Source organism: Balaenoptera musculus, chromosome 4 (assembly GCF_009873245.2).
Source record: "Balaenoptera musculus isolate JJ_BM4_2016_0621 chromosome 4, mBalMus1.pri.v3, whole genome shotgun sequence".
Taxonomy (NCBI): Eukaryota; Metazoa; Chordata; class Mammalia; order Artiodactyla; family Balaenopteridae; genus Balaenoptera; species Balaenoptera musculus.
In genome coordinates, this window is record NC_045788.1 from 70625393 (window position 1) to 70686340 (window position 60948).

The window sequence follows — 60948 nt, forward strand, 5'->3', positions numbered from 1 at the left end:
AGTGGGAGGGCGCCTGCCCAAGATGACTCAGGAGGGGCCAGGTTTGAGAGTTGAGTGTCAGCCACTGATTCCACCCATTGAGACTCATACCCATTTTTTGTTCATGATTATTCTTCTGACTTCTCAGGGAAGAGAGACAGATCAGAGGCCTATCTTACAGGCACCTATCTTATAGATGTGATACACTGAGCATCCTGTCCCCAAAGCAGGCTGGATGGCCAGCTCTGACCGCAGCTCAGGGTGAATTTCTATCCTTTTTTTTGTCATTTTTCATGCAGGCACTCTGAGGGGCACACAGAGTCCGGGTGGAGAGACTAGAGAAACACAAATAAATGACCGTGAAGTCGGTATCACAGGATTGGAGGTTTTGATGTCCTGAGGGTTGAGGAGGGACGGCATTTGGAGCAGGTGGGCATTGGAGGGGTGCACAGCGTGGGTCAGGGGCCTCAGAGCGGGCTTCCTGGAGGCTGCGTGGCCATCACAGCCAGGGTAGGATGGAGCTTGAACGTGTCCAAATTTGGACCTCACACTCCTAACCACTCCTCTACCCTGTCCTCAAAAGGTACAGAGGTGAGACCCCACCCCATGTCCTGTCTGGGCTCTGTAAACAGGATGTCTGGCTGGAAAAGAGGCAGCTGAGGCTGAACAGAGAGGGGGACGGGGGACTTGAATTTAAAGTTGATGAGTTTGGGCTCTATCCAGGATCCCACGGGAAGCCATTTGAGTTGTGATGCAGGAAACAGACACTGATGGAAGTTTCGGGAAGACTGAGTCTTTCTAGAGTCCAGCAAATTGCTGATGTGCAAAGTCTTCCTAAAGTCCAGCTTTAGGGCCTGTGGTGAGAGAATCACCAACGTTCTGTATAAGGTTATAGCAATTTTGAAGGGCTACATTTTAACATTCTGCCTTCATTTCCATTCATCCCCCCAAATCTGGGGGGGAATAAACAATTTGTAGTTAAGTAAAAATGGGTGGGTATTTGTTTTCCTCTTGTGGTCTTTTACATTCCCAGCTACACCACCCTATTATCTGCTTTACAGAAAACAAAGAAACTGAAATTAAACATTAACCAGGATCATTGAAAAGGTCACTGAAATGAACAGCCCTGGTGTTAGGGGAGGAGAGGCCCCTGAGTCTGGCCGGTTGTTCAAACAGGAAAGGGACCTGGGCAGGCCCCATCCCCAAGGGCTTGGGAGGCCAGCTGATTCCAACAGCACTTTCCCTTCCAGCCAATAGAAGACTGACTGACCTCCTGCGTAAGGGCTAGGTGCCTGGGTAGAAGGAGGGCTCACACAGGGTCCCAGCCCTGAGAAACTCACGTCTCATGTGAGAAGGACTCTTAGGGAGGCAGACCCAGGGCCATGGAAGGCAGAATGGGGAGTGATGTGTTTCACCCTAGAGGTGGTAGTATCTGCTGTAGGTCTTAAAAAATCAATAGACATTCACCAGGAGAAAAGACAGGGTGGTCCAGGCAGAAGGAACAGGTGAACACAGGTGGAGGGCCATAGGGTGCACGGTGGGAGCAGGGGGTGTGGAGGATGGCCAGGGCTGGAAGGTAGCATGGGACCAGATTGGAAAGGTTAGCTCTAAAGTCAGGCTTGACTGGGAACGTTCTGGGGACCTTGTCTAAAGCCCCCAGGCCACTGTGGGGAAGGTGGGCTGGCAGGGTGCCCTGGTGGAAGGCTGCTGGGCTCATCCTAGCCAGAGATGATAAGGACTTGCCCAGGGCTGCAGCAGATGGGAGGAGGTTTTTTTTGGGGGGGGGGGTGCTGGGCTCGAGAGGATTCCAGAGGCATAGTCTTCTGGCTCGGTGACTAGTTGGGTGAGGGGTAGGTGAGGTTGGTGACTGAACGCTCTGACTTGGTGCCATCCTCGGGTAAAGGAATGGTCTCAGTCAGGGGTCCAGCTGGGCAGCAGGAAGCACACTGGTATCTCAAACAGAGGGAATTTAATGCAGGGGATTGGTTGTATAGTGATGTAAAAGCTGAGAAGCTGCATAGGATGTTGAGGCAGCATAGAGGTTAGCAATGGGAAAAAACCACTGGCACCATCTAGAGAAGAAGGGATGAAAAGAGGAGGCAGTATAACTAGAACCGGAAGGCCAGGAGCAACCCAGCCCAGCAGAAACCAGAGCAGCCCTGTGCAGTGGGAGTTGGGGCACAGAGGAGACCCAGGCGCTGCTGGAGACGCTTCCTAGAGCAGAGAGAGGGGAAGAAATACCCTGGTGTCTCTCCACCCACCTGCTATTGGCCAAGCCTACTTGAAAGCCCAGATACAGGAAATGCCTAGTGCAGGACCACTAGAGGCATCCAGGGTGAGCAAAGATGACGAGTGCAGATTTTAACATGGGAAGAGTAAGGGGCCTCCATGGAAGGGTATCTGGCATGCACTGGAAACACAGACTTGGAGTGCTGGAGAGGCAGGTGTGGAAGCATCAGCATGGCTCTGCTGGAGGTTTTCCAGCGGAGGCAAAAGCTGGCTCATGCCTGAGTCACACTGTCCCGGCGCTGAGCCTCGTGGGTGGGGCAGGGCAAGGTGGTATCAGGTGGCTCAGTGATATGCCAGGCCCTGCATCAGGAGAAAGGATGCCAAGGTGGAAATGGGCTGGCCTGGAGAGGCTGTTAGACCCACATCATCATGCCCATTCTGATAGCGACTAGCTGTGTGACTTTGGGCGAGTGAACAATGGTCTCTGAGCCTTGGTTTCCCATCTGTCGAGTGGAGAGCATGCCTCCCCCACTGGGAGAATAGAATCCATACAGAAGCACTTAGTGAACAGTGAGGCTCTATCTATGCCAGGAAGGCCAGGATGCCCAGAAGATGCCAGCAATAGCTGGGGCTCAGTGATGCCAGTGGCTGGGCAAAGGCATTTGGGTTGAGTCTGATGTGCTCCTGGGGACCCCTGAGATCACACACACCTGCGAGATCACTGGCAAGTGCAGGACCCAAGCTGGCTCCACAGAACACAGGACAGGAAGGGATCCTTTGAGGTCCCCTGCGGTTAGGGCCCTTGACGTGGGTCCCTGAAATGGTCCCTGTAAGTACTTTTTCCTGAGAGAGGGTCTGATTCTTGGAGGAACTGACAACCCCAGGGGCTCATGAACTGCAGGTTAAGCCCCTCCACGCTGCAGCCCCACCTCCCACCTGCCCGGCCCCTCCCCAGCGGCCCCAGCATCACGGAACTTCTTGCAGTTGCCACCGACTCTCCATGCTTCTTCAAGTCCTCAGCCCTGGGTGGACGCTGCCTCTCCACCTGGAATCTGTCTCCTTCCCTCTCCTCTCACACATCTTATTTTCTCCAGTCTTTAAGACTCAGTTCAAGCATCACTCCCTCCAGAAAGCCTCCCCTGACCTCCCCAGCCCCCGTCCCATCCCAGATGGACATGGCATTCGTATTCTCCAAAGACAGCCACTCCCATGTACTTATGCCATCCTGCAGGATCTCCTGGCAGTATGATGGACAGACACCCCTCCCACAGAGCGGTGAGTCTGTGTCCCCTCCCTTGGATCTGGGCGGGGGGGCCTCGTGACTGCCCTGACCAGTGGGGCACAGTGATGCCCTGTGCCTTCAGGGTCCAGGTCACAGAAAGGACAGCCCTCGGCCTGGTTCTCATTCATATTCTCTCTCTCCCCCTCAACACCTGTCCTTGGACCCCAGCCGCCACGCTCTGAGGACGTGGGGCCACAGGGAGAGCCAGTGCCCACAGCCGGCACCCACAGCGAGTGTGGGCCTTCAGGTCATCCCCAGCAGGCCCCACTTGATGGTGTAGATGCAAACTGTCCCCACCACGCTCTGTCTGCGTGCTGGCCCGCAGACACCCACAGAGATAATAAATGATTACTGCTGCTTTAAGCCACTACATTTTAGGGTAATTTGCTGTGCAGCAACTGACAAAAATACTTGTCTGGAGTCCTGTGACCCCTGTGCTTCTCTCTGTCAGGCACTTTCCGCCAGAGTTGGAACTGTTGGCTGACAGCCCTGCCTTCCCTCCAGAGGCTGAGTACCCGGGGTGGGGACCAGGCACACTGCTTGCTACTCATGGAGCACCCCGCAAATGTGCATCCAACGAAGCCCAGGAAGTAAGAGAGAGATGTTTGGGGGCATCAGAAATGAATTCCCAAGTGAGAGAAATATTTGAGCTACAGCTCTAAAGATGTAAAATATGTTTTTAAAATAAATGAAGTATTGGGGAGAATGTGTCCATTTAAAGCTTTAAGGTTTTATGAATTGGTCACCTTAGACCACGGTCTCTTATTACGGCACTTGCTGTGGAGTAAACAGATGAAAAGACATAAAGGGACCCAACAGCAATGACCCCCTTCAGCTTTTCAGCTCAGTGGCCTCATGCAACTACCAAGTGATACTCATTTCTGCTTCTCACACTGTGACTTCAGCTTGTCCTCCAACAAAAGGCAGCCTCCTTCTCAGGGAGCATCAGGTCCTCCCTCCCCACTCCCTGCTGGGGCTCTGCAGGGCCCCAGGCAGCCGCCCGGCCCAGGCCCCCCACCCCAGGCTGAATCCCTGTAGCCGCCTCCCCAGGGCCCCAAACACAGAATTGCTGCTCTGTTGCCCAGACCAGACATCTAGCCACTGCCTCTGGGTGGGCACTTCCTTCCCTGGAGGGCCCTCCAGGCAGAGATATCATGATACAGACCTCACCAGGAGTGCTTTCCAGTTTTCAGAGCATTTCCCTCTGCCTCGTGTCCTCGATCTCCACAGGGTCATTGAGGCAGACCCGGCAGGGGTGACAAGGCCCATGGGATACAAGGAAGTGGCCTCACCAGTACTCTGACCTGGGCTTCTGGCTGCACACCACTGGCCCCTCACCCTGCTTGGGCCACTGTCAGTCAGGCTGCTGCTAATCACCGTGGTGGGTCCTGCTGTCTGTCCCTGGGGTGGACTGAATCATCCACAGACGTCTGACCATCTCAGTAACCATGTCAGTTAGCCCCTAGCACCCAGGACATTTCTGGACCTCCTTGACCCGCAGTGTCAGTTAAGAAAACAAAGCTCAGATAAATTAAATAGGATTAGACTGGTACTTCTGTTGCCAAAAGACACACACACAGCACAAACAAACCAAGAAGACAAACAAAAAACCTTTAGCATATATTCCCCAAGCCAATTACAAAGAACCATTTTTGGATTACTCGCTGTTTGGGATTATTTGTGTTCCCTTGCCCTGTACCCAAAAAAAAAAAAACAAAAACAAAAACGAATCCAGTTAGCTGCGCTGTGTCTATTTCACAGATGTCCGCTTATATAAATATTTAGGGGGTACAAGCATGTGTCCCGTGCACGCACACACACACCTCTCTCTGGATAAAGAGGTCTCAGGGTTAGGACGCATTCTGGAATCTCTCCTTCCACACCTCCCACGTCTGGTCACTGTCTTTGAGGCTGACATTCCTCAAGTTGAGGAATGGGCAGGCAAAGGCTGCAGGCTGTGCGCCAGCCAGGTCAGCTTACGGCGAGCTGTCATCCCGTTTCTGACGCCCCAGCTAGGCCATAAATAACCGCAATGAAACTGCGGCAGGCCTCTGGGGCCCCCGCAAGGCGCTCCCCTCCATCAATCTCCCGTAATGACTGCTTGGCATTCAGGCTTCCGCCCGTGACCCGACCCCGGCCCCAAGCATTCTTTGGGGTGCAGCGTCCTTCCCAGGCATAGAATAGGTCAGCCGGGAGCACACAGCTTTGAGAGGTCCCCGCATCCTGCCAATATACTTTATGGATGCTAGAGACAGGCAGGAAAACTCTCATCACTCAGAAAGCCCCTCCTTCCAAGATGGGCTCGGGAGAGCAGAGCTACAGCCATCACCCACGTGGTCGATCTGGTCATGGTAGATTCTGAAGTGCAAGTGAGCCCACACAGCTACAGCTTCCCTCACCATGGAACAGTAACTCTACGGGAAAAGCTGGCCTTTGTGCTCTGTGCAATGTGGGTGGGCAACAGCCAGAGGATACTGCTGCTCAACTGTTTACACTTCTTTTGTCCTGTCCTCAAGTGGCAATTATCTTTTATTCTTGCCTTTTGTTCTTAAGCCTGATTTGCCTCAACTATCTCACCACCCTAAAAACATCAACCTAGGGCATGTATCCAGAAGAGACAAAAACTTGAATTTAAAAAGATACATGTACCCCTATGTTCACAGCAGCACTATTTACAGTAGCCAAGACATGGAAGCAACCTAAGTGTCCATCGACAGATGAACGGATAAAGAAGACGTGGTGCATATATACAATGGAATTTTACTCAGCCATAAAAAAGAATGAACTAATGCCATTTGCAGCAACATGGATGGACCTAGAGATTATCATACTAAGTAAGTCAGAGAAAGACAAATACATGTGATATCACTTATATGTGGAATCTTAAAAAGTGATACAAATGAACTTATTTACAAAACAGAAACAGACTCACAGACAGAAAACAAACTTATGGTTACCAAAAGGGAAAGAGGGTGGGGGAGGGATCAATGAGGAGTTTGAGATTAACAGATACACACTACTATATATAAAATAGATAAACAACAATGTCCTACTGTATAGCATAGAGAACTATATTCAATATCTTGTAATAATCTATAATGGAAAAGAATCTGAAAAAGAATATATATATACCTATATATGTATGTATGTATAACTGAATCACTTTGCTGTACACCGAAAACATTGTAAATAACTATATTCCAATTAAAAAAAATCCACCTAAAATTACCTACCTGCCCCACCGCCTCTCTCTTTCTCGCTGGCACTACCCTCAACCTTTCTCCTTAGATCTTAGGATGGAATTTACAGAAGTAAAATGCTCCTAGGATTCCACCCTACCATCTCATTAAACAGTCTGTGTGTCTCATCAGCAACCTTATAATAGAATTTTAATCATATATCTCTAGATAAGAAATGACAAATGACAACTAAAAAGTGCGTTCTCTCCGTATGCACACGCCACCACATCAGGCTTCAGTGACCACTGCGGGAGGCTGTCTTACAAGTCAATCCCCCTCATTAATACATGGGAAACTGAGGCCCTGTGGTCACAGGGCCCAGTGGAGGACTCAGGTCTCCTAGGGTCTTGTGCACTCGAGGGCAGGGGTAACCAGAACCAGCTCCTTCCCCCAGTGGATAGAGAGTAAACACAGCAAAACCACACCTTAGCCCAGCGCCGGGCTCACAGGAGGACCCAACTGTAGTGAACAACGGCAAGGCTCCCAGATCCCCTGGGCCACCTTCACTGGTCCCGCGCACCCTTCCCCGGCCTCTGCGTGCTTTCACCCCTGACCAAGGCACCTGTGGCTCTTTGCAGAGCTGTCCTCCCACCACTGGGGCCGGCTGGGGCAAACTGGGAAATAATTTACACTCCAGAGCTTTCTTGCGGGCCGGGGCTGGGGCTGGTTCTCTGTCTGAGGTCGCATACTGCTAGACTTCCCACCACGTCCCTGTCACCTTCTCCCACTCTCTTACCAGCCTCTCCCAGGATCAGTTCCTGATGAGAAATCACCCGCATCTGGACCCTCACCTCAAGGTCTGCTTCTGGGGAGCCTGACCAAAGACACCCGGCAACATCTGGGGACGAATGAAGGCATCGCGCCTCCAGAGAAGCGGCTGAAGGAGGCGGCAGTAGGAGTGGCACTGAAGTGTCCGGTGGGCTGACGCCGGGATTAACGAAAAGTCTCCAGGAGCCTCCGCTGAAAACAGCTCCCATAGGCTCTGGCCCCGACAGGAGCACATCCGCCAGCACAGAAGCTCCTTCAACATTCCCAGGGACACTGCGAGCCCAGAGCCCTCATGAAGGACCATTCTGGATTGACTCGTCTTCTGGATAACTGAGCACACGCCCTGTTAACTGAGTAAACGTTTAACATTTACACCCCTTAGAGTTCGCAGCCGCTGCTGTAAACAGGCCGCTCGCAGCAGTCGCCTCCATCACGGCCGTTTCTCAGCGGCAGCTTCCGGGTTCGGCGGGCTTTCCCTCCTCCGCCATCCTCGTGCCCACTTCCGGAAGCGGGGGAGGATGGGAGGTGGGGGTGGGAGTGGGAGCTGCTGGGGAAATGCTCCGCCTCCTAGAGTCGTTCTGGATGTTTCTCAGGCAGTCCTTCTGGAGCCAGCCGCGTTACGCAGAGCAGCTTTCGCAGTCGTCCGTATGTTGGTTTTTCCTCCTTCCCCGTCGCATGCGCCTGCCTCCTGGGATCACCTCCCAATTAGACTGCATCCAAGCCCTTGCCCCAAGCTCTGCTTTCAGGGGACCGCAAATCAAGCCAGTGTTGTATGTAACGTGGACTTTTCCAGGCAGCTCTGGTCAGCATTATCCATCAGGGCTTATTATTTACCTCCAGCTCTGCGCTGTAATACGTGTTGCCCTGGGAGCTACCCAAGTGCCCGCCACTAAATGGCCCAGCTCCTCCTCTTCGGGAATTCGTGTTTGATTCTGCCATTTTTGTGTCTCTTTGTTTGTGCTAGCAAGTCTCCAGCAGGACCGCCACCCTCCTCCCAATTTACGATTTTTGCCTTTAATCTACTACAGTCTGGAAACCATATGACCAAACGTGATGGACTTGTGTCTAACATAAAAGTGAACAGACCCTGAGTGCAGGAATGTTTCTTTGAGCAAATGCACGCACTTTCATCCAAGGCACTGGAAACTTATTTTGGCTGCTCGTGAGACATTTTTCTTTTTCCTGGTTAGAGCTCTAATTTGGAGAGTGTAGAGGTTGGATAGTGAAATTTTGTATGAACGAGTTCTTCTATTTCAGTTTAAATAGACGACGGGTTTGTGGGCAAAGGCAGTGGATCTAATAATACTTATTGCAAACGCCCTAAGGCAGCGGCCCCCAACCTTTTTGGCACTAGGGACCAGTTTCGTGGAAGACAATTTTTACGGGGGGGAGGGAGAGCGGGGGGCGTTAGGGATTGGGGGGGTGGGAGGTGGTTCAGGCGGTAATGTGAGCGATGGGGAGCCATGGGGAGCGGCAGGTGAAGCTTCACTCCCGCCTCACGCTCGCTTCCTGCTGTGTGACCTGGTTCCTAACAGGCTGCGGACTGTCCCCGGCCTGGGGGTTGGGGACCCCTGCCCTAAGGCTTCGGCCTGCTGTTTATTAGGATATGCTAACTCCACAAATGCAAGTTTTAAGACTCTGAGAGTGTTCACAAGTTTGCCAGCTTCACAGATGCCAGAGGTATGATGTCTGACACACAGATTTTGGAGCAAAAATAGAATCCAACCAGGGATTGAATTAAAATGTCCTTGTTCAGCCTCCTAGGGTTCAGTCTAACCCCTTTCCTCTCCCAAGAAGTCGTATGTCCCCTCCTGTGGGCAGGAGGAGGTGTGTGCCCACACTGGCTTCAGGTAATTCCATGGGATTCCTCCCATGGGAAGAGTTCTGTTCTGGGCTCGCCTCTCTCCCCGGCAACTTTCTCAGCCTCAAAGGCACCAGGGACAACCTGTGGGTACCAAGGCTGATGGCACAGCTGGGGAAAAGCCACCAAAGAGCTATACTTAAGGGACAGGCTGAGAACACACTGCAGCAGGTGTGTCGATGGTAAGCCACTGCAGCCCTGGGAGGGGCAGAGGGGAGAAACAAGGGGTCAGTGAGCTGAGTGTTTTCTGTGCTGCTGAGAACAGGGCTGGCAGAAGCATGTGGGTGTTGTTAGGGGAAAGGTTGATCAGGAGAGAGGGAGGCCTTGGCTGCAGAACCTCCCGGGACATGCAGTGAATGGTGAATGGGAGTTTCCTTCTTGGACGGGCTCAGCCCCACAGTGTGGCACTGTGCTCCCTGCTGGAGAGGGACTAAATCTAGGCAGAGGGAAGCATATCCCACGGTGCCTCCGTCCCCGATCAAGCCATGGTTATGAAGACCGCAAAGACTGGTGTTCTGGGCAAGGTGGCAGTGACAGGAGGGCTAAAGTTTGAGGGTCACGGTTGCTCAGAGGACATCAGGGTTGATGAAGTGCCATCACAAGGGTGGTCACTATGTGTGGTTTGAGGGCTGGAGTTCGCACAGGGGAGGCTGGCAAGGATGTGGCTGCAGGCAGGCGGGAGGCCAGGTGGTTGTCGGGTGGTCAGCAGGGCTGGCGCTTGATGTGCCTGAGGATGGTGCAGCCTCAGCGAGACCCGCTGTCCCTCTGAGATGCTGACAGCTGCACCCACCTGGGAATCCTCTGGGGCCATCTGGGAAAGAACCTCATGGATTAGAGCTTCGATGGGGATACAGAAGTCCCTTGAGGCAAGCTCACCACCACAATGACTGCAGGGAGAGACTCCTCAAATTTGGCAAGAGAAGAAAACACGCCACCTCTAAAGAGGTGATTGAATTGGCTCCCACGCTGAAATCTGTGAATTTCCCAAATCCATGATTCCCCAAGGCAGAGGTGAAATCTGATTATGAGAAACGATCAACTTCTTGGTTAAGGGCGATTTGGCTGAACCACGGAGCTGGCAGGAGTTCAGACCCAGACCCCTGCTCCTGGGGGAGGGGCATTGCATAACTGGACCAGGCGTGTCCCGGCAGCCACTCGGCTCCTGGGTTCCTAGGACCTGAGGTCACCCCAACCCCGACCCCCTCACCTTTACCCTATTTATTGATGAGACTCCTATGCAACCCCTCTCCCCCACTGGTGGTACCTTCATCCCCTACCAAAGACACTAGTGAACCCCCTCCCACCACAAATACTGACCCCCACGCAGGCATCCCCATCTCCTGGGCCCCCAGCCCCTGGCTGCTTTCCTGTAGCCCCTCCGCAGACCCCTCCCTGTCAACACTGATGGTGCCTTCCTGCCCTGGCCTGGCCCTGCGCCTGCCCTCTGCTGCCCCAGAGGATGGATCTTAACCATCCTCCTCGTACCCTCCCTCCCCTCCCCCTCCGGCTGCCATAGGGGACAAAATTATCTATATTTTGTAGAGAGAACTCTATATTAGTAGGGGATGCAGGCTGGGTCCCTGTTGCTTGTATAAATTATACAGACCATGAAAAACAAAGCTGAGTTTCCTCCTGTGTGCTGGACTGGCCCAAAGAAGACAGAACATGGGAGCCACCCAGGAAGGTTGCTCTCCAAATTCATGACTTCCAGCTCAAGGAGTTTCCAGAAAAAAAATTCAGTCCCATTGTGCTGAATGTTCAGTTCAACATGGGACACTAGATTGTCCCGAATCCTGAGGGGTGGTATCCAATCCTGGTCTCTGCTAGCAGAAGGGCTTCAGTGGGACAGTCTCTGAAAGGCTTTCCTGGGAAGGGCAAAGATCTCTCTCAACCATGGACACAAAAGTCAGCAGGAGCCTGGTCCCTTGAGCAGGAAGAAAATGTCAGTATTATTCCAGAACAGTTTCTCTAATTAGCAAGGTCATCAAACAGTCTCTTCTCCTCATTCCTTTGTCGTTCTCAGGACTGAGTTTCCGCTTCTGCAGCTGACAAGGTGAGGCCCCATGAAGCTCTAGCAGCCTGAGCACACCAGCCTTCCAGACCATCAGCACACCTGCTTCAAAGGCCTTGTAGGCAAATGCCACCTTTTTCAGCCTTGCAGGGTCATTAGTGCTCCCCACTCAACAAAAGGAATGTCTTTGACCATGAAGGATCTCTCTATGAAGGCTGACCCCAGAGTCTCTGGAATTTCTATGAAATCCAGCTTGACGAGGAAAGCCTGGCAAGGCTGTTGTTGGGATAATCCATCCTACAGGAGTGGAACCAAAGCACACAGGCAGGCCAGCCACATGGTTCTGAGGAAGAAATAAAACAACCCCTGGTGTCAGCCATGGAGGGAACCTATCAGATGACGGCATCAGGAAAACAGCTTCTCTATCTACCAGGGGGGCCTCTGGCCCAGAGCCCAGCCCTGCGGGAAGGCGGTCAGGTCTACACTCCACACCTGTGGTCCATCCACAGCAGGAGGAGGGCACATCTTTCATGAGGGCTCCCAACCATGGCTTCTATGAAGACCACACCCTGTGAGAAGCAGCTGCTTATGAGAAGTTGTGACTGGGGATGGTTACACTGGAGCTGGGATGACTGAAGGGCTGGGATGATTGAGGAGATGGGAAAGCTGCTTCCATTTCTGAAGGTCGCTGTGGGGACAGGAGTGTCCACTTGGCCAGGCCAGCAGGGAGGCCCATTTGGACGGTTGGAGCTGCCCAGGGAAGGTGGGCTGTGTCAGGAGAGAGTGAGCTGACCATCACTGGTCACAACCAGTAGGCAGTTCCTGAGAGGCCAGCCTGGAAGGCCCCGATGGCACTCTGCATGTAGAGAGCCCAAGGGCCCAGAGCTCTGAGAGCTTAGACTCTGGCTGGGCCCTCCTGCAGGTGCCCAGCATCCCCCAGGCCAGGTGAGCCTACCTTGGAGGGCCGGGGCAGGAGGTGAGACCTTCCACACACCCACCTGAAGAGGACATCAGTGCTCAAAACTTTCAGCCCCTGGTTACCAGATGAAGATTCAGAGGCCCAGGGAGGGCAAGTAACTTGCTCACAGTCGCAGAGCAAGGTTGAGACAGAGCGGATGCCACAAATGAGCCTTCCTAATCTTTTCTGTCTCTCCAAAGGCAACTTGAATCTCTACTCCCTTTTACAAAGCTTGTCTGCAATGGGGAAATGAGATGTACCATCACACAGTGTGGGAAAGGGGGCCACAGTCTCTGCCTGTGGGGAAAAGGTGCCAGGAAATAACTTCAAAACCTCCACTGACAGAGACTGTGATGGTTCATTTTACGTGTCAACTTGACTGGACTAAGGGATTCCCAGATAGCTGGTAAAACACTGTTTCTGGGTGTGTCTATGAGGATGTTTCCAGAAGAGATTAGCATTTGAATCCATAGACTGGGTAAAGATGGCCCTCACCAATGCAGGTGGGCACCATCCAATCCACTGAGGGCCTGAGCGGAACATAAAGGTGGAGGCAGGGCCAATTTACCCTTTTGCTTGAGTTGGGACATCTGTCTTCTCCTGCCTTTGGACATCAGAGCTCCTGGTTCTCCGGCCTTTGGACTCTGAAGCTTACAGACAGCAAATCGTGGGATCTCTCAGCCTCCATAACTGCGTGAGCCAATTCCTATAATAAATCTCCCTTCTCTCTCTCTCTCTCTCTCTCTCTGTATATATATATCCTCCTGGTTCTGTTTCTCTGGAGACCTTGACATCTAGCTTTTGCTCCTTCTGTTACTTTGGAACAGTGGAGCTCATCACCAACAGACCCAACATTGCTTTTTTTTTTTTTTAAGATTACTGGCAACCTTTTGGTTTTTTTTTTTTTTTTAATTTTATTTATTTATTTATTTATGGCTGTGTTGGGTCTTCGTTTCTGTGCGAGGGCTTTCTCTAGTTGTGGCAAGCGGGGGCCACTCTTCATTGCGGTGCGCGGGCCTCTCACTATCGCGGCCTCTCTTGTTGCGGAGCACAGGTCCAGACGCGCAGGCTCAGTAGTTGTGGCTCACGGGCCTAGTTGCTCCGCGGCATGTGGGATCTTCCCAGACCAGGGCTCGAACCCGCGTCCCCTGCATTGGCAGGCAGATTCTTAACCACTGCGCCAACCAGGGAAGCCCCCCAAACACCGCGTTTAAGCAAATAATCTTTAACACCCCCTTCCGTCTCCCGAAATAAATTTCACAGATATCATCAGATCTCAAAGAGAATTTAAAAATCAAATGTTCTGACTGTCATAAACTAGAAACAAAAGGCAGTTTATAATAAAATAATATTCATTTTTTTGTGTAAATGCTTGGATAAGACTTCACCAGAGACTTGATGAAGTAGTTAGAGGCTTTCACCTACTAAATACTGAGTAAAGGATGAATTTAAGAGAAGTTGCTTTTCCTCTATACGCGACTTCTTGAAATAAGGGTTAAGAATTGCCAAGGGGGATTTTTTTCCAAAATCCTGAACAACTCTGAATAAAATTCCAAAAAAAATAAAGCACAGTCTTCCCAGAATGTATATATACTAAGGGGCAGTCCTGGAAAAAGTGTGCAGACAACAAGGCAGAGACCACAACTTTGAGTGTATATGAACAGAGATCGTCACCGGCAGGATTTCACCCACAGCAGTGTCTGGAGGTTTGGAAGCCATGGGAGACGCAAGAGAACACACAGTCGTGCAGGATTCTCCCCCCACCGCACCACCCCCGCCATGCAGAACATCACTGGGACAAATCTGAACGCCCGGCATGTCTAAACCTCCCGGGAGGTGCGCCCGGGACCTCAGCCTCCGCTCCAACTGCTCCCTGGGCGCGGGCATGTTCCAGAATCGCAGGAAACAGAAGCTCGGCAGGAGCTGCCAGCCGGGAAGCATCCATGTGGTCTGTTGTCCCTTCTGGAGCTCCCTGGTTGTGACTTCCCGGAAAGCCATTCTCCCAGTTGGTCACGCGGGGGCGCCCTGAGACCCAGAATCGGAACCTTTGCAGGTTTGTGAGATGTTGAACTGTCTGCGGATGCAAGAGATGGAGGCAGGCCGAAAACAGTGTGAGAAAGAATTCCTTACTGCACTAGTATTGTGCGAAATTGTCTATCTGTGGCAGCACCATCCACTTTTCCAGTATCCACTGTTAGCACTGAATGATTTTGTAAATGGCATTTCCAATCCTCCCAATAATATAATCTTGATATATAAACAGCAATGTCAACATCCTCCCAGAAACACCAATGAATACGGGTGAAACAAGTGCAATGGCCAAGAGATTGGCCAGTTCTTGCCTCCCCTCGCGCACACACACACACACACACACACACACACACACACTTCTCTAGAAATAATAATGATAAGAGATAACATTTTTGAGAACTTACCACGTCTCATTGTTTTCGGTTCTTTCCATGAATGAATGTTTTATCTTCACCAGTAGCACTGTGAGGTGGGTACTATTACCCCCATGATAAACAGCATGGATGAGGAAACAGGCGCAGAGGGTTTCAGTAACTCGCCCAAGGTTACCTTGCTAGCAAGTGGTGGGGAAATCACTGAAGCACTGTGGACCATTCCAGGCATCAGGGCAAGGACTCCCATCTGCTCTGAGGTGCTTTGGAGGAACTAAGCCACCCTTGTACTGCAAGAAAACAAGCCAGCGTGCACTCAGCTTATTGTTTCTCCAAAATCTGAGAACACTGAGGATGATAAAATAAAACCAACAAGCCAAAAAAAAAAAACCTGTGAGATATTTTGGGACACAGTGTTGTGGCTTATTTTGTTCATGAATTCATCCCAAGCATTACACCAGGTGGGTCTGATAAGGTGAGCATTTGCTCCACAACCCTGGGGCAGCTACAGATAGTGGGAAGACCTAGAACAGGACAAAATCGAGCCCTGAGTTTTCAAGCCTGGCTGAGCATTAGAATCACTGGGGGTGTTGTGTGTGTGTGTGTGTGTGTTTAAACTGATATCTGGGTCTCCCTAGGCCAGTTGAATCATCGTCTCTGGAAGTGGGACCCTGTTGTCTTTCTTTTCTTCCTAATAAATTTATTTATTTATTTATTTATTTATTTATTTATTTATTTATTTATTTATTTTTGGCTGTGTTGGGTCTTCGTTGCCGTGCGCGGGCTTTCTCTAGTTGCGGCAAGCAGGGGCTACTCTTCATTGCGTTGCGTGGGCTTCTCATTGTGGTGGCTTCTCTTGTTGCAGACCACGGGCTCTAGTTGCGTGCGGGCCTCAGTAGTTGTTGTGCACAGGCTCAGTTTGGCTTGCGGGCTCTAGAGCTCAGGCTCAGTGGTTGTGGCGCACAGGCTCTAGAGCGCAGGCCCAGTAGTTGTGGCACACGGGCTTAGTTGCTCCGAGGCATGTGGAATCTTACCAGACCAGGGCTCGAACCCATGTCCCTTGCATTGGCAGGCGGATTCTTAACCACTGTGCCACCAAGGAAGCCCCCTGTTGTCTTTTTTAACTTCCCCCAGGTGATTCTAAGATTCAGTCAGCATTGAGAACCAACCTCCTTTGGCCCAGAGAGGAGCCATGATTTGCCAAAAGCCAAATGTTAAGGAAGGGGGAGCCAAGTGTCCTGAATTCTTTCCAGAACCCATCAAAAGCTCTACTGCTGCCCCAGACTGGGACCACCTCACAAGGAAACAGGCAGCAGGACCGAGGGCCCTGCGTGCACAGCACACTCAGAGCTGCCTCTTTGTCTGTGCACCTCGGTCTGGGGGGACGCTCAGCGCTCCCTGCTTCCTGTCAGCTCCAACCTCAAGACCCTAGCAGCCCTCAGTAGTCAGGGCCTGCACCACTGCAGGCTCAGGCCTGGCCTCCCTGGCCCTGAAGAGAACCCCCGAACCCCCATCTCCACCCCCATTGTTTCCCCACTTTCATCAGATGGTTGGGTCACCAAATAATATACCCAGTTAAATAAACTGCAAATCGCTTTTTCAGTATAAATATGTCCCTTGCAGCATGTATGTGCTTATGTGTAAATCTGGCAACCCTACCCGAAGAGCACAGTGACTGATCTCATCCAACCAACTTGAAAGGGCCAGCAAGCAGCTTGCCCTGTCAGCCGGTGCTCTTTCCCCAGCACCATTCAGCACAGAGAAAAATTATTATATCTTAACCTAACGAAGAGTTATATTGGGAGGGAATATAATTAAGAGAAATGTCTGCTGGATTATCTTGTTCCTTTATCCCTGGCGGTAGACCCAAGGACTATTTGGACCAGGAGCTGTAGTTCAGACGGGCATCCATTTGATGGAGATTTGGGAAGCGCCTCCTGTGTGCTGGTGTGGTGATCCTTTCCCCAGACAGTGGACATCACAACCAGCTGGAAGCTAGCAGCCACTGCAGCCCAGCCTTGGGCCTGGGCAGTGAGAGCACAAACCTTGGGGGCTGGCATCACGGGACCCTCAGTCGCTCAGGGCCTCCTCCTTTCTGGGGAAGCAACGTTCCCCAGCCTTGGAGGACCTGGTCAGGATTATTCTTAAACCAGATGCTTTTGGGAACTGAACCCAGTGAATCTGAGAGAGAGTCTGTTCCTTTGGCACAGCTGCCAAACTACCTTCCATCACCTTAGAATTTAACTGGTTTGACACTCAGGAAGCATGTCTTTTTAAAAGGGCGTCACTGGACATGAGGGTGAAGTTGTACTTCCTTGTCTAAAGCTGGCATCTTGCTCCTCCCTTTCCCCAGAAATGCCCCTGCCCTTGGTTGATGGCTTCACTGTCCTCCCTGCCTCCCAGGAGAGAAAACTGAGAGTCACCCCAGGTTTCTCCCTCCCGCCATCTTCCAGCCCCACCCACTGGACCCCTGACTCCCTCACCAAACCCCTTCTTTGCCTCAGGCCTGCTCGTGTCCTTGGAGGAGTGGCTGCTCCAGCCAGCGGTACCTGGAGGCTCCCCTGTGCCCACACTGGGCATAATCCAGCTTTCTAATTTCCATGGGATTAATAGGTATGAAGTGATATCTATATTGTTGGAATTTGCATTTCTGAAATTATTTCAGTCTTTTAATCCATCTGTGTATGTGCTGTTCGGATGCTGAAAACTTTTCATTCTATTTCCTTGGCATCCTTGAGCTCTCAGCTCAAGCCAAGCAAGAATCCTTACTGTTTTCCCTGCCTCTTGCTCTCCTCAAACTTCACAGGCAGGAGCATGGCCCTCCTCTGCATAAAGTCCTTCAGTAACAGCTGGGCATCCTTAATGAACACGTGAACTCCTCCCTGGGCCTGTTGAGGCTCCAGCTAGCTTTCCAGCCTTACTTATCTCCCCATCTCCTCTCCCACCTGTAGCCTGTCCAGAGGCCATGGCCTGTCCTCACCCACTTGCCGTCTCCATCCCTTGGCTCACACTCTTTGCACCAGTCTAAAGGCCCAGGGATCAAATGCAGCTTACGAGGTCTGTGCTCACCCAGACCTCCACCTCCCTGAACTCCCCCGCGCCTTCTTGGGCCCACCCCGTCTTGCTTGTGTTTTCATCCCACGCATCCTTTCTGATCTCTCCACCAGACTATGAGCTCTGGAGGGCCTGCTGCTACTCTGATATATTTCTCCCTCCCATACCCCAGCACTTCAGCCAAGCCAGTCCACACTGCAGGCTGGGAAACCAGGAAGGGGGATGGGTCATGGTTCAATCCAAGGAGACAAAGAGCTTCCCTGGGCTGGGAACAAGAAAGGAGAAATGGACAGAGGGGCACTCAGAAGCACTCAGTGACTGGTTGGCCAAGAGGAATAAGGGGAGGAGAGATTGAAGACCACTCCCAGCTCCTGGGCTTGGCGATTTGCTGGGATCCAGGAGGAGCTGGGGTCGGAGTCTGGTTTAGACGTGTTTGTGGCTGTCATGATAAAACACGGGGTTGCAGGCAGAGCAAGCAGATATCTCATCATGGAGCCAGAAACCTGAGTCCGAGATTTGGCTTAGGTTTTTGGAGATTTGAGGTCATCAGCGTAGAGGTGGCATCTGATCCCAAGGGCCTGCATAGGGATTACCCAGGGAGCCTGAATGACAGCCAGCCCCGAGGAGACCAGCGTGCAAGAGGTGACTGGGTAAAACTGGGAGAGCAGCTGGGCTTGGGTAAGAGGGTGGTGTCCCCAGAACCAAGAGAGGACCATTTCAGTGAGTGAGCAGCCCACAGACGCCGACACTTAGAACTGAAGGGCATCGGTCCCAGCCCACCCAGCTCCCTGTCCTCCCCCCTCTCCTCAGGGAGCAGCCGTCCCGTCGGCTGAACAGGCGAAGCGTTTCCCCTCCAGGGAGCCCCTGCCATCTGACTTCTCCTGGAAGCGCTGGAGTGGGGCACGAACGGCGTGAGTCCCCTGAATGCGGAGTCACACCCCCGCCCCTCATCTTTCTGGTCACCTCTGCTTTTATCCTCTCCCCTATTTGTCTTTATCAATTAAAACCACAGTTCCAGGCAGAAAGAAATAGAAACAGACATTGGCTCTTGAACTGGATGTCAAGAGAGGGTGGCCTCCACTCTGTGGAAATGGAACACTGGTAAGAGGGTATCTCAGGGTGGGGATGAGATTAGGGTGGGTATTAAATAATAGAGAAACACCAGGGGAACGGCATTAGTTTATTCTCCGGACCACGATGCAGCTTTAACGGGTGCTTTGCAGAGTTTGAGGAAGGCCCTGTTAGGTCTCAGACTCAGAGACTGGGGGGGAATGAAGGAGGAGGGGGAGGCGGAGACTCGGGGGTCCAGCCTCCTCCCCCTTCCTCCACCCGGAGATGCAACTCCATCCCTGCATCTGAAAGAACCAAAGCTTCAGCTCCCCTCACCGGCTCTTGCCTGGTTGGGCCCAGAGGCTGTCTGCCCAGCTCCAGCCCATCTGCTCTGCACCTAGGGCTCCCCCTGCCAGAGCCTCGATCGACACAGTGACCCTCACAGAGCCACAGCTGGACTTCAAGTCCCACTCCTGACTGGCATTGAACGTCAGTCCCGGGGAGGCCAAGCCCTGCCTGGGAGACAGCTGGACGTTCAGCCAGCGACACCGGGCCTCATCACAAGCCAGCACCACGGTGCCCTCGGGGGTGCTGTAGGTGCACCGGCTCCAGGTCGCCTTCTCCTTCATGGCCGGATCCAGCCGCCCCCTGGCTCCCTGTCCTCCGGCCCCAGGGCCTGGAAGCCCAGGTGGTCCTGGGTGACCGGGCACACCAGCTGCTCCTCCCTCAAGGCAGGCACCACCTGACCCTTCAGGTAGGCGGGGCCAGCGCAGTAGGTCTGGCTGTTGAAGAGCCGGTCGCTATACCCGTGCAGCCACCTGAAGAGATAGGCCAGGTGGCAGTCGCACTGCCAGGGGTTGCCGTGCAGAGCCAGGTTGAACAGGTTGTAATTGGTGTCAAAGATGCCCTGGGGCAGCGTGGTCAGGAGGTTCCTGGAGAGGCTGAGCAGCTCAAGCGTGGACAGGTTCTGGAAGAGGGCTGGGTGCAGGGCCGTCAGGTTGTTGCTGCCCAGATAGAGCTTGACCAGCCCCTCGAGGCCCCTGAAGATGCCAGCCGGCAGATGGGTGAGGGCGTTGTGCGAGAGCGTGAGGGACCCGAGGCTGGATAGGTTGGCGAAGGCTCCCTCGGGGATGGTCTCCAGCTGGTTGTGGGACAGGGACAGGCTGACCAGGCCCGGGGAATGGGCGAAGAGGCTGGCGGGCAGCGTCCGCAGCGCATTGCCCTGCAAGCTCAGGAAGGTCAGTTTGCCCAGGGAGGAGAAGATGGACCGGGGCAGGTGGCCGATGGTGTTGCGCTGCAGCCATAGCTTCTCCAGGCGGGAGAGCCCCGCGAATGCTTGCGAGGGCAGCTCGGAGATGGAGTTGCCGTCCAGGAAGAGTTCCTGCAGGCCGCCCAGGTGGCTGAACAGCCCTCGGGGCAGGCCGGCCAGTGCGTTGTTGCTCAGCCTCAGGGTCTGCAGGCTGCAGAGGGGGGCGAACAGTTCCTCGGGCAGCTGGGCCAGGAGGTTCTGAGCGAGGTTGAGGGTCTTCAGACGTCTCAGAGGCTGGAAGAGCCTCACGGGCAGGGTCTGGAGCCGATTGCCCTGCAGCTGGAGGGACTCCAGGGCATCCATGTGCTGGAAGAGGCCCTCGGGCAGAGCCTCCAGCATGTTGAAGTTGAGGGTGAACTTGCCCAGCGAGGTCAGGTTGGAGAAGATGTCAGTGCTGAGGTTGGAGAAGGCACCGCCAGTGATCTCCAGGTCCTGGAGCCCCGGCAGCCCCCCGAAGGCATCCGGCCCGAAGTGGCACACCTGGGTGTTGAGGAAGACCACCTTGGTCAGGTTGGGGCTGCCACTGAAGGTCCTGGCTCCCACCATGGTGAACGAGGTCTCCACGAAGATGATGTCTGTGGCGTGTGGCGGGATGTCCAGCGGGATGGCGGCCAGCTCCTCATCGGAGCAAAACACCTCCCGGGTGAAGCAGTCACACCCCTTGGGGCAGGGCTGGGTAGGCGTGGCCAGGAGCAGAAGGCAGGCCCAGCGTAGCCAGGCTCTGGGTAGCATCTCCTGGATCTGAGCGGGAAGAGAAAGCAGAAGTGGCACCTTCGTCAAGGGCAGGCAGCCCGGTGACCAGCACACCGGTCAGAGAGCCAGGAGATGGGAAGCTAGTTTATGTTTTTAATTGTTGTTTTCATACCACCTCACAGCAGCCTTGCAAGGTCAATAGGACCAGAGTTCTAACCTTCTGACAGCAAGGGTGTCTCGTGGCCAATCCACAGTCCCACCCTGCAGGTTAGTGGCAGGACCAAGACCCTGGTCTCGTGGACTTGACGTGTTCTTTCCAGATTGGAGAAAGAGGTGGGACAGAGACCAAAAGGCATGGAACAGGGGTATAAAAGGAGACCATGGGTACTGTGGAATTTTTAAGATAGTACGTAAAATATGGGCAGATTATTCCTGAGTTGGAAATTTTTTAACCGTAACTCTTCCCGAGTTTTCAAATCTCAGCACATTGCAGAGCCTAATTATGAGGAGATCTTACCCTCAGCTCTTTGCACCGCTGAGGCTGAGAGCAGCCACAGGGACAAGACGGGCTCTTATCTTGAAATGAGTCCGCCTTCTCTTCAGTGCTGCTACCAAAAATGCTCCCCTCCTGCCGGCCACCCCTATCACCAGCCTGGAGGCCATGGAACTTTCCAACACTGTGTGGACAGGCAGGTCCCAGATGAGGGGATTCCACAGACCTGTAGGTTTTTGTTTTAAATAAGGGAAGGGGACCAAATTTTTAGTTCACTAAATATTAATTTTTTTTAAACGCCAGCATCTACCACAGGTCACGAATTGGTGACACAGCTTAGAAGCACATTTTACTTACCACTCAGTCTTTTTTTAATTTTTTTTTAAAGATTGATTGATTGATTGATTGATTGATTGATTGCTATGTTGGGTCTTCTTTTCTGTGCTAGGGCTTTCTCTAGTTGCGGCAAGCGGGGGCCACTCTTCATCGCGGTGCGCGGGCCTCTCATTATCGTGGCCTCTCTTGTTGCGGAGCACAGGCTCCAGACGCGCAGGCTCAGTAATTGTGGCTCACGGGCCTAGTTGCTCCGCGGCATGTGGGATCTTCCCAGACCAGGGCTCGAACCCGTGTCCCCTGCATTGGCAGGCAGATTCTCAACCACTGCGCCACCAGGGAAGCCCCACTCAGTCTTTTTTACGTCTGAACCACTAGCCAGCATGTAGAAACTGAGAAATAGCACATTAAATGTTTCCAGATTTCAGGATGATTTAGGGGCATTGGGTTCACATTCCCACATGACGAGATCAACGGGGCCTTAATTGTCCCATTAGGGGGTCTGTACCCCCCACGTCTCTACTGCTCCCACCCACATCATCATTTACATGGCTTCTAGTGGTTCAAGTTCCGTGAGTTGGAATACCAGCTCCATCACGTTCTAGCTATGTGACCTTGGGCATGTGCTTCAATTTTCGTATCTGTAAAATGAGGATAATATTAGTGCTAACCATGTTGGGGTAATTGGAGGATTAAATGAGTAAATATAGGTAAAGGTTTTAGAACAGTGTCTGACATAGTGTGAGCAATTAATAAGCTATGTTAACCATTGTTAAAGGTCGCAAACCACCATCATTACAGAAAAGATTATTTGAACATCAAAAAAGTAGGAAGAACAAAATGCCCTTTAGCTAGAATATATTTAGCTTCAAAGAAAGAAAGCAGACAGAAAGAAGGAAAGGCAGAAAGAAAGAGAAAATCCTCATGCAATATAATCGTAATTTTTCTCAATTTACCTGTCCTCAGCAAGAACTCAGCTGGCTCCCTGTTGGGGAATCTTGGCCCCAAGCACCCTTTGCTGCCTGCCTCTCTGCTGCTCTCTGCTGGCTGCTTCTTCCATCGCAAGATTCAGCTTCAGCCAAAAGGCTCCACATGCAAGCACAGTGCTTGCAAAAAGCCCCCTGTACCCTCTTCCCATTCAGACACTCAATAACTCTCAGTTTTTCCAGGAACTTTTCTGCCTAATCAATAGAGAAGGAACAATTTCTCCCTGAAAAAGCGCTGCCTCTCCCTTGAGGCTCCTGTGATGGCCACATAGGTAAGCCACAGGAGGTGGATTATACACCATGGTTGGGAAGGTCTATAACAGTGATGGCGCTTGCTGCCACTCAGGACACACTAGGGAAAGGGACAAGCCTCCTGGTCCTGCCACCCCATAGACCAGCATTACAGAGTTCAGCTTTAGCGTGAGACTTTATTCTCTTGATATTGCATGCACAGAATACAGATAAGAAGAAGAGGGCCTGGCTGAAGAATGATGACGTAGCCATGGTCCCACCCATACCTGCTACCTGGGCTGTCCCTAGGCTCCTACACGAAACCCCTGGGCATCCTGACAGAAGCCTTCTCTGACTCCTGATATGTTTCTCTATCTTAGCACCTGGCATCGTCCTCCAGATGACGGGTTCTCACAGCTGTCCTTTCTGTGAGAAGAGGGGTGTGGTCCTCTCTACGCTCGTGTTGATTCATGATAGGGTCTGTTGAACTGAACTGTCCATGGCTGAGATGAGCAGCTTGAGAGGCAGAGCTGCCCTTCCCTGGAATGATTCCAGCCCGGAGTGAATGACCATAGCCAGGTGTGAGCATGGCCTTGAGCCCTCCCTCCTCCTTCCCCCACCGAGAGTAAGAGAGGAGCAATTCCTATTTGTAAAGTGCCATAATATTATCAACATGCCAGTCCCCTTCCTGCTAACCCCTTTGGTCCTTGGTTCTCAAAGGCAGTTTCCAGAAGAAATCCCACTAGAAGGGACATGAGGACCCTAGGGACCATCTGGCCAGCCTCACTGAGAGGGCGAGGCCAGGCCCCCAGGTGTCTGCAGTGGGGCCTGGGTTAGAACCCAGATCTCCTGGTTTCCTTGATCACTCCTGCTGGGAGAGCTGGGACCAAAGCAAGAGGCGCAGGTGAAAGGAAAAGCCTCATGGGGACACTGTGCCTCACCCGCCCCTGCCGTACCTCTAACTTCTAACCCACTGTCACTTGGAAATAATATGCGTTAGAAGCAATCTATAGATTCAATGCAATCCCTGTCATATTACCAATGGCATTTTTTACAGAACTAGAACAAAAAATCTTAAAATTTGCATGGAGACACAAAAGACTCCGAATAGCCAAAGCAATCTTAGGGAAAAAAACAGAGCTGGAGGAATCAGACTCCCTGACTGCAGACTATACTACAAAGCTACAGTAATCAAGACAATATGGCACTGGCACAAAAACAGAAATATAGATCAATGGAACAGGATAGAAAGCCCAGACATAAACCCACACACCTATGGTCAACTAATCTATGACAAAGGAGGCAAGGATATACAATGGAGAAAAGACAGTCTCTTCAATAAGTGGTGCTGGGAAAACTGGGCAGCTACATGTAAAAGAATGAAATTAGAACACTCCCTAACACCATACACAAAAATAAACTCAAAATGGATTAAAGACCTAAATGTAAGACCAGACACTATAAAACTCTTGGAGGAAAACATAGGAAGAACACTCTTTAACATAAATCACAGCAAGATCTTCTTTGACCCACCTCCTAGAGAAATGGAAATAAAAACAAAAATAAACAAATGGGACCTAATGAAACTTCAAAGCTTTTGCACAGCAAAGGAAACTATAAACAAGACAAAAAGACAACCCTCAGAATGGGAGAAAATATTTGCAAATGAATCAACGGACAAAGGATTAATCTCCAAAATATATAAACAGCTCACGCAGCTCGATATTAAAAAAGCAAACAACCTAATCAAAAAATCGGCAGAAGACCTAAATAGACGTTTATCCAAAGAAGACATACAGATAGCCAAGAGGCACATGAAAAGCTGCTCAAAATCACCAATTATTAGAGAAATGCTAATCAAAACTACCATGAGGTATCACCTCACACCAGTTAGAATGGGCATCATCAGAAAATCTACAAACAACAAATGCTGGAGAGGGTGTGGAGAAAAGGGAAACTTCTCGCACTGTTGGTGGGAATGTAAACTGATACAGCCACTATGTAGAACAGTATGGTGGTTCCTTAAAAAACTAAAAATGGTACTACCATATGACCCAGCATATACACAGAGAAAAACATAATTCAAAAAGACACATGCACCCCAATGTTCATTGCAGCACTATTTACAATAGCCAGGTCATGGAAGCAACCTAAATGCCCATCGACAGACGAATGGATAAAGAAGATATGGTACATATATACAATGGAATATTACTCAGCCATAAAAAGGAATGAAATTGGGTCATTTGTAGAGATGTGGATGGACCTAGAGACTGTCATACAGAGTGAAGTAAGTGAAGTAAGTCAGAAGGAGAAAGACAAATATTGTATATTAACTCATATATGTGGAATCTAGAAAAATGGTACAGATGAACTGGTTTGCAAGGCAGAAATAGAGACACAGATGTAGAGAACAAACGTATGGACACCAAGGGGGGAAAGCAGGGGCAGGGGGTGGTGGTGGGATAAATTGGGAGATTGGGACTTACATATATACACTAATATGTGTAAAACAGATAACTAATAAAAAAAATTATAGTTATACATAAAAAAAGAAATAATATACTTTAGAATTTTCCAACAAAGGTATGTAACTGGAGAATTCAGGACTTGAGTCAAAACTATGGCATCAGCGGCACAGAAAATCAAGTGTAGAGAAATCAGCTTAGGCTCAGGCAGTGGCCGGTGGGAGAGGTAGGAGAAGCTTCTCTGATGTGGGGGGCTGAGCTAGGGGGCGAGACCCACCTACCAGCTCCCAAAGCTCTCACACCTGCATCTTGATCCTCAGAGCACATCGAGAAATTTCCAGGACAGGGAAACTGGGGGTCCCAGAGCTACAGCAATGGGTCCAAGGGCACACGACTAAGATGTGTGGGGCTAGGATCCGTCCTGATGGCCTGAGCTGTCAGCAAGGTGCTTGCAGCGACACCACAAGGCTTCTGGAACAGGAAGACCCATCCTCACGTTTTCAGGACCCAAGGTGAACATACACAGGGACCTTGCCTACCGCCTGTCCCCTTCTCTTCCCACCGGACTCTCTCCGGTACTGTGAGTAGAGATCCCACCCACGGCTGTGTCCCAGCACCTCACAAGCCTAAGGGAATGCACTTCTGTGACGGGGTCAGCCTAGAGAAGATGGACCTCGGGAGGCATGCCACACAAGCCCTGGGTCCTGGGTACCTGAATCAGGATTTGAAATGGGGACACAGCCTCCAGATGGGCATGTCCCTTTGATCATGCAAACTTCTCACCCCTTGGGGGTGTCATGGTGAGAGGGGAGCCAGAACAGAGCCTCTAAAGTTCAGGGCAAGACCCTCTTGCCCCAGTCTACTGGGGCAAAGGAAGTGGTAGATGGTACTCACAGTGAGGGTGTGGAGCACTGATAATTTCCAAATGTTCCGCTCCCAGCCCAAGACTTACTCTCACATCACTCTAGAATGGCTAAGAGTTTGTGCTGTGGTGTCAGACAGTCTGGGTTCAAATTTTGTCTCCATCCCTTACTAGCTGTGTGGCTTTGGCTGAATTACTTAACCTCTCCGTGCTTCGATTTCCTCATCTTCAAAACAGCAAGTTTCAATACTACCTTCCTCAAGGGGTGGTTCCGAGGGTTGAATGCGAAAATGCGTTGAAAGCTCCAAACCCAGAGCCGTGTACACAGAGAGCACTCAGCTACATCAGCCCAGGCCAGCCCCAGCTCTGTTGTAAAGTAATCACAGGAGTCAGCTAAGGAAAAACTGGTGAGCTCCTTCAAACACCTCATTTATGGGCCAGCCGGATGTCTCGCTACAGCACTTTCTGGCTCTTCTGGCCAAGGGAAACGGGTCATTGTTTTGTCCTTGGTTTAGTGGAGCTCAGATTCTGATGTGGCCAGGATGCCCTGGACTTGGGCCTCTTCCCTGAGCCACCCTCCAGAGCAGGTCACCACAGGCTCTGGAGACCGGGAACATCCCCACCTAGGTACTGTGAAGGATGGCAGCAGAGGGGACAGTGGGGCGGCAGTCAGAAGATTCCAGCTTGTCATCTGAGAAACCACCTCTGCATTTGCGCGGAGACCAGCAAATGCCCACAAAAATGTTCCATGCCTTCAGCAAGCCAAGGAAGCCTGGCTTTTTGTGGAGGAGGGTGGAAGGGGTGACTGATTGCGAATGGACTCTTTCCTCTTCTCAGATTACTTTTGGATTGGTACATTTCTGTACCACAGCCCATCTGTCATCCACCACAGAGCCAACCCTCACTCCTTCCAGAGGGTGACGGGAGCCCAGAGCCCGGCCCGACACCCCCAGGGGACTTGTCCCTGGACCTGGGGTATCCACATCAGGATCTGTCTCACCAACGTGGCTGGATTTTGCCCCTCGGGCTCTAGTACATCTGGGAGCAGGAAGAGGGGCTTCCAAGGCTTATCTGGAGCCCCTGACTGCCTCACCCAAGTCTCCAGGACCCCAGTCTCCTTTCCTCTCAATCAGGGAAATAAGCCAAGTGGCTGAGGCAGTGGGACCTGGGCTGGCTCCCTCCCCAGCCAGCCTGCCCTCCCCACCCTGCTGCCCAGGGCATCCCAAGCAGTGAAGTAATCCCTCAGAGTCCAAGTTTCCACATTTGTAGCCTGAGAACAATCATGATAATAATAATAATAATAATAATAACACCCGCATTACCGTGCATTAGGGTCATTGTGGCAATTAAATGAAATAACTGGCCGTGGGTTTATGATACTCTGATATAATAAATTTATATTTGGTCTTCCTGGTTCCTGGCACAGAGCTCCAAAAACCCTTGGAATATCCTGAGTGATGAGAGGAACGTCTTTTGTTATTCGTAATAAGCTCTTTTCAACCCACACCTGAGTTTATGTCACTGAAGTGACTTTGATGGTCCCCTAGAGAGCTTCAGACGGTACACAAAACATTTGCAGTGGTTATCTCTGAAGAATAGAATTAATTGCAGGTGATTTTAATTTTTTCCTTTGGCTTAATAATGTATTTTCAACTTTTAAAAATAATAAATAGGTGTCACTGTTGTAATAAGGTTGAAAGTTATTATAAAAATAATATAGGGAATTCCCTGGCAGTCCAGTGGTTAGGAATCTGTTCTTCCGACGTAGGGGGCACAGGTTCGATCCCTGGTCAGGGAACTAAGATCCCGCATGCTGCACAGCGCAGCCAAAAAAATTAAAAAATTTAAAACATTTTTTAGATCATGTAAAACACACAGCACAGTTCCAAGTACCTAATAGGGGCTTCCTTGATTCCTTTCCTTCCTTGCAATTACATTGCAGAGGCTCAAGGAAACTTTATCCACTGTCATAGCTTCCTGAAGGGAACTAACATTCTGAAATAAGAAGAGGTTGTGAACCGGGCACTGTCCTTCCTCCAAATGCTCCCCATGGGCCCCACCTCTAGCCCTCTCTCAGGCAGCCCCCTCCACTAGAATGCCCTTGCTGACCTTTCCCTGTTGCTACCATTCTCCCTACCCTCCAGGCCAGCACAAGTCACACGTCCCCCGGGAAGCCTTCCTGGACTGCGCCTCTCTTGGATCCTGCAGGTACTTGTCTTCTGTTGAACATGTGGGCCCTTCTGCTCTGCCTTCTAGTCAGTTGCACCACCTGACTAGGAGCCCCTGGGAGGTGGCGGTCCTGTGACCGCAGCATCTCTTACCTGGCCATGCACCCCAGCACCTGGCCCAGGGCTGAGCCAGAGAGGTGCTCAGGCCCTGGGTGCCGAATTGAACAGAATGTATTTGTGGCTCTCGTGAGCCTGTATCCAGGGTCTTATTCTTCATCCTGCTTCATGGATTAGGGCGCTGTCATTGCTGTACCCTGGGTTTAAATTCTGACACCGCTATCTACTAGCTGTGTGGGATTGGGCAGGTCACTCCCTCTCTAAGCCTCAGTTTCCCAATACCTGGTTATAACCCCATCCCTTAGTGTTAAAATTAGCACTCAGTTGGATGATAAATATGCTAAATTAGATGGTAAATAATAAAGCACTTAATGCAGTGCCTGGCAAATAATAAATGTTTGCTAAAACGTAGCCACATACATGTTTTATTCCTACTTTATCATCGAAACCAGGACACTTCTGAGAATAAAAGGAGAGCTCTTGATAATTATGCCAGGATGACAGGCATAAACAAGGGTGGGACCAGGAAAACCTAGACATATGGTCACACTACTTTATCCCCACCATCCACTAGAAGCTGTCTGTGCCCAGGGACTGGGTCACCTTCATCTCAGAATCCCGCACCCACCGTGACCTGCCTCCAGCCCCAGCCCAGCACCACCCTGGCTGTGTACCTCAGGGGCTTCTCCTGACCGGGCGAGGGGACACGGAAGGTGCAGCCTACATGGAGTTGGGGACATGCTCTGAAACCTGGGACAAGTGGCCAGCCCACCTCCTGCCCCCAAGCTGGGATCCCAGGCCAGATTCCTCCCACATCCCCACAGACCCCCAGAGCCCTGTAGTGACCCCAGGAAACCTACCGCGAGGGGCTCACGGTTGGGGACCAGCTGCCCTGGCTCTTCCTCAGGAGCAGAAGGGCTTCTGGTGTGGTCAGTGGTCAGCATGAACCCAGCAGTCCTGGTGCTGATCAAAGTTCCAGGCAGTGGTTCCTCCCCTCACGTGGCCTGAGCGTTCCCGGAATGTCACCAGGGTCACAGGGCAGCAGAAGAGAATCTAGGCAAGGCCTCTGAAGATTACAAAATGACCCTGAACTGTTCCCATGGACGGATCCACGTTGGGGCCAAAATCCAGCTAAGGTTATGGTCTTGGCAACTTTAGGACCCTAAGGGCAGCCACTAGGCCCTAGAAAGTTTCCAGTAAGTTGCTCTGGGCTGAGGACTGGGATCAGGGCTGCACACCCACATCCCCTCCAGTGCAAGGCCAGACTGACCGCAGCTGGACAGCCGGCCACGCGCACCAGTGGGCTCTCAGTGCCAGGAGAAATTCTAAGACGGTTGTGGGTTTGCTGTCCTTTTGTGTTTGTTTCTTTATTTAATGCTTATTTAAGTTTGTAAACCCTTTCTGAGTTAAGAGGAGGAAATGATATAGGGAGGTGAATTTTGGCCCAATATGGAGAGAGAAGCTTTAACCACTGGGATTATCCAAGGATGAAAGCAGTTGCTTGAGGAGGGAGTGAACAGCCCTGAAGGTGTTCATCCAGGGGCTTCAGAACAAAGTGAAGAGTGTGTGTGTGTGTGTGTGTGTGTGTGTGTGTGTGTGTGTGTGTGTGTGTGTGTGTGTGTGCGCCTGCAGGCACTTTAATGAATGCTGAGTGAACTTCACTGCCTTTCTGAGACATAGAAGAAACTCCAGCCTGGGAGTCTGGAAGCCTGGTTGTCTTGCAAGCTCAGCCACTAGTTCACTAGGTGACTAGGGGAAATAAGATTGGGACATTTCCTGTCCCAATCTTACTTTCTTCATCTATAAAATGGGTTGAACCTATTCTTAAGGCCCCTTCTGGTCACAGTGACCTATAGACATCATTTTGGTCCCCGCTCACTTTCCAAAGACCTTTCCCAGCCTGGAATTGGTCTCTGTGGGGGGCTGTCCAGGTCAGCCTTGCATTCGTGTGACAAGCGTAGAATCAACAGTGAGATCCCCCAGCCAAGGCGCCCACAGTATCACACGTGTCTTGTGTATACCATTTATTGCTGATTCTGCACACCAAATCTGTTACAAGCAGCATCCAGCAAAGACAGACCCCCAACCTTGCCCACCAGGGCTCACACTCTATAAAACCTCGGGGGCCTAGAAAGCTCTAAATGCATCACCAAGCACCTGGGACTATTTGCAATGATTCTTTAAGCCAGGCAAAACTGATCTACTTTTGAAGGCAGCACGAAGGCAACAGGTTTGTGAGAACAATCTCTCCTTAGGTCAAGGAGAGAGCTCAGACTGGGAGGAGTTTGGCCTGGAGGAGTGTCTGCCCCATGCCTCTCTGAACCACAGCGAAGACCTGCTCCCCAAGACCACCACCACCGGCTCCCCAGCAGCCCCGATTCAGTTCCGACTGTGGGATCTGTAGGCTGAATTCTTTGAGTGATTCATAGCTAAAGGCCGGGCTACCTCCAGTGTCTCTTTAGCAACTCTAGTTATCTAGCTGTCTCTAGCTGTCTGCTCCCCACAAGCTTCCTGAGTTTGGAAATGATTCCCATCACTGCACTACACAGACATCTGTGACAATTGTATTGTTGCCCAGGAAGAGTTCTGAGAAGGGTGTTGTGCTTTTAAATTCTAACGAGGAGGAACAATATACACTCAGCCCAACAGTTCCCTTGAGAGAAGCCAGTTTTTCTTTAATGGGTGGAGGAGTTTAATTTTTTCCTGTATTCACAAAGCTTTGGATCCACACAGTAGCAGGTGAGGTTCCAATGGCTAAGACTGCGGAGCAACAGGACAGTGACCCCCGTTTTCTTTGGTTTAACGATGAAAGCCCAGGACAGGCCATGAGGTCTTGTACAAAGCTTAAAGAGAGAAGGTAAACCCACAGCCTATTGAATAATGTTGCGGAACACAAGTGGTTTTAGACCCTCTCACATGTACTACTCATGCGCAGGGGTGCTGTGAGGGTTAAAAAGAAAATGGCTCTTAAGTGCTTTGAAGGGTATCCATGCACAGTAAGCATTTTTGAAAAACAGTGGTTCTAGCGGGCTTTTATTATCTTTCCTCCAACATTGACCCTCCACTCCAAATGGAGTACTGGCAAGGGGAACTAGAAGCCAGTGAGCAAAGGGAGAAAGTGAACTCAACTTTTGGGGGACCAAGCAGCTCACTCCAGCCCCAAGAAGTGAGCAAATGCATCATCCTGTTGGAAAGGAAACTCCACCCACATTTTCTGGCAGCTCCCTGACCAGACAACGTGGTTCAGAAAGACCAAAACGCCTGCCAAGGAAGAGGAGGCCCAATGGCTCTTCCAGTCCACTCTGGTGGGAGAAAGGAACAGGCAAGCTCAGAAGGTCAGGTAAAGGGTCCACCACCCCCACCCAGGGTGCTCCTCTGGGGAGTCATCTGAGGACAGCTGCCCTCAGGCCAGCCTTTGGCCTGGAGACACGTGTGATATCCTGGGCCAGTGAGGAAGATATTCCAAGGTCATGGCCAATGCCATCAATACCCAGGGGTTCTGGGTTCAGCTTGGCAGTACACACTGGATGAAAAGGACTCCTTCCTCGCCTCTCTGCCATCTCTGGCCCACTTGTACCCTTGCACAAGGAGACATTGGAGCCTACTTACAAGGAGCATCTTGAGGAATGCAGTGCCAAACCATGCTTCCTGTCTGGAGGAGAACAAGCCAAGCTGCCCCTTTGGGCCCCAGGATCAATATGGCAGGCCACCATCAGTGGAATGATGCCCATGACCCAAGTTCTGGACTCACGTCCTTTTGGACCCTGGCAAGCCTTGATACATGTCCGCCAGGTGCTATAAATAATTTGAAAACATTTTGGAGACCCAAATTTACCTTGGGGATACTATGTCTTTTGCCTTAACAGGCCCCATCTCTCCCAGATTCCCTGTGACAGAGAGTGAAAAGCTACAAAATGCACAAGTTCTTACACACTTGTTTTGTTGGGACCTTTCAGCATCATGCTGTTAAGGCCCAAGGGGATTTCTTATTTGTCTCGTGGGGCAGAGGGAACTAGTAAAGGCCAGTCAGGATTGATCGCAGATTCCCAAATCCCTGTAGTGTTGGATGCAGCTCTTTCCTGGGCAGACACAGACACCTGAAATTCTCCATTTCACTGTTTCTACTTCTAAACTGGTATACCAGTTGTCCAGAGAAAGACATGCATTGTCCTGAGTGTACTTTCTTTACCAGTGTGAATATATATGTAGCAGGAAGGATGGCGAGGGCAGGTATTCATGTGACTGCAACTCTGGACCAAACAACTCAACTCTTATAACCAGACCACAGGCAGGGAGAGGCTCCACAGAGGGCCCTGACCCAGTGTGACCTATCTGTGTACCCATGTTGCCTGTTGTGGATGAGAATGCTGAGGTTCAGTGTCTAGCTGACCGTAATGTTGATGGAGAATTTTACCACAACCAGAGGGATTGCTGGGTTCCATTACACTTGGCTGTCCAATTAAAGGATCTCATCTCTGAGCTATTTCACTTTCCCAAATGGAGAGTGAAAATTAAAAACAGATATAGGCATATCATGCCCATAAAAGGCCCAGGCAGAAGAGCCTCCAATGAGCAACAGACAGCTTGTTGGCAGGGTAGAGTGTGTGGTTGCATGGGCTTCTCTAGTTGAGATGCCTCTGACCTGGCCAAGCCTGGTGCTTCAAGGTCTGGGATTTAATACAATTTCCCATCCAGGCCAGAGTGTACCTACATCTTCTCCTCCAACCCTGGCAGCTGGGCCTTTGCAAGGGCTGGCTGCAGGTGGAGGACAGTGAGGGGCTCATCCTGACCCATGGGGAGCCAGTTCCCAGGTAAGTTCATGCCACCTCCACAAGCCCCAGTCTTCTCCAGTAAAAGCTCAGGATGGAGGATCCTGGCGATGTCTCGTTTCTTGATTTGGGTGCTGATTACACAGGTGTGTAAAGTTTGTGAAAATCCATCAAACTATACACTATCATGCTCCTGCTTTTCTGTATGCATATTACACTTCCATAAAAAGTTAAAAGAGAAAAATCCTGGGGGTGAACACAAGGACCCCCAGGCACCAAGTTGCTTTCTCCATCCAGTACCAATAAGCTGATTTTCAAGTTTTTTTGAGGGGTGAGAAATTCTACATGATTTTATTCCTTAAAGGACTAAAATTTTCAAAGCAAAGTTTGCAGTTCAGAAATATCATTCTCTAAGCGGCTAAACTTGTTGCAGCGGTGCCTTTCTTCCTTTTCCAGATAAAAATCACAAGAGATGCTGATGATAGTCCGGCCTCCAGGACCTGAGCAGCCTCATTTTTCGCTTCTCTCTTTCATAGCATCCTGAAAGCCAGGGCACTTGGCAGTTCTTAAGAGATAGCTAAACGGTTTGAAGCCTTCTTCGAGGAGAGAAGTCACCTTGCCTTCAGGAGTAGGAAGTGAAGGGAGACCTTTCATTGAGGGGACAGGGTAGAGCCATGTCACAAACAAGAGGAGCAAAGAAGGGGAATCAACTTACATAATACTTGGGAGCGGGGCTGTCCCGGTGGAGAATTATTCCCACAAAGTGGCAGGTGTGTAATAATTGCATCTATAGAGGTTGGCAGGGGTGCAGACACAGGGAAGGTGGTTTTTGGAGGAGCGCTGGTGAGGTTTTAGAGGAGGGGCTTTCTTGAGAGAAGCCCAGGGATGTGAATTGGGAACACCGCAGGGTTTTTGCCACAGTGGGTTAGGTCTCCCTGTTGGTAAGAAGGCTCTGCAAGAACCTCTTCTACAGGAGAACCAGGCAGGTCAGGAAAAGGTGGGGGCACCTTTCTCTCGGGGACCGGAGAGAGGGGGAGCAGGGGATGGCTCTGTGGACCCAGGGGTGGAGGCAGAACAATGAAATCCCGGATCCTCTGGGGTCCCACCGTTCCCCAGCCCTGGCTCCAGCCTGCCTCTCTTAACACTCATTGGGTGCCTTCATTTGCATCAGGACTGCATGGCTCCTCTTCTTGCAGCAGCAGCAGCAGATGCAGGCAGCCAGGGAGCAGGCCAGGGCAATGATGCCGATCACAATGGCAGCAATGGCCAACCCGCTCTGGGTAGGGGTTGTGGCCCGTGTCTCACGGTTATCAGTGGTCCCGATGGTGGTCAGACTGGTGTAGTCCTGCGTAGTGCTGGTGAATTCAGTGGTGGAGGAGATGCAGGTGGTGTCAGAGTAGCTGGGTGTCTTTGGTTGGGTGGGCACCACTGGACCCTGGACACTGGAGACAACAACATTGACGTCGATGATGATGAGGGACTGGCCTCGGACACTGGCTGGGCTGAAACACACCGGGAGCGTGTCTGTCCCCAGCCTGGCCTTGTTGAGTAGGAGCCAATTGTGGAGCGGAAGGATGTCTGAGTCACACCTCCAGGGGTTGTCATAGAGCCGCAGCTCACACAGCTTCCCCAGGTGATCGAAGACGCCCAAGGGCAGGTTCTCCAGCTGGTTGTTCTGCAGCTGGATGGTCATGAGGGCATTGGCGTTGGCGAAGATATTGCCTGGCAGCTGTCTGAGGCGGTTGTTCTGCAGGGAGATGTTCTGCAGATTGGCCAACATGCGGAAGACACTCCCGTCCAGCTCCTGCAGCACATTGGTGTGGAGGGACAGCTCCCGCATCTCCACCAGCCCATTGAAGGCATCCGGAGAGATGTAGCTGATCTGGTTGTGGCTGAGGCCCAGGACCTGCAACTGGCGGAGGCTGCTGAAGACATTGTCCGGGAGGGAGGTGATGTGGTTGTCATAGAGCCAAAGCTCACGCAGGTTGTGCATGGGTCCAAAGATGCCCGGAGAGAGCTCCTTCAGGGAATTCCCGAACAGCGTGAGCCGGTTGAGCTGGGGCAGCTGCATGAAGATGCCGGAGGGCAGCTGGGAGATGTGGTTGTTGGACAGATAGAGCTTCTGGAGGTTACGGTTGTTGTGGAAGAGGCCAGGAGACAGCATACTAATCTGGTTCTGCTGCAGGGCCAGCTCCTGGAGGTTGCCAAGCCCGTCAAAACAGCCCATGGGGAGGTCTGAAATCCTGTTCTCGTACAGCCGGAGGACCTGGAGGTTGTTCAGGTGCTGGAAGACCCTGGGTGAGAGGTGGGTGAGGCTATTCTTGCCCAGATTGAGCTTGATGAGGCCCACCAGGTGGTCGAAGACTCCGTCGGGGATAAATTCCAGGTGGTTGCCATGCAGCTGCAGTTCCTTGAGGTTGCTGAAGTGGGTGAAGTGAGTCGGCTGGATCTGCACCAGCTGGTTGCTGGACAAGAGGAGCGACTCTAGGTTGTCCAGGCCCTGGAAGAGGCTGACGGGCAGGACCTGAAGCTTGTTGTTGGCGAGGCTGAGGTAGCGCAGCGAGCCCAGATTACGGAAGGCACTGGGCGCGATGTGGGACAGCTCATTCTTCTCAATCCGCAGGGCGATCAGGGCCGAGATGTTGAGGAACGGGGATTCGTTGAGCTCGGTGATGTGCGTGTTGAGGATCTGCAGGCTCATGGCGTTCCAGGGCAGCGGGGTGGGTACCACCATGATGCGCGCCCCCGTGCACTCCACCTGGGAGGCCCTGGAGCAGGTGCACTCTCTAGGGCAGCCATGGTAGGCCCAGCCCACGGCCCAGGCTTGGCAGCCTACCAGCAAAAGGAGATAATGTCTCAGCGGCATGGCCTCTGCAAGGAGAGAAAGGGCACGAGTCAGGACCGCCTCACTGACGCTTCAGCTGTTTTTAAGCCAACGTCAACCTTGGGTGCCAAACACTGGCTTGCCTTTGAACCCCATCGCCACATACCCATCTCATGCTACCTGTGGTCTGGTCTGCAGCCTCTTCATTTTCCCCCAGGCCTTCCTATTTCCATGCCTTTGCCCAAGCAATTCGCCCCACTTGGAGGGCTCTTCATCCTCATCCAAATCTTCCCCACACTTCTAAGTCTAGCTCACAGCCAGTCACCCCTAGGAAGCTTTCCAGGATTCCATGAGTCAGCTTTAGTTACCCTCCCGTGCAGGTGATTTTCCCAACTTCCATTATGGCCTAAGCCACAGCAGCCACACATGGCATTCACTGTGTCCCCGTCTGTCTCCTTCACTAGTCAACAGCCTTTGCAAGGGCAGGGATGTTCGTGTCCCGTCCCTGTGAGTTCCTTAAGTCAGGAGCAGTATCTTATCCATCTCTGTGCCTCTCAGAGCACCTGGACTTGCTAGTTGAACGTGGCTTCCTCAGGAGGAAAAGATAGGAAACGAGAGCAAATAAACAGGGCCTGAACCTGGGGGAAGATGCGGAGGCCACAGACATGAACGCCTGCGGGGAGGAGCAGCAGAAGCTAGCAGAGCAGGGCCACACTGCGACCTGGTGGAAAGGACGGCAGGGAAGCTCAGCCTTCCCTCTCCCCGGGCCCCGCCACACACCGACCAGCACCGCCCCATCGCCACCACCACCAACCTGCCCCTGTGTTAACCCTTTCACAGGGGCTTCATCTAGGTTTAATCCAAACCACCTTCCCAATAAAAGGAAACTATCCACACCACTTCCTGTCTCTCTGGAAGGGGCTGCTGTGGGTCGGCCGAACGTCTGGGGTCTGCCTTCTGGGTACCAGTCCCAGTTTCCAAAAGAAACATTGGGTGGCCTTGAGTAAGTCCCAGAAAACTTAGGATGTACTTTGAGCTGAAAGTTGGTAGGCCCAGACGCTCCCGCAGACATGGTGCTGATCTGGGAATGGAGTCAAATTCATGGAAGGTTTGGTGTTTGAGATCAGGTCCATACAAATAGAAAGTGGAGATGGGGGGCATGGGGACTGGGCCCTACGTGAATATTTAAGGACCACAAATCAGCTGTTTGACTCGAATGAAGCTTGAGGCCTCCAGGCTCAGCTTCCTCATCTGTTAAGTGAGAGTGATAACATCTGCCCCCTCCTGAGGCCGTTGTGAGGAGCAAACTGAAGAAAGGCTGTGAGGGTGTTCTGTGCAAACGTGTGAGCAAGTGCCAAGCTCCCCTACGACATGGCCCTTGTAGACTCTTGGAGGCAGGAAGGCCTCAAGGTGCTTTTAATCTGGGCATTCTTAGTCAAGGGACTATGGATTTCTGTGTATGTGTAGAACATCTGTAACTTCCATCCGAGATTCAAAGGGGTCTCTAACTCCCCAAGGGTTAAGAACTGCTGTTCATGCATGCCCATCATTTTGGGGGAATGCAGGAAGCAGGGAAGCTGAGGCTCAGAGCTTAAAGCCAGCATCTCCAGATTCCTGGATGAGAACTGTGAGTGTTACTGCAGTGTCTGTCCTTTTAATGAGCAGAAGTCCTGAGTCAGAAGAAGGAATTTCAAATGATGGCCTATAAGGCATAAACTGGCTGGGTGGAGAAGGTATTTCTCTGGCCTTTCTTTGTTCCCCTGAACTCATGGAGTCCTGAGTCTGGCCCATAACTCAGAATAATCCAGGCTTCCCAACCTGGCCTCAACTCAATGCACCCCTCCCCTGCCCCCAACAAGCTTACTCTGAGGACAGAACCCAAGTTCAACCCCCACCCACCCAGGCCTTGATTGTTGCCCTAGTTACAGCCCATCCAAGCCCTGACCTGCTGTACCTTCCATCAAAGACTCAAATAAGTATGTAGAACTGTGGAGAAATGAAAGAAAAATAACAACTTGACAATGGAGTCTAGATTCAAAGGAAGGGGGCCAGATTAAGCTATGGACGCATCTGAAAGAATGAACTTGTATAGATAAATGTTGGATCCAGAACTTGAGAGCAGAAAATGAACAGCTTAGAAAGGAGGCACTGAAAAAGTGACTTAACATCCACCCTTAGATGTTAGGGCTTTTTATTGATGGTAGCAGAGAAAGAAGACTGCTCACAAAAGCTAATGTGATCTTAGACTGCATTAATAGAAGTATTAAGTATGGAACAAAGGAGGTGATAGTATTGCTCTACACTGCCCTCATCAGTCCACATCTATAATGCTGTTCTCAGTTTCACCCTGAACTGCAAGAAGGCCAAAGACAAACTGGTCTATTGAAGGCCTTCTAGAGAAGAGTAAGAGGATGGTGAGGGGATGCAGAAACCAGACCATCTGAGCATCATTGAAGGAACTGTGGATGAATAGCGGAACGAAGAGAAGATGTGATAAGCCTGCAAGCACTTTCTTAGTGTACGTGAAGGGCTGCCCTGGGATAAAGAAAACAGCCTTAGTGTGGCTCTCGAGGTCGAAACTAGTACACAGAAGCTATGGGGTCATGCATTTTAGTTCATCACCAAAGACAGCTTGTCTGAATCAGAATGGACAACCTCATAAGGCAGTAAGCTCCCCATCCCTGAAAGTGTTCAAGCAGAAACTAAGCAGAAACATGGTAAGGAAGCTGGAGAGAAGATTCTACACCTGGTAGAGTATTGGACTAGATGACAGCTGTCCATCACCAAGACTATAGGATTCTAAGGCTGAGTCCCAGGGCAAGGATATGAGATCCATCAACCAGGACAATTGTGCCTGTGCTCCCAGGGGGTCCATGCAGACAGTTGTGGGTGTTTGCCCATCCCCTTGATATATGTGTGAGAGAGATCTACCCCCTGGACTGACTTACAAAAGGTGAAGCATCACTCCTGGTGATGAGATATCTAGCACTTAATTTCTATGTATACTCCTATGCCCAGGATGCTTTAAAACGGTGTTGTAGCCCAAGTATTAGGGACTAAATTAAAGTGCCCATAACCTGGAAAGCCCAGGGCCGTCTCTGTCTAGTTTCCCCATCTATAAATGAGGGTGTGGGCCAACGAACCCTCTGAAGACCCGTCTCAGACCTCTCTGAGTTTGCACTCCCCAGCTGGGGAGGCGGCATCAAGCCAGCCCCAGGAAGGGCCCACGGCCAGGGGTGGTGCCTCATGGCTTGGGAAGAGGAGGAAAAAGATAACTCCCTTATGGGAACAGAGCCACTGTTGTTTAAAACGTACCACACTCAGCTTAACGAATATTGCAAGAATTTGCAGATTTTTCCTTTTATGAATCCTCGTGTCTGCAGAGCCCACTCCAGCACCACATGCACTGCTTTCCTACTTTCCAGCACTTGTTACCGCCACGGCTGGCACTGACTGCTCCAAAGGACCTCCAGGGAGCCTACCCCAAACCCAGCTGCAGAGCCCTCAGGGGAGGGCGGGGCCGCAGAAGCAGGGTGGACAACCAGCCGGGCCCTTGGATTTCCAGCAAGTGTGGCCGGCGTCCACGGCAGCCTGAGGCCCTCAGGAGCCCAGCACGCAGTGGACTAATAATCCACGCTGCCCTGTGCCGCTTGGCAGCCATGACAAACACCAGTTAAAGACCCACAAAGCTGCCCTAATTACACCCTCCTCCTCCAGGCAGCCAAACGCATCCTTAGTCACTGCAGTGACTTGGTCCAGCCCCTGTCCTGGGAGAGGGGGCAGCGTCGCGTCTGTCGCTGGCCCAGGGAATTCACTGAGCCCGCAGACACACGGAAGGACAGACAGACAGCTCACCTGGGCACTCTGACGTGGTCCCTCCCCAGGAGTGGAAGCGCTTGGACCAGGCGCTCTGGCTCCGGTCTCTCTAGCAAAAACAGCCTCTATGACTCATGGGCAAACACATAATTAGCCCCGAAGCCCTGAGCTTTGTTGGTTGGTGGGTTGGGACTTTTGGGTTTAATACCATCATCACATTCCCGAAACACGAGGTTCCCTGGGAGGAGACGCCTTCTTATTTCAATGCCATGGAGCAAAGCTTTTGGAAAGAACCTCGGAGACGGATGTGCTACTCTGTCTTAACTCTAAGTTGGAGTGGAGTTTAGGTAAATTCTCCAGACCTCAGTTTGCCCTACTGTAAAGACTCCCAGGGGCCCTTGGCAGCTCTGATATCTTACCAGAGACAGAGAGGAGATTTGGCCTGAAGCCCCACCATTCCCACCATCCCCTATAGGTCACGTGGAACCACCAGCAGTGCCACCTTCACATGGAGGCTTGAGGACATTGTATCCATCTTTTCAGGCCCTTACTTGCTTTGAACCTTGCTTCAAAAGTTTTCCAGGCAGGGCAATCCCACTTGTTAACTGGCGCATCTTCACATGGCCAAGAGCCATTTCATGGATCAGGGAGCTGAGAGGGGGGCCTTAGGGAGGCCCCCTCCCAGCGCACCTGGGGAAACTGAGGCCCAGACAGGAAATCTCCCTCCCTGACCTGTGCCCTCCCCGCACAGAGGTCTCCCAAAACATGGCCTCATCAGCGTTGAGACGTTGCCCCGTCCACCGAGGGAGATGCCAGGCATGGGGCTGTGTTGTCTCCTCTGTACACAGCCGGCGTCAGCCTCAATCAAGCCGCTCCCCTCTGCGCGGTCCAGTGGGTCTGAAGCCACTGTCTGAATGAGAGGCTCACTGTATCCTGACCTCCCCGTCTCGCTTGAAGGGGGTAACCACTGTGTTCCCCAGATCAGTACATAAATGTCGCCTGGAAGTGCCTGGGAAACTCGCTTAATAGAACTGAACTCACAGCACTGCAGTGATGAGGATTATACGAGTTAATGCATGTAAAGCACTTAGGCTTGTTCTTGGCCCAAAATGAGCACCCGATAAATGTTACTTACAATTATTGTTCATCTTGTTGAGTAAAATCAGAATCTCTGGAGGCTCCACCCACAGAGCTCCTGATCCCTAGGTCTGGGGGGTAGGGGGAACGGCCCAGGACCCTGCACATTTAACAAACTCCCCAAGTGACTCTGATGCAGGGTCCCACAGCCCACAGTCGGAAGCACCACTTGAGGCCTAGACCAGCTGGGACCCCATGCTCCTGACCTATGTCATTTACTGCCAAGACAGAGAGACTGAACCCTGGACTGGGGAGGCTGAAGGTCGGGCCATAGACAGGGTCCAGCCCCCTCTGTCGATATTTCCTTCAGTGGCCCTTTCTTCGTCCCTGTCAGAAATCTGGAGTCTGTGCTAAGTTGAACTCAGCAGTAGAGGCTGCTCCCAGAAGCAGAACTTAGAGCCCAGGGCATCAGAGATGCCAAGGCCTTTTGAGCCCATCTGGTCAAACCATCTGGTCATTTTGTAGATGGGAAAACTAAGGGGCCCAGAGGGAGGAGGGGCCTTGCCTGGGCTCACACAGTCAGTAGAAGATTCCAGACATCCAGATCAGGGCTCTACCTAACCACAGAGCTTGGTGACCCCCCTGAACCTTACCATGAGGCTTTAGGACCTCGTCAACCACGTGTCCAGCTGTGCCTGGATGCGGGGAAGAGGTGGCTTCTCTCCCTCCATTCTAAAATGATCTCAGGCTCATCTACAATCCACCCTCCAGCTGCCCAGCATGATTAGTCAAGGTCAAGGGCCTCTCCCAACTCCCAGGCTGCATGGTTTGAGGGATGTTCTTCCGCAAGGCTGCTCTGATGCTCGTGTTTGCTCAGTTTCACCTGAGTGGCTTGGAGGAGTGGATGGAAGAACAGAAGAGGTTGTTCAACCGGAAGGGGGTGATCCCATCATCTCAACACACAGCCCGGCTCAGGGCTCCACCCCAGACACATCCTGGAGCCCCAAGGGAAGAGCAGCCACACGCTTATCCGCCGCCTGGCTCAGTCACTGACCCCATCTCTCACGGCCCATCAAGGTCAAAGTTCAGTCCATTTGTTTAGAAAAGGAAATGAGTACGAGGAAACAAGTCCTTTCCAGCCCTGGGGTTAGGGGAGGTAGGGCTTCTGGCAGAGGCCAGAGCAAGGCTGTAATTAGCTTGGCAGAAGTGGCAGGACATACTGACAAACTTGCCAACCGAGCAGGGAGACGCTTCCACTTGGGGCTTTTATTTTAAAAGCCATGGGCTACAGCCCCCTTCTCAGGGTAACACCTGGGGGGCCCAACTTAGATAAAATAGACCAGCCCCTCATCAAAGCATCTTGACAGAAGTTTCTAAATCCTGTGTCCCCAAAGCCCAGGGAGGCAGTGAAACCAGAAGCTGCAGTCAGTCTTTCACGGTCAGGATTTAGGGAGGAAAACTGCCACGTGTAGTCACAGCCCCGGGAGTGTTTGCTGGCAGGACCGAGCTGGAACAGCTTCTCTCCCAGCTCTCCTTATTTCTCCACATCTGGATCTACTTCCACTGGCAGCCCCCCCCCCCCCATTTACTGAGCAAGCCCAGGTAGTGTCCCCAGCCCTGGGAGAGCCTTCCGTGCCCTGACTTTCTGCAGGGTCTGTTCAGAAGCCTTCCCCGCACCCCGACCTCTCTCACATTCTTGTCTCATCCCTGCAGAGCCTGCCCAGCTGACTCAAGACCATAGGCAAATAGGACTGTCTGGCCCTGAATGTACCCCAGATGTTCAATCGATTCAAAGTATAAGAAGTGACAGCCATTACAGAATTTCTAAATTACAGAGCCAGTGGCACCAACACTGGTTGATATGGTGATATAAACCTAAAGGAGAAGCCAGAGCGTGACAGACAGGCATCTAGCACCTTCAGTCTGAGTGATGTGTCATCCAAGAGAGAGTCGCAGCCTGCCCTGAGGTCACACATTTGGCCCTGGAGGTAGACTGGCTCTCTCACACTTGGCACGGTGGGAAGCTCTAGAAAAGTTCTGGTTTTCCACAGGTGGTTTCTTGGCCCCGCTCCTGCCTCTACATTTGAGCAGAGAATCTGGTAAAGGTACAACAGTCACAATTTTAAATGCAAACCAGCCTCATCACAAATCCATCTCCAGCCCTGACTCTCCCTACCCAAAGCCATTAGTGGCCAAGGCAAGAGGGGAAAGCTGCCAGAATGAAGTTGCCTAAGCCACACACAAACTTAGAATCTGGAAAACCCTGAGTCCACAGCTGAATTCCAAATTGGAAATCCAAACCAGGCGCCAACACATCTGCTGAAGCCACTTTTGTAGCAACTAGAAGTCAGTCTATGAAAAGAGGATAGCTCTGTCACCTGGGATACCCCCATTGGTCCTCAACAGACCCAAATACAGGACAGGCTGCTGGTGGCCACCATAGTAAGTGCTGGGGAAGAGGACTTGGGTTCAGATAACCTGGATCTTAAAAAGAGAAACTTCTCCCAGTGGAGCTAGTATCCCAAAAGAGGTAAACTCGGTGGGTAACTGGTGTGATATTCAGTCAACTTTCAAAGTCAACTTTTTGCCGGTCTAAAACATCTTCTCAGCGTCCCAGGTCGACATCCAGGACGGGTCAGGACAAAAAGAGTAAGAGGCTGGTCAGGGATCCGCAGAGAGGGGCTGTGGCCCCAGGCACCTGGGCAGCGTGAGCTCGGCCACGTGCCCCTCCAGCGCAGGCTCCACCGGCCGCGTTCTGAGAGCATCCCCAGGCACCGCGCCAGCCCTGCCCCTTCTGGACGCTCTTCCCGGGGGAGCGGGGTCAGCAAAAAAGGAGGGGGAGGCTAGCCGGGTCCTTCCAGGCCGGTGGGAGGGAGGGAGGAGGCAGGAGGCCAGCCCTCCTACTTACCAGCAGCACAGCGCCCGCCCGGCCGCCGTCAACCAGAGGGAGCCAGAGAGGAGGACGTGGGACGGCTCACGGCTGCTGCATGAGTGCGGCTCGCCGGGCCCTCCCCGTATTTAAAGGATGCCCGGCGTGAGTCACCGCCAGGGGCAGTGTCGGCGCGGTGGTGGGGAGGGGCACGCGCGCCACTGCAGCGCCCCGACGTGCGAGGACAGAGGTGCGGCGTCACCCAAGGAGGCAAGCCTGTGCGCTCAGCGGAAGGGGTTTCCTTCTGCCAGTTTTTTGGACTTTTTTTTTTTTCTTTTTTAAGAACACATTTTCCTCTTGTCTCTTTTCCTCCAGTGTTTCTTTTGGACTCTCTCCGCTGCATTGGCCGCTGCGGTTCTAGAAAAGACATTCGTTCTTTTCCTTTTAAACTTTCAATTCGGAAGTAATTTCAAATTTACAGAACATTTGCAGGAACAATACAAGGAACCCTCTTATTTGCTTAACCCGCTTCACCTGTTGTTAAGGTTTTGGAAAAATTCCGAGGAAAGATAAAGTTACCCCCAGTGTCCCTCCTAAAAACAATGTTTTTTTTCTTTTATTTATTTAGTTTTTAAATTTTGGGGCCGTGCCACGGGGCATGTGGGATCTTAGTTCCACCACCAGGGATCGAACCTGTGCCCCCTCCAAAGGAAGCCTGGAGTCTTAACCACTGGACTGCCAGGGAAGTCCATAAAAACGATGTTTCGATTGCCTTCTGACATCATACTCTGTCCCCTCACTGCCCCCTCCCAGAAGTGGTGACACATGGCAGTGAAGGGATATATCAGAATGAGGAGCTCCCTATGCCCTGCACCTCTGCATTGGAGCTGTCGTCCTGCTGCCCCAGTAGGAAATAAGAAACCATTTCTACTCATGGTATCACCAAGAGGGCCTGGGAAGGAGAGAAAGAAGTCATAGTTGGAGGGGCAGGGAGGCTGTTAAACCCCAACTTCTCCAAGGTGGAGCCTCAACAAGGTATGAGCCACACTGGATTAAGCCACCTGCCCTCCCCTGGCTCAGTTTACCCTCTCAGCCAAGTGGGGAGACTAATGTTTACACACAGTGCCTCATGGCATGCTGAAAGCCTTAATTAATGTTTGCACTGTGCTTTGAGAGCTGTGATGAAAGGAAAACATAAAAGTGCATAGTGTTATTACTGAAATAGTCATTTGGGGAGCTTGCCATGGTCAAGCCCTTCAGCCTGAATCATGCCACATTCCTCCTCACCGTGGCCCCATGATTCAGAGGCAGAAACAAAAAGTGCCCTGTCCATTAAGTGATGCTGGCACAAAAGGGGCAGGGTACTTGGAGGGGGTCTCCACAAAGCTCCCAGCCCATCTCTTCAGCCACCAGCCTTCCTTCCAAATAATAGTCCACGTGGAAAACTCCCTCCCTCTTACTCCCCTGGAGCCTCCATATCCCCACATTCAGGTCTTCAACTGCCTTTCCATAGAACCTGAAAGAATAAGAATATTCCCTCTTTACCTTCTTTCCTTCCTTCCCAATCCTGATATTCAGCTGCCCTGTGCTCGGCCTTATGCTGGGAGCTCCAGACAACACAGGGATTAATCAGATATGTTTCCTGCCCGTAAAGAGCTGACACTCAGCGGGCAGGAAGAAAGAAAGGCTGTTCATGAAGCACCTACTGTGAGCCAGAAAGCCCACAGCACCTTATTACTTTACTTCATCTACACCGGCTTTCTCAGCCTCACCGCTATTGACATTTGGGACCAGAGGATTCTTTGTCGTAGGGAGCTGTCCTATACATCATAGGGTACTTAGAGCATCCCTGGCCTCTACCCACTAGATGCCAGTAGCATCCCTCCCAAGTTGTGACAACCAAAAATGTCTCTACACAGGGCCAAATGCCCCCTGGGGAGTCAACACATGCACACACACACACACACACACACACACACACAACTGAGAACCACTGATTACCAAATAATCCTGCGAGTGGGAGTAATTGCCCCCACTTTACAGATAGAAAAACTGAGGCCCTGGGCAGTTAACTAATTTCCCCAAGATCACACACTAAGTGGCAGAACTAGGATTCAAATCCTAGACTGTGGATTGTATGCTATTTCCACCACATTGTGTGCTCGGACACACATAATACTGTAGATAGAAGTGCGGTTGTGTTGGGATTGGTGGAGAGGAAGGATTAGGTGGGGACGAGGGGAGTGAAGTCACTGACAGAAGCTTCCTTGGGGTAAGGTTGATACCTGTGGGTGCATTTGAAGGGATAGGGCTTGAGTTTCATGTAAAAGGTGGCTTGAAAAGATGAGCAGGGGGAATTCCCTGGCGGTCCAGTGGTTAGGACTCGGCACTTTCACTGCTGTGGCCCAGGTTCAGTCCCTGGTTGGGGAACTAAGATCCTGCAAGCCAAGTGGCGCAGCCAAAATAAAGAAAGAAATAAATTTTTTAAATTAAAAAAAAAAAAGAAGATGAACAGGATCTGGAAATGAGGGGGCAGTTAAGGACAATCACGGAGTCAGAGCAAGAAGGCGAGAGAGCTCACAACCAAACACTGTGTGTGGCTAGAGCCCAGGGTGTGTGACAGACTCAGCTGGGAGGGCTGGGATGCGTCCCTGAGGAGTGGGATGTCCCTCTGCAGGCAGAAGGGAGCCACCGAAGGTCTTGGAGGAGGAGAGGGGCACAGTCAGAGTCACGCTGCAGGACGTGCAGTACCACAGGGTTTCCAGGTTTCATGGAGGACCCTTGGGTGCTTGCAGTTTTCAAAGCACTTCTATCATTTTCTTTGGTCCTCATGAAAAGACACGGGTTTCAATACAGTAACCGGTCCATGCAGGAAGGACCGTTCCCCAGATTAAGGGCGTAAAGATTTATTGTATAGCACAGGGAACTAAATTCAATATCTTGTACTCACCGATAATGGAAAAGAATTGAAAAAAAAGAGAATATAGATATATACATATATATGTGTATAACCGAATCACTTTGCTATATACAATTGAAAGTAACACATTATTGTAAATCAACTATTCTTCAATTAAAAAAATTAAAAAATAAGAGCGTCTGTCGGGATCCAGCTATAGGACCTCAGAGCTTCCGCTCACTGAGCCCCTCTCTTTCATGGAGAAGCATATTCTCTGCTACAGAGAAAGCAAAATGACCCCACTCAGTCCCCAGAAGTGAAATCTATTACTGGTGAAAGTAAAAGCCTGATTCACTACCCGCAGGTCCTGTAAACCTCAGGGTTCACTTTCTAGCCCCTCTGGGAGAACCAGAAGGACCAGGTTGCCTCGGGGTTCAGAGAACTCAGCACTCCCACCCACGCATGTTTCTCTAGTTTGGTGAATAAGCACAGAATCCAGGGAACTGCAAACCATACCATCCAGCCTCCCCGCTGGGGAGGAAGCCCCTCCACCTCACCGTCAAGAGGTGAAGTTATGACCCACTTGGTCTACTTCCAGGATGGGGCTGTCAGTACTGCACAATGAGGTCCTCTGGTAGATTGGCAGAATAAAAAAGATGGAGACACCCAGGCTTGGCAAGGATGCTGGTGGTCTCACGCACTGTTAACGGGAATATAAATTGGTGGAGCAGTAGATATCAAAACTCAAAACATGTAAACCAGCGTCAGTGCCACGTTCACTGACAGGACCATGTGGGCACGAAGCTATATGTTCAAGCATTGTTGGTAATAACAGATCTTTGTAAACAATGCAGAGGTCTGTCCATAAGACAATGATTCCCTGCATCATGAAAACCCATACCAAGTAGCTAATATAAAAGAGGGGGTTCACCTCTATTTGCTGAGAAAGAAAAATGTATATGATGTTTTAAGCAGGCTAATATATATAATATGGTTGCACTTATTGGTTTTAGGAAAGCACTCTTTCCATTTGTTGATCACGATCACACAAAAAGCCAGATGGTACAAAACTTCAGTTTTCCCGTCGCATGGCCCTTTCAGTGCCCACGGAGTCAGCCTGAGATGGGCACCCAGGGCTCTTGTCTCTGCCTGTCCCCCAACTTCTCACCTTCCCCAGGTGGCCCTGTTCTGCCCCCACCTGCTGCTCCCCTCCCGGTGGCCCAGCTGTCTTGGAGGCAGAGAAGGCCACGCCCCTGAGCTCCAGATGAATGGCTGTGGTTCCCAGCTCATTCCCACAGCCCCAGCTGTTCTCTGAAGGAGGAATTTTAGGTTGTTCCTCAAAGCAGTGAATCTCAAAGACAAACAGGCGTCCCTTGTGCTCACGTAGACAGCCTCTCCTAACAGGACTGGGATGTGGCCGCCACCTAAGTCTCTGTCCATTTACTCCGTTTTATAAAAAACCTTTCCCAGCACAGATAAGGAGGAACAAGAGAGAAGAGCGCAGGTGAGAGAAAATTTCAAACTACTATACATCTGTGTGTGTGTGTGTGTGTTTACATGTACACACAAGTATATCTTTGTCTATATCTATTATATAAATGCACAGAAAAAGATCTAGAAGGATACACAGAAAACTGCTCCAGTAGTGGGGGTAGGGAGTAGTGATGAATAAGGATTTTTTAGAACTATCTGTTGCTTTATGTTTCATTAAAAAAAAAAAAAAAAGACAAAAATGAACTTATTTCCAAAACAGAAAGAGACTCACAAACACAGAAAACAAACTTATGGTTACCAAAGGGGAAAGGGGGGTTGGGGGAGGAATAAATTAAGAGGCTGGGATTAACATATACACACTACTCTGTATAAAATAGATAACCAACAAGGACCTACTGTACAGCACAGTGAACTATTCTCAATATTTTGTAATAACCTGTAAGGGAAAAGAATCTGAAAAAGAATATACATATAACTGAATCACTGTGCTGTACACCTGAAACTTACACAATATTGTAAATCCAACTATACTTCAATTTAAAATTTTTTTAAATAAATAAATAAACATACATTCCTGAATTTCATCATTAGGACAACTATTTTAAGACAAAAAACAAAATTGTATTTTTTTTAATGTTTCTTATTATTACATTGAATCCTGGCTCCCTGGACCCTCTACAGATGGTTCTCTTCCCCACTTCAGGCCCCATCGTCCCTGCCCTCGCCCATAGGCCAGCCCCTCAGACATTTGGGATCCATGATCAGGCTCACCTCATTCCAAGCCCCTTCCTCTCCTGCACCTTTGGACACATCATATATTTCCTTCCCTTCACCATCCTGGTTGCTCAGCTTGGAGCCCCAGCTCAGCAAACCAAGCGTTCATTAAAGGTCAGGCCCAGCCAAGGGCCCGTATACAGAAATGAATTTGTCTGAAGGGGACTCAAACACGTGAACAGTCATATTCAAGTGTAAGGCATGTATGAGATGGGGCCACACAGGGGAGCCGCCCAGCCTGCCTGAGCCATGGGAGGAAGGCTTCCCCAAGGAGATGACCCTTGGTCTAAGCCTGGTAGGATGAGCAGGCATTTGGGCACACTGGGAAGAACAAATAGCATTTGCAAAAGTTAAAAGGCACCAAGGATCATGGCACATCGAGCATGTGTCAAAGAGTTCCAGATAACCAGAGGGCAGGGTGTGTGTGAGGGCTCTGCAGGAACACCATCCAGGGGGAATGCAGGATGTACTGTCTGAAGGGTCCCACCAACTGGACTCATTCTGTAGGCAATGGAGGGCCATGGAAGGGTTCAGCCAAGGGAAGATGTGGTCAGGTTGGTGTAGGGCAGTGGTTTTCAACCAAGGGTGATTTTGCCACCCTCTCAGGGGACATTTGGTAATGACTGAAGACATTTTTGGTTGTCACAACTTGGAGAATGCAAGTAGCGTTAAGTGAGTACAGGCCAGAGATGTTGCTACATAGCTTCCAGTGCCCAGGACAGCCCTCCACAACAAAGAGTAATCTGGGCTGAGATGTCAAGAGTGCTGAGGTTGAGAAACACTGGTGTAGAGGATGGATGGTTCTGGCAGCAGTACGGAAGATGGATTGCTTGGGAGGAGGGGGTGTGGGTACAGAGACCTAATAAAAAAAAGTATAGCAATAGCTCAGATGGGAGATGATGAAAGCCTAAGCTAAGACCAGACAGTGAGGACTGAAAGAGGAGACTGAATCAGAAGTTATGTAAGGAGTAAAACTGGTAAAACATGGTGATGGATTGATTACGGTGGTAGGTGGGGTAACACAATGGGGCTGTCACTATATGGGTTAGGTCACAACAAAGTGAGCCCCAAAAAGCAAGAGCTTAAATAAGATGAAGGTTTATTTTCCATCTAGAGCTGGAATAGTGGTGTATCAGGGGCTGAGATCCCATCTATCTAATTGCTCTGCCATCTCAGTCCATGGTTGCCATCTCATGGCTGAAATGGCTGCTTCATCCCCTGCCTTCACATTCATATTCCAGCCAAAGGAAAGGAGGAAGGGCTCAGTCCTTCCTTTTCAAGGCATGACCTAGGAGCTATACATACCATTTCTGTTCACTTTCTATCGGTCAGAACTTAGCCGTATGGCTGCCCCTATTGCAAGGGAAATGTAGTCTTGAGCTGAACGCCATGTACAAAAGTAAAACACTTATAACTATGAAAGTAGGTGTGCACAGTCACTGGGGGGTTCTTAGCAGTCCATGCCACAGGTGATGAAAGAGAAAAAACTCATGAAGGAAAGCAACCAGGTTTTCAGCATGGTGCGTACCATTAAGAGGGGGAGAAGACACAGGGGAGGGCGTTGGGAGCAAGGTGGCAGACTCACCTGGACAGGCTGCATTTGAGCCCCATGGGACCACAATGTAGACTGTCCGGCGGAGTCTGAAATCAGGGTCTGAGCTCAGGAAAGGGTCTGGGTGCTGATGGAGGTCTAAGGAGCCATAGATGAGGACGTTGTCCAGAAATGGTGTTAATCTGGAGTCCAAGAACCTCACGGATTAAAGCAGGCTCTACACCTAAAGGATGAGAGGGAGAGGCAGCGGGCGACTCCGTGAGACAGCGTGTCAGTGCATGTGCTGTGCATGGGCGATTTTCTAGAGAAAAAAAAAAAATCTCATGACTTTCGTCAGATTCTCAAGGGGCCTGGGTGCAGAGTGAGGTAAGAAGAGGGTTCAGAAAGGCAGCCTGGGGCTTCCCAATATTACTGAGGCTGACAAAGGCAGAGCAGCCAACTGCAGGGACCAAAAAGAGCAGTGAGGGAGGTGGTAGGAGCAGCATGATGCAGCGTTTGAGGGGTGGGGCAGAGTTTACGACAATGTGGCGGCCGACGGGGGAGCCCGTGGGCGTGGCGGTGGTGCGGAGCCCGTGGGCGTGGCGGTGGTGGGGAGCCCGTGGGCGTGGCGGTGGTGGGGAGCCCGTGGGCGTGGCGGTGCTGTGGGGGCAGTAGAATGAGCAGGCGGAGGAGGCAGGGTCCCGGAGCGAGGGATGGGAGAGAAGGCTCATCCTGGAGGGGACACCGGGCTTTTGGAGTGACAAAATTCAACATGTCAGAGGTTGAGTGGAAATGTCCAGCAGGGAGGGCGGAATTGTGAAGAAATAGAGCGAATGATATTTTCTTGAAACAGGTTCCTGACACCAAATTCAGGTGTGGTCCCAGCACCAGGAGCAGAAGTGCCTGCTGTCACAGAAAGGGCTTAGGCTCCTGGGGTGCTTGCCACCTTTACCTGTCTCTGGCTGGGTCCTTCGTGAGTTCGTCACCTCTCCAAGCCTCCCTGTCCCCGTGTGTGAACTCAGTAACAGCCTGCCTGACATGACTGATGAAAGGATGAGAAGAAAAATCATGTGAGAAGGGCCCAGCTCAGTCCTGATGACAGTAGATGCTCAGTAGGTGGGCGGGCCTTTCTCTCTTCCCCACCTTCCTCTTCTTATAGAAGAGGATGGCTGCTTTTTACTTCTCAGGAAAAGGGCAGTCTTTGAAAAAATGACTTTCTAATCTTCCTACTTGTCCCAAAGTGGCACGATTTGGGCCATGTAAAGTATTGCACACCAGCCTCATGAGGGAAGAATGAAACACTTAAAATATGCAGAATAATATTAATGGAACAAACAAGTAGAAAGTCACCTTCTTTTTTCTCTTTTCCATCATAGTTTTTTACAAGATATTGAATATAGTTCCCTGTGCTATACAGTAGGTCCTTACTGTTTATCTATTTTATATATAGTAATGTGTATCTGTGAATACCAAGCTCCTAACTTATCCCTCCCCATCCTTTCCCCTTTGGTAACTGTAACTTTGTTTTCTATGTCTGTGAGTCTGTTTCTGTGAGTCTGTTTCTGTCTGAGCTTATTCTGTACAAATAAGCTCATTTGTATCATTTTTTAAGATTCCACATATAAATGATATCATATATTTGTCTGACTTACTTCACTTAGTATGATAATCTCTAGGTCCATCCATGTTGCTGCAAATGGCATTATTTCACTCTTTTTTTTAATGGCTGAGTAATATTCCATTGCATATATATACACCACATTTTCTTTATCCATTCCTCTGTTGATGGACATTTAGGTTGCTCCCATGTCTTGGCTCTTGTAAATAGTGCTGCTATGAACATAGGGGTGTATGTATCTTTTCAAATTAGAGTTTTGTCTGGATATATGCCCGTGGGATTGCTGGATCATATCGTAGCTCTATTTTTAGTTTTTTAAGGAACCTCCATACTGTTCTCCATAGTGGCTGCACCAATTTACGTTCCCACCAACAGTGTAGGAGGATTCTGAAAGTCACCTTCTTAAAATCCCCAGTGACAGCTCCCAGACTCATCTCCACCTATACCAGGTTATTAATGGTGTTTCTCCAAAGGCAGGTGTCATGAGATGGTTTTTCATCCTGGAGTTCTGTTCCTGATGATGATGGTGATGTGTTTTGAGTCATGAGTGTCCCAAGGAGGCTGTTTGGTCAGAGGTTGTCAAGCCTAGGAGCAGAGAGGATTTCACATGTGAAAAAGCAGTCTTCAAACAAACAACCCAATTAAAACACAGGCAAAGGACTTGAGTATACATTTCTCCAGGAAGATATACAAATGGCCAATAAGCACATGAATAGATGCTCAACATCACTAGTCATCAGAGAATTGCAAACCAAAACCATAATAAGATATTACTTCACACCCATTAGGATGGCTTCTATGTCCAAAATAGAACCTAGTAAATGCTGAAGAGGATGTGGAGAAATTGGAACAATTGTGTGTTGCTGGTGAGAATGTAAAATGGTGCAACTGTTATGGAGAACAGTATGTTGGTTCCTCAAAAGTTAAACATAGCCAGGGAACTCTATTCAATGCTCTGTAATAACCTATATGGGAAAAGAATCTGAAAAAGAATAGATATATGTATATGTATAAATGAGTCACTTTGCTGTACACCTGAAACTAACACAACATTGTAAATCAACTATACTCCAATATAAAATAAAAATTAAAAAAATTTAACATAGCATTACCATATGAACCAACAATGTCACTTCCAGGTGTATGTACGTATATGTACATATAGATAGATAGGTAGATAGATATAGATAGATAAACGTACACCCATGTTAATAGCAGCATTATTCATAATAGCCAAAAGAGAGAAGCAACCCAAGTGTCCAAAAGGACAAATACTGTATGATACAACTTATATGAAGTGCCTAAAGTATTCATATTCACAGAGACAGAAAGTAGAATGGTGGCTGTCAGGGGCTGAGGGAGGGAGAAATGGGGAGCTAATGCTTGATGGTTACAGAGTTTCAGTTTGGGACAATTAAAAAGTTCTAGAGATGGATGGTGATGACGGTTACATATGAATATGCTTAATGAACTGTACCCTTAAAAATGGTATGCTAGACAGAGTTGAAGATGATTATTTAACTGGTGAAATGTTTTTTCTATGAAATTAAAAATTAGGCCTTTCTGAAAACATTATCCGAAATAAAGAACACAGAAACCCAGTCTAAGTGAGCTGGTTCCTGGTTCACCCAGACGCGGACAGGTCACAGAAGCCACCCCTCTGCTCTGGCCTGAACTCAGCTCCCCTCGCCCAGCAGACACGTCTGAGCCTTGGAGGAAGACTGGCCTGCCTCTGGGTGACGGGAATAAGAACCATCTTTCCCTCCCCTATAATTTTGTCTTTTATATTTTTTCCACATTTTCTGAAATTGATTTGACGATTTTTATAATGAAGAAAACATTCCTGAAATTCCCCATATTTTAAAGACCCCATCCTCCATGCCAACCCCTGTGAGCGAGGGCTCAGTGTTTCTCAGGAGGGATCTCCACTGCCCAGGACCAGCCCCCAGGTGAAATGCTGTTTTCCTAAGTGAGTCATGCAGGTAGGATCATAGGGATGGGCTCGGCTCACAGTCCAGATGAACAAATATCCCAGCAAACCTTAGTGGCCATCAGCTGGGCTCCAGGTAGGCGCTCTGCTAGGGACAAACTGTCTGCAGAGACCATCTGGAATGACCTTCAGCCCCCATCCTCAGAGCTCAGTCTCAGGGGCCTGAGACACATAAACAACCAACATAAAGCATCCCAAACTAAAAACAGGTCCTGACCTCATGCAAGCATTGTGTCCAGAAGGGACAGAGGAGGGGAACGTTCTCTAGCTGAGATAGATCAAGGAAGGCATGGCAGGGTGGATGCAGGGCTTTCGAGGATGAATGGGATTTTGAAAGAGTTTGAAGGGGGTGGGTGGACATTCCAGACAAGGGCCATGGGGTGAGCAAAGGCCCAAAGGCAAGAAAGGGTACTTCTTTGAGGGTGTGAGCTTTTATAGGTAACCGGATTGTGAAGCCCTTGTATGCCAGGCTGAGAGACTTTTTTGGACTTTTTTCCATAGCTGACTGCAAACCAGGAAGGGTAGTGGTTGTTATGGTTTCATTTACTTTATCAAGAGACCAGCCCATGTAGACCAAGAGGCCTCAGAGTCTGCTTTCTTGTCCCAGCAGCCTCAAGTCACGCAGGTAGGACAGTTTGAGCCTAACCAGTAGCTATCTCTGAAATCTACAGACTGACGCCGGTAAGCTTACCAAATGTCTTTTAAAACACTGTTTTTCAAAGAGCCCAATCATCTAGTTACCTCAAAGGGATTCAGGGAGTTTGAAAATAGACAGTTAACAGATGGGGGTGGGAAGGGGACAGGGCTGGTCACAGGAAGAAGGGTAAAGTTCTCTTTGGCCTAAAGCAATTTATTCGAGTTATATTTAATTGTACATTTTCATAGGAGACTTCCAAATTTTATGCCACAATGAAACAGAGCAGCCTTTGAAATGATTAAACTAACAACTTCGTGGTCCTCACGGCTAGAGCAGCTTCCAGCGCGTCACCACACCTAATTAAAGGTCAGAGATGAGCGCTGTAAGAGCTGCTGTGTTTTCCTTAATTATTACATGAATGAACAAGTCTGTTTTGAATGACCTACATGACTGAAGTTTGCGCAAAAACACAGGGGCACCTGGGCTCAATCCAAGGAGCCGCATTCTTCCCCTGCTCCCCACTCTGAGAAACCTGCCTTGATCAGCACACTCTCTATAAATTCCTCTCAGTATACAACCCAAAAAGGAGCAAGAAAACGCAGTTAGCTAGACAAACAGGTTCAAGAAAGGCATGGACAGCTAGGAGCCCAGAACATGGACCTTAGCAAGTCACTTCCCCTTTTGGGTATCAGTTTTCCCATCCATAAAGTGGGGACATTACACGAGCTAACTATTTATGACGGTCTGTTATTCTATGAAAACATCATAACTTTTCACCCGATCTCATCTGATAAAGGAGAAGAAAGGAAGGAGGGAGGGAGGAGGGAAGTGAAGGAAGGAGGTGGGCAAATTTTGTTCACAGTTTATGTTTGCATTCGCCTTGACTAATTTCAGACCCTCTTGACTCTGTACTGCCCACTGCACACATCAGTGCCCAGACCCGACAGCTTCCAGCTTTATTTATTATTATTGTTATTATTATCATTTATTACACATAAATGGTAAACGTTTTTCTGGCGTTCTCTCACCACGCAGGTGCATAGAGTGACCCAGGCTCCTCCCCAGGCTGGGCTGGGGGACAGCGGCTCTTGCAGGATGGGAGTCGGCTGGGCTGGATCTGCATAAGTTGTGACCAACTCCTTCAGAGGTTTCGTTGCATTTGGAGCTTTCAGCGACTCAGTTCCATCGTAAGACCTGAAAAGAGCATTTCAGATTGGAGCCCCTTCAGATGGCTTGCCTGAGCTGAGGCCTCTGTAATTCTGCCCCCTCATTTGCTTTGAAAAACTCCAACCTGTGCTTTTAGGCCATTTATTCAATCCAGTACCTTGGAAGGTTGCAGCATCTGCAGTTCAGAAAATGAGACATTCTCATAGCAAGGTTCATCTCAGGCCTTTGGCCCCTATTCCCTTTTTTAAGGACTTGTCCAAAAAAGAAATGTCTAGCAAAGTTTTCTAAATAAAATCGGTATCAGAAGGAATTGGGGTTTCTTCTTTTGTTCAAACAGTTGCTTATACACGTGTTATTATCCAGCACCATTTTTGGCACCTAAAAGTGCCAAAATGTGTGGTTCTCACACCACTACCCACCCAAACCATGTGCTTTGGGGGAGGGGTTGGAGGAGGGCGTGGACCGGAAAGGAGCCTAGACTTCATCCAGTTTAAATCTATGCTCTTCTAGAAAAGGAAACTGAATTCTAGAGAAGTCTCAGTCAAAGGTTGGGATGAGAATCCAGCATTCTCTGTGTTACACCACACCTTTGACTATCAGTTTCTGTTCTTCAGAGGAGCAACATATTATTCCTGAAGACTGCCTTCTGGTCAGCCTTTGCATAAGAAATGAGAGCTGAAAGAGCTGACGCTCCTCATAAATGAAGCTGTTGGTTATTGCTCTGAGGGGAAAACAAGGCTAAATGACCGTGGTGCCTGGGTTCCACTGTCAGAGCCATCACCTGAGTCCTTGGAATGACAGGCTGTCTTCTCTGGCATCGGCCATTTCCCTGCTGGCAAATTAAGGGAAATGACTAAGCTTTGCTGCTGACAGCAGAGGATTTTGAAGACAGGAATGCAGTGATAGTACTTATTACAACTGGGAACCTGGAAGGAAGGCAGGAAGTCGTTGACAGGATGGATGGAGACCCAGGTGACAAGTGACGGGGAGGAGAGAGCTGGCGTCAGGGCAGAACAAGGATGACCCCGGGCTCTCCCCTCCTAAGATCACCACCCCATCCCTGCTGGGAGGCATTTCCTCATGTCTAGGATGGAGTCATGGCCCTCAGGACTGGTGACTCTGGGTGGATCATCTTCCCAGTCATCTGAGAGAAATGGGTTTTCATCCCTCAACCCATTCATCTTTCTGTGTATTTACTCTCATCCCTCCTGGTTCCAGAAAGGATTTGAGGTGGCTCAAATAAAATGTAACAAAATAACCTAAGTTAAAAGCAAGAAGGGGGACTTCCCTGGCAGTCCAGTGGTTAGGACTCTGCACTTCCACTGCAGGAGGCATGGGTTCGATCCCTGGTCGGGGAGCTAAGATTCCCACATGCCGCTCGGGGCAGCCAAAAAGAAAAAAAAATTTTTTTTTTAAATTAATTAATTAATTTATTTATTTTTGGCTGTGTTGGGTCTTCGTTTCTGTGCGAGGGCTTTCTCTAGTTGCGGCAAGCGGGGGCCACTCTTCATCACGGTGCGCGGGCCTCTCACTATCGCGGCCTCTCTTGTTGCGGAGCACAGGCTCCAGACGCGCAGGCTCAGTAGTTGTGGCTCACGGACCCAGTTGCTCCGCAGCATGTGGGATCTTCCCAGACCAGGACTCGAACCCGTGTCCCCTGCATTAGCAGCCAGATTCTCAACCACTGCGCCACCAGGGGAGCCCCAGAAAAAAAATTTTTTAATTAAAAAAAAAAAAAGCAAGAAGGAAAGAAGGAGGAAAAACAAAAGTGAAGGACTCAAAGGTATTCAGGAATGCGACTAAAAGTGAATACTTCAAAATTCATTTTGTGATCATTCATCCAGCGGCACACATGCGATTTATGTACTTTTCTGTATGGATTTATGGATAGGAATTTTTAAAATACATTTACAGCTCTCTACACCTCTGGCTTGTCTGAGAGACATCTTTTAGGGTATCTGGGGGAGTGTATGAGCCACTTCCCATGTCTTCTCTTTCCAGCAACTCGCCCTAAATATTGCTCCTGTCACCTGAGCTTCGAAACAACATCAAGTGGCCGTGAGGCTGACCCCGCTCTCTCGGCCAAGTGTTGAAGTGCAGGGCTTCCCTCCAGAAAATCCAGACCTGCCCATCTTCGCGTTGACTTCTTATAAAATCAAGCGTTTTTAAAAGGGAGAGTCTATAGATGCCCAACAATGGGACCACCTGGTTACTCTGAGCAGAAGCAGGAATTCCTCAGGAAGAAAGGAAGATGCAGGAACTGGTTTTCCACTGGGCGTTTATGTGATGTCCCATAACTCGATCTATAAACCAAGTCCAAAGGGCTGGGCTCTGATTAAGAGGCTGGCACTGCAGGCCTGTCAGGAGGATGACGTGCCCGGGAAGCTGTACCATCCACCATGCGGGCGGGCCCCTGGGAACCAGCCTCACATCTCCCCCTGGCTCCTGCTCGGTGAGGGAGGCCTGTGGAGGATGCAGCCCAAGCAGGGATCTCCATGGCCCCACTGGCTCCCTCCTCCAACCACCGAGCTGCCCAGACCGCTCTGGTCTCCCTACTGCCTCAGCCTTGGTGACAACTCAGGAGCTGTGTGGTCCAGGAGTCCCAAGGAGGCGGAGAAGAGCCTTGAGTTCACAGAGCCTCACCGATAGGGGCGTGTGGATGTCTGGCATTGAAAGCAACCTTCTCGCTTTACAGTTGAAGGAACTGATTTTAGAGAGAAGGAGAACTCGCCGAGGGCCATGCAGTGAGGGGCACAGCCAAGATGGGGTCCACGCGTACTCTCACTCTCTCCATCTTTCTCTCTCTCTCTCTCTGTCTTGCTCTTGCTCTGGTTCGCACTCTTTTTCCAGGAAGCACCTGACTCAACACGTCTAAGCCCACGTACAGTAGCACCTGCTGACCTAAGACGCCTCCCCAGATGCTACCAGGGAGAACCCAAGTCCTGGGGAGGCCCTGCCTCACTGTCCCATGGGTGCCCAGTGGACCTCCCAGATGTAGTCATTCCTCACATGGAGCTCTTCAAATCACAAAGCACTTTCTCACCCATGTCTCACCATGATTGTTCCAAGAACGTCTATCCCCAGCCATCGGCGGCGGGGGCAAGAGCAGGGCCACAATAACCCAGGGGTTATTATCGATAACCCACGATAATCCTCAGGCCATTGCACTAGGACGAGTGAGACTCCAGGTTTGGTGCCAGAGGATGAGCTTTCTCTTTGTGGGCAGGGACTGGGCAGCAGGTAGCTGCTGCAGAACACGCGGGCTGCGTTCCTAGTTAGCGGGGAGCCTTGGACTCTGCCACAGCACGGACTGAACCTGGGGCTCAGAGGGGACCTCGCCAGGTGCCCTCCAACCAGGAGTCATGAGCACAACCAGCCAAAATGCGTTTCTACAAAGTGTGGTGCAGGCAGTAGGAACAGACGTGGGCACGGGGACACCTGGACAGGCACTTAGACTGGTTCTCCACTCGTTCTGGGAAAAGGCCCTTTCTGTAGCTGCTTAAGTGTTCGGAGGGAGATGAGCAGGGTCAGCCATTCAAGGGCAGCCTGGGGTGGGCGGGGAGGAGGGGGCAGGGATGTGTCTTTGAAAGGACAGAGGTAAATGGACAAGGAAGGGAAGTGATTTTTTTCAGGTCCTAGACTCTGGGTTTCTGTGGCATCAGAGTGGGAGTGACCTCCTGGTCCAGACCCCCATTTTACAGATGCGGACACTACAGCCCAAGGAGGGAAAAGAACTCACTCACAGTCACATAGCTGGTCAGTAGCCGAGTGAGCATCTGATCCCTAGGCGGGGGGCTGGGTAGCTAGAAGAAGAGGCACAGGAAGAGGGGAGAAAAGCAGACACACACTTTGGCCAGGGACCAGCCCTCTAAGGACTGTGTGGGAACCTAGGATTGAGCTTTTCCAAAGCAATCTGGGGAGATAAACCCCTGGGAGGCCCTGCTGTCCAGTGAGAGGCCTCCTCCCCGGAAAGAGCAAGCTGCAAAAAGCCTGTTGTTGGGACGGCTGGTTTTATGTTTGAGGGTGTGGACTGACCCCAGGGCATTAAGGACCCACGCTGACACAGAGCCTGCAAATTGCTCTTCCTCTCTGTGCAGATCAGCTCAACAAGGCCACGGCCAGTGTCTCCAGTGGCCGGAGTCTGGGCAGCAGGGTACACCCATATCCACCCAGTTCAACCCAGGGCAGGGTCGAGTAATCACTGGCCGTGTGAGGGAGAAGGGACCTTAAAGGGCACGTAGCAGCCTCACATCTGTCTCCATCAAACACTGGAATTCCTTCCATCTCGGGGCTGTGCGGCCACAGCTTGAGCAGCTCACAGAGACAGCTCATGGTGCCACGTGATGGCCACGCCAACCCTGGGACCAAGCGTCTCCTCCACCACCCACCCTGTGTTTCCTGCCAAGTGGTCCTCGTTCTTTCTCTTGAGACCCCATGGAACAAATCCCTTCCTCTTCCCCATACCAACCTTTGAACTGGCTAAACACAGTGATCAACCCCCCAAATCCTCTCCTTTCCAGGCTGAACACCCCGGCTCTCTCAACCAGTTTCCCTGTGACTGGGTTCCAGCCCTTCATCAGCTCCCCCTCCCACCCTTTGTCCCAGTCATTTTCTTCTACACTCTCTCTGCTAGGTTAATTATTAATCCTGGCTCCCAGGATTGAACATAACATTCAAGGTGAAGGCCAACATCTCAAACCACCCTCCTAGAGACCTAATCCACATGCCCTTTCTCCTTCCTGTTACCTCGGGTTTAGACCCTCTGTTCCAAGCTTCAGAGACACACACACGAAGGCCACACTTGCTCAGAAAACAGTTATGGGAACCTGTGCTCATAATTAAATGTGTGGCAAATCCTGATTTTCCAAAACCTTAATGAGGAAGAACACTTAACTCTCTAAAGGCAGTGGGGTCAAAGGTGAACTCCCTTAACAGCACAGCATGGGTCGCAGCTGACCTCTGTCAGTTCTGATTCTGCGGGCCAGCGTAG

The 60948-nt window shown here is 50.6% G+C and overlaps 2 protein-coding genes across 3 annotated transcripts; both read right to left on the reverse strand.

Moving 5' to 3' along the window:
- Positions 1-18944: 18944 nt before the first annotated feature.
- On the reverse strand, positions 18945-29464 carry CPN2 (carboxypeptidase N subunit 2). Its single transcript, XM_036849460.1, is given in 3 exon segments — positions 18945-19470; positions 19473-20883; positions 29354-29464. Coding segments are annotated over 3 exon segments (1800 nt in total). The 5' UTR covers positions 29438-29464; the 3' UTR covers positions 18945-19165.
- A 1077-nt stretch (positions 29465-30541) lies between these two features.
- Positions 30542-43962, reverse strand: LRRC15 (leucine rich repeat containing 15). 2 transcript variants are annotated; one of them, XM_036851921.1, is made up of 2 exons: positions 43888-43962; positions 30542-36133 (listed from the first exon to the last, which is right to left on the reverse strand). In XM_036851921.1, the coding sequence occupies exon 2, from the start codon at positions 36126-36128 to the stop codon at positions 34401-34403; it is 1728 nt and encodes a 575-aa protein (XP_036707816.1). In that variant the 5' UTR covers positions 36129-36133; positions 43888-43962; the 3' UTR covers positions 30542-34400. The 2 variants fall into 2 exon arrangements, with proteins under 2 accessions (XP_036707816.1, XP_036707817.1); XM_036851922.1 differs by lacking the exon at positions 43888-43962 and adding an exon at positions 39942-39999.
- Positions 43963-60948: the final 16986 nt, after the last annotated feature.

Excerpts from the sequence above, each read along its gene's own strand:
- LRRC15 (XM_036851921.1), bottom strand. The coding sequence starts at position 36,128 with ATGCCGCTGAGACATTATCTCCTTTTGCTGGTAGGCTGCCAAGCCTGG.